This window comes from Oncorhynchus gorbuscha, linkage group LG16, assembly GCF_021184085.1.
Source record: "Oncorhynchus gorbuscha isolate QuinsamMale2020 ecotype Even-year linkage group LG16, OgorEven_v1.0, whole genome shotgun sequence".
Classification (NCBI taxonomy): Eukaryota; Metazoa; Chordata; class Actinopteri; order Salmoniformes; family Salmonidae; genus Oncorhynchus; species Oncorhynchus gorbuscha.
In genome coordinates this window covers 49,678,236-49,750,324 of record NC_060188.1, presented here as the reverse complement: position 1 = coordinate 49,750,324, position 72,089 = coordinate 49,678,236, and the positions used below count along the sequence as shown (strand labels likewise).

The 72,089-nt window shown below is 43.0% G+C and overlaps 1 protein-coding gene across 4 annotated transcripts; it reads left to right on the top strand.

Moving 5' to 3' along the window:
* Positions 1 to 19,888: 19,888 nt before the first annotated feature.
* On the top strand, positions 19,889 to 66,624 carry LOC123998626 (galactosylgalactosylxylosylprotein 3-beta-glucuronosyltransferase 1-like). Of its 4 annotated transcripts, XM_046303670.1 has the most exons (8): positions 19,889 to 20,280; positions 33,875 to 34,063; positions 34,152 to 34,262; positions 61,467 to 61,651; positions 62,183 to 62,703; positions 63,073 to 63,369; positions 63,843 to 63,948; positions 64,377 to 66,624. In XM_046303670.1, exons 4-7 carry the CDS (start codon positions 61,498 to 61,500, stop codon positions 63,927 to 63,929), a joined length of 1,059 nt encoding a protein of 352 aa, XP_046159626.1. In that variant the 5' UTR covers positions 19,889 to 20,280; positions 33,875 to 34,063; positions 34,152 to 34,262; positions 61,467 to 61,497; the 3' UTR covers positions 63,930 to 63,948; positions 64,377 to 66,624. The 4 variants fall into 4 exon arrangements, with proteins under 4 accessions (XP_046159626.1, XP_046159625.1, XP_046159628.1 ...); XM_046303669.1 differs by having other exon boundaries at positions 33,875 to 34,262; XM_046303672.1 differs by having other exon boundaries at positions 19,890 to 20,280; positions 33,875 to 34,262; positions 61,467 to 61,609.
* Positions 66,625 to 72,089: the final 5,465 nt, after the last annotated feature.

Genomic DNA, 72,089 nt, shown 5'->3' with positions numbered 1-72,089 from the left:
CTTGTTACATCCCAGTCCTATACAAGGATGGCATTTCAGACTAAAAGAGTCACAAATGCAGAGTGATTTGTTTTGTAGTGACCCCAAGTGAATGAATACAGAGGGAATGTCATAGCCTACGAATGCTTTCCTTTTAAATGAAATGTGATTGCTCATCTGAGTGCTGTTTTTTAAACATTATTAATTTGGAAATGTAAAATGTTCAAATGTCATCCAAATGAAAGTCATCTATGCTTGTAAAAACTGCATGTGTCTTGTTTTTTATTAATACACCTTACATTGGAATCACATTGATAATACTGTTGCAAACCTCGTATGAGCCACAATTCCTACCAAGTGGTTTAATTGGTGCAATATGTAGGGTGTTTGCCTTGCGATGGTGATGATGGAGAGGATGGAACGATGGGAGAGGAGTGGTCTACCGACGTCTATCTCAGCTCTCCCACTGCCGACACCACCTTCAACATCTACTCCACCTACGTCGTCCTCTGGGTCCAGCGTACTGCGTCTCTCCCCCCCGAGGGAGTACGATGGAGCAGCGGCTGGGTGCCAGGGATTTTTGCTCCAGCTAGAGCTCTACCTGGCTACCATGCGTCCGGCTCCCTCGGGTGAGGAATGTGTGGGCCTCCTCGTCTCCTGTTTAACGGGCAAGGCCCTGGACTGGGCTAACGCGGTCTGGAACAGTCCAGACTCGGCTCGGGACAACTACCTGGAGTTCACCCGCCGTTTCCGAGCTGTGTTCGATCATCCACCAGAGGGTAAAGCGGCGGGTGAGCGACTGTTCCACCTCAGACAGGAGATGAGGAGCGCGCAGGACTTCGCGTTGGAGTTTAGGACCCTAGCTGCTGGTGCTGGGTGGAATGACAGGGCCCTGATGGACCATTACCGGTCTAGTCTCCGGGAGGATGTCCGCAGGGAGCTAGCTTGCAGAGACACAACTCTCTCCCTGGATGAACTTATAGACATGTCTATTCGATTGGACAACCTGCTAGCTGCCCGCGGGCGTTCAGAAGCGGTCCTGTTAATTCCACCTTCCAGCTCTCCCACTCCCACTCAGATGGAGTTGGGAGGAGCTGCATCTAGGGGGACCAGAGGGGCCTCCTCCTGCTCCTATTGTGGACGGAGAGGACACACTTCAGACCGGTGTTGGAGGAGTCCCTCTGGGAGTCGAGATGGTCGGTGGAACACTCCTCGGCCACCCCAGGTGAGTAAGCACCAAACTCACTCAGAGCTCCCTGTTGGTCACATGTTTTTGTTAATTTTTTTCCCTGTGTTTTTCCCTCTCTTCAGCATAAGGCGCTAGTCGATTCAGGCGCAGTTGGGAGTTTTATGGATTGTGGTCTTGCCCGTAAATTGGGTATTCCGTTAGTGCAGATAGACCCACCTATCCCCGTGCACTCCTTAGATAGTCGACCATTAGGGACAGGGCTGGTCAGGGAGGCCACGATTCCGCTGGACATGGTAACGCAGGGGAATCATAGGGAGAGGATCAGTTTCTACCTTATTGATTCACCTGGGTTCCCGGTGGTGTTGGGAGTTCCCTGGCTGGCTATTCACAATCCCGTTATTTCCTGGAAACAAGGGGTGGTCAGACGAGTGTTCAGAGAGGTGTATAGGTGTTTCCATCGGTGCCATGACGGTGCAGAGTCCAGACCAGGTTTCCACCGTGCGCATTCCCCCAGAATATGCCGATTTGGCTATCGCTTTTAGTAAGAAGAAAGCGACCAAATTACCACCTCATCGACGGTGGGATTGCGTGATAAACCTCCAAGAGAATGCTGCACTTCCCCGGAGTCATGTGTACCCACTGTCACAGGAGGAGACGTTGGCTATGGAGACATATGTCACGGAAGCTCTGAGACAGGGGTACATTCGGCCCTCCATGTCACCCGTCTCCTCGAGTTTCTTTTTTGTGAGGAAAAAGGAGGGAGGTCTGCGTCCGTGCATTGATTATCGAGGTCTCAATTCGATCACCGTGGGTTTTAGTCATCCGCTACCTAACATCGCTACGGCGGTGGAATCATTCCACGGAGCACGTTTCTTCACAAAACTGGACCTCAGGAGCGCGTATAATCTGGTGCGTATTCGGGAAGGAGACGAGTGGAAAACAGCGTTTAGTACCACATCAGGCCACTATGAGTACCTCGTCATGCCGTATGGGTTGAAGAATGCTCCAGCCATCTTCCAATCCTTTGTAGATGAGATTCTTAGGGACTTGCACGGGCAGGGAGTGGTAGTCTATATTGATGACATCTTGATTTATTCTACTACACGCGCCGCGCATGTTTCCGTGGTGCGCAGGGTTCTTGGGCGACTGCTGGAGCATGACCTATACGTCAAGGCTGAGAAATGTGTGTTCTCCAAACCAGCCGTTTCCTTCCTGGGTTATCGCATTTCCAGCTCGGGAATGATGATGAAGTGTGACCGCGTTAACGCCGTGCGTAATTGGCCGACTCCGACCACGGTAAAGGAGGTGCAGCGGTTTTTAGGGTTTGCCAATTACTACCGGAGGTTTATCCTGGGTTTTGGTCAAATAGCGGCGCCCATTACCTCACTGCTGAAGGGGGGGACCGGTGCGTCTGCGGTGGTCAGCAGAGGCTGATGGAGCCTTCAACCAGTTGAAGGTACTGTTCACCGGAGCTCCCGTGTTGGCGCATCCGGACCCTTCGTTAGCATTCATAGTGGAGGTGGATGCGTCCGAGGCTGGAGTTGGAGCCGTGCTGTCTCAGCGCTCGGGCACGCCACCGAAGCTCCGTCCCTGCGCTTTCTTTTCTAAGAAGCTGGGTCCGACGGAGCGGAACTATGATGTGGGGGATCGGGAGTTACTAACTATGGTAAAGACCCTGAAGGTGTGGAGACACTGGCTTGAGGGGGCTAAACATCATTTTCTCATCTGGACTGACCACCGTAATCTGGAGTATATTCGGGAAGCGAGGAGACTGAATCCACGTCAGGCTAGGTGGGCCATGTTCTTTACACGTTTTAGATTTACGATCTCTTACAGACCAGGTTCCCTCAACACTAAGGCCGACGCGCTGTCCCATCTTTATGACACCGAGGACCGGTCCATCGAACCCACTCCCAATCTTCCAGCCTCTCGGCTGGTGGCCCCAGTGGTATGGGAGGTGGACACGGACATCGAGCGGGTATTGAGGGTTGAACCTGCGCCTATACAGTGTCCAACTGGTCGAAGTTACGTACCGCTTGGTGTCCGTGATAAATTGATTCGGTGGGCTCACACACTACCGTCTGCTGGTCACCCGGGGATTGATAGGACAGTGCGGGGTCTTAGGGGGAAATACTGGTGGCCCACTTTAGCTAGGGATGTAAGGCTCTATGTCTCCTCCTGTTCGGTATGCGCCCAGAGTAAGGCTCCTAGGCACCTTCCTAGAGGGAAGTTACAGCCCCTCCCGGTTCCACAACGGCCATGGTCCCATCTCTCGGTAGATTTCCTTACTGATCTTCCCCCATCTCAGGGGAACACTACCGTTCTGGTCGTTGTGGATCGGTTCTCTAAGTCCTGCCGTCTCCTCCCATTGCCTGGTCTTCCTACGGCCCTACAGACTGCAGAGGCTTTATTTACCCACGTCTTCCGGCACTATGGGGATCCAGAGGACATAGTCTCCGATCGGGGTCCCCAGTTCATGTCCCGGGTTTGGAAGGCGTTTATGGAGCGTCTGGGGATCTCGGTCAGCCTTACCTCTGGTTATCACCCCGAAAGTAATGGGCAGGTGGAGAGAGTAACCAGGAAGTGGGTAGGTTTCTGAGGTCGTATTGCCAGGACCGGCCAGGAGAATGGGCGAGGTACGTTCCGTGGGCAGAATTGGCCCAGAACTCTCTTCGGCATTCGTCTACGAATATGTCGCCATTCGAATGCGTACTGGGCTACCAGCCGGTCCTGGCTCCATGGCATCAGAGTCAGACCGAGGCTCCTGCGGTGGAGGAGTGGGTACAGCGCTCTAGAGAGACCTGGCGGGCAGTCCAGGATTCGCTCAGGCAGGCCAGTGAACGGCAGAAGAGAGACGCTGACCGCCACCGCAGTGAGGCCCCGGTGTTCGCACCAGGGGACAGGGTCTGGCTCTCGACCCGAAACCTGCCCCTCTGCCTGCCCTGCCGGAAGCTGGGGCCGCAGTGTGTGGGGCCATTTAAAGTCATGAGGAGGATAAACGAGGTTTGTTATAGATTGCAACTTCCCTCTTATTATCGCATTAACCCCTCTTTTCATGTGTCTCTCCTCAGGCCGGTGGTAGCTGGTCCCCTACAAGACAATGAGGTACCGGAGGTCCCTCCACCCCCTCTGGACATCGAGGGGTCCCCGGCGTACACAGTATGAGCTATTTTGGACTCGAGATGCCGGGTGAGGGGTCTGCAGTACCTCATGGACTGGGAGGGGTACGGTCCGGAGGAGAGGTGCTGGGTACCGGGGAGGGACATTTTAGATCCTTCCCTCTTGAGGGATTTCCACCGCCTCCACCCGGATCGCCCCGCGCCTCGTCCTCCGGGTTGTCCTCGAGGCCGGGGTCGGCGCGCTGCGGGAGCCGCGCGTCAGGCGGGGGGTACTTTCACGAACCTCGCTGAAGAGGGTGCCTCTTCCTGTTCGGGCGGGGCTCTGCGGTCGTCGTAACCGGCCAATTAGCTGCCATCGATTCCTTTTCCGTTTGTGTTGGTTAGTGGTTAATTGGGTACACCTGTTTTGTATTAGGGTTTGTTTGTAGGGTAGTTAAGGGCACTAGGCCCGCTGGGTATTTTGTGCGGGCTTGTTTTTTGTTACTCTGTGTTGGATGGTGTGATTTGTTTTCTTATCTTTATTCTCTGGTCTATTTTGTCCTGTTGTTTTGGACTGGCAACCTATATACGCCCTGTGTGTTGGCGTGATCATTTTTTGGTTGCACCGGTGTAATAAATTTGATAAATGACAGAACTCTGCTCTCTGCGCCTGATTCCATTCACCACTCTTAGTTTTTTGTAACAGTCCCCTCCTGTACTCCCTGTTCACTCATGACTGCACGGCCAGGCACGACTCCAATACCATCATTAAGTTTGGCAATGACACAACAGTGGTAGGCCTGATCACCGACAACGATAAGACTATAGGCCTATAGGGAGGAGGTCAGAGACCTGACCGTGTGGTGCAAGGACAACAACCTCTCCCTCAATGTGATCAAGACAAAGGAGATGACTGTGAACTACAGGAAAAGGAGGACCAGGCCCGCCCCCATTCTCATCGACGGGGCTGTAGTGGAGCAGGTTGAGAGCTTCAATTTCCTTGGTGTCCACATTACCAACAAACTAACATGGTCCAAGCACACCAAGACAGTCGTGAAGACAGCACCTATTCCCCCTCAGGAGACTGAAAATATTTGGCATGGGTCCTCAGATCCTAAAAAGGTTTTACAACTGCACCATCGAGAGCATCCTGACGGGTTGCATCACTGACTGGTATGGCAACTGTTCGGCCTCCGACAGTAAGGCACTACAGAGGGTAGTGCGCATGGCCCAGTACATCACCGGGGCCAAGCTTCCTGACATCCAGGACCTCTATACCAGGCGGTGTCAGAGGAGTGCCAAGTCTAGGTCCAAGAGGCTTCTAAACAGCTTCTACCCCAAGCCATAAGCCTCCTGAACATCTAATCAAATGGCTACACAGACTATTTGCATTGCCCTCCCCCCCTCTACGCTGCTGCTACTCTGTTATTATCTCTGCATAGTCACTTTAATAACTCTACCTACATGTACATATTACCTCAATTACCTTGACACCGGTGCCCCCGCACATTGACTCTGTACCGGTACCCCCTGTATATAGCCCCGCTATTGTTATTTACTGCTGCTCTTTAATTATTTGTTATTCTTATCTCACACCTTTTTGGGGGGTATTTCTTAAAATGGGCTTGTAAGTAACCATTTCAGTGTAAGGTCTACACCTGTTGAATTCGTACCATTTGACAAATACAATACAATTTGATTTGATTTGATTTGAAAAGCTCCCTGGTCTTTGTAGTTGAATCTGTGCTTGAAATTCAATACTTGACTGAGGGACCTTATAGATGTTGTATGTATGGTGGACAGAGGAAGGGGTAGTCATTCAAAAATCATGTCAACACCAATATTTTTCACAAATGAGTCCATATAACTTATGTGATTTGGATATCCATATTTGTTTCTGAACTAATTTAGGCGTGCCTAAACAAATGGCATGAATACTTATGCAACAGCTATATTTTAGTTATTTACATTTTAATAATTTGTAAACATTTGTAGACTGTTTTCACTTTGACATTATGTATTTTGTGTAGATCAAATACAACTGTAGATCAACAAAATGTGAAAAAAGTCCAAGGTGTAAAATTTCTATAGGCACGGTATACATTTTGTAACGGCGTTCGTCTGTTGAAGGAAGAGAGTCGGACCGAAATGCAGCGTGTTTGTTACTCATGACTTTAATGAAGGAAAACGGAACGATACATGAAATAACTCATAAATACAAAAACAACAAACGGAACGTGAAACCTATTACAGCCTATCTGGTGAACACTACACAGAGACAGGAACAATCACCCACGAAATACAAAGCGAAACTCAGGCTACCTAAATACGGTTCCCAATCAGAGACAACGAGAATCACCTGACTCTGATTGAGAAGCGCCTCAGGTAGCCAAGCCCATACAACACCCCTAATCAGCCGCAATCCCAATAATACAAAAACCCCAATACGAAATATAACAACAAAACCCCATGTCACACCCTGGCCTGACCAAATATATAACGAAAACACAAAATACAATGACCAAGGCGTGACAGAACCCCCCCCTAAGGTGCGGACTCCCGGACGCACCTCAAAACCATAGGGAGGCTCCGGGTGGGCGTCTGTCCATGGTGGCGGCTCCGGCTCGGGACGTGGACCCCACTTCATTAATGTCTTAGTTCCTCCCCTTCGCGTCCTGGGATAATCCACCCTCTCCGCCGATTGAGCTAACGTAGGCTAATGTGATTAGCATGAGGCTGTAAGTAACAAAATAAATTCCCAGGACATAGACATATAGATACATAGACATGGGCAGAAAGCTTAAATTCTTGTTAATCTAACTGCACTGTCCAAAGTTTGGGGTCACTTAGAAATGTCCTTGTTTTTTAAAGAAAAGCACATTTTTGGTCCATTAATATTACATCAAATTGATCAGAAATACCGTGTAGACATAGTTAATGTTGTAAATGACTATTGTAGCTGGAAACGGCAGATTTTTTTATGGAATATCTACATAGGCATACAGAGGCCCATTGTCAAGCAACCATCACTCCTGTGTTCCAATGGCACGTTGTGTTAGCTAATCCAAGTTTATCATTTTAAAAGACACATTTATGTTATATTTATGTTATGCAATTATGTTAGCACAGCTGAAAACTCTTGTCCTGATTAAAGAAGCAATAAAACTGGCCTTTAGACTAGTTGAGTATCTGGAGCATCAGCATTTGTGGGTTTGAATACAGGCTCAAAATGGCCAGAAACAAAGGACTTCCTTCTGAGAAATGAGGCCTCCCACGGGGCCTCCCACTCCTCTTTCTATTCTGTTTAGAGCAAGAGTATCTATAGCCACAGTAAAACAAGTTCTATATAGACATAACCAGAAAGGCCACTAGTAAGGAAGAAGCCACTGCTCCAAACCCGCCATAAAAAAGCCAGACTACGGTTTGCAACTGCACATGGCGACAAAGATTGTACTTTTTGGAGAAATGTCCTCTGGTCTGATGAAACAAAATAGAACTGTTTGGCCATAATGACCATTGTTATGTTTGGAGGAAAAAGGGGGATGCTTGCAAGCCGAAGAACACCATCCTAACCGTGAAGCATGGGGTGGCAGCATCATGTTGTTGCAGCTTTGCTGCAGGAGGGACTGGTGCACTTCACAAAAAAAGATGGCATCATGAGGAGGAAAATTTGGTGGATATATTGAAGCAACATCTCAAGACAGCGGTCCGGAAGTTAAAGCTTGGTCGCAAATGGGTCTTCCAAATGGACAATGACCCCAAGCACACTTCCAAAGTTGTGGCAAAATGGCAACAAAGTCAAGGTATTGGAGTGGCCATCAGAAAGCCCTGACCCCAATCCTACAGAAAATTTGTGGGCAGAACAAACCTGACTCAGTTAAAAACCGAGTTCAAATGTATTCGGCAAAGGTGTATGTAAACGTCTGACTTCAACTGTATATATATTTATATATGTGTGTGTGTGTGTGTGTGTGTGTGTGTGTGTGTGTGTGTGTGTGTGTGTGTGTGTGTGTGTGTGTGTGTGTGTGTGTGTGTGTGTGTGTGTGTGTGTGTGTGTGTGTGTGTGTGTGTGTGTGTGTGTGTGTGTGTGTGTGTGTGTGTGTGTGTACTGTAGCATTAACGTTCTACTTATGTTCGCTGAAACTGTCGCGGCATAATACTACTACAGTATATGTAATGTTAGGTGTACGCGCAGTGCCTTCAGGGGGTATGTGTCATGTATTGTCATATTATGTCTTGTTCCTGTTCTTTCTCTTCACTCCGTCTCCCTCTGCTGGTCGTATTAGGTTACCTTCTCTTCCTCTCCTTCCCCCAGCTGTTCCTCATATTCTCTAACTACCTCGTTCACCCTTTTCCCACCTGTTCCCTTTTTCCCTCTGATTAGGTCTCTATTTCTCTCTCTGTTCCTGCTTCTGTCTTCGTCAGATTCTTGTTTGAGTTTCTCATGCCAGAACCAAACTATCGTCTCGTTTGCTTCACCCTTGTCCCGTCCTGTCGGAATCTGCCTGTTCATCTGATGCTACGTGTGATCAGGTACCTCTGTCCTCTACGACCCGCGCCTACCCAGAGAGACCAGCAGTCTGTCGCCGCTAACCCAGCTATTCTCCTCTGCTGCTAAGAAGGGGACTCTTCTGTAAATATCAGAAGGACTTTATGATTCATTTGTCGCCCTCTCTGCGGGTTGTCTATTTTGCCATTATATACATCTGAAGAGGATCTATGTCTTCCCTGTGTTTTGACATTAAAGGACTCTGTATTTTTAAACCGCTTTTGGGTCCTCACTCACGTGCATAACAGAAGAATCTGACCAAGAATGGACCCAGCGACTTCGGATCCTCTCCACTCAGCCGTCGAGATCCAGGGAGCGATGCTAGGCAGACACGAGCAGGAATTGTCTGCTGCTCGACATGCCGTTGAGACCCTGGCCGCCCAAGTCTCCAACCTCACAAAACAGATTCCCATCTCCGTCGATCCACCGGCCACTTCCAGGGCTTCCGAATCTCCTGAGCCCTAACGGTGCTATACGTTTGAGTGAGTTTTTTTTCTCGCCATGAGTTGCCTCGTTTCACTACCAAAAATAAAATTCAACCATCTAGTGTTCAGCAAAATAACATCACAACGTCAAATACAGGTAGCCTAGTCAAATAATTAACATCCAGTCACATTAACCGTTACTCTCTCGCAGGAAACCTTCACTCTTGCGCAGACATTTAGAAACGAAACATGACCATTTGAAATTTAAGCGATATGAGTTTTTTGAGTGAGAATAAAGACGTCTTTTGAGTAGTAAGACATGTATAAAAGCAACAGATACGATTAATAAGAAGGGTCCTAGAAGCGTATTATATGGTGAGCTACCGAGTGGCTCGGACAGGCAAGCCCCATACTATTGTGGAAGATTTAATTTTTCCTGCTGCCACGGATATGGCTGGGACAATGCTGGGGGAAAAGGCCAAAAAAACTATACAGATAATGCCTTCATCAAACAGCACTGTTTCATGACGCATCAATTACTGATTCGCATACAAGCCAGTGAATTATATGCTTTACAGCTGGATGAGTCAACAGACATGGTGGGCCTAGCACAGCTCCTGGTATATGTCTGTTACGTTTATGGGGGTCAATTAAGGAAGACATCTTCTTCTGCAAATCACTGGAAACCAGGACAATATGAGGGGATATTTGTAAAGTACTGGACAGCTTTGTGACATCAAATGGACTTTGGTGGTCAAGATGTGTTGCTATCTGTACTGATGGTGCAAAAGCCATGACATGGAGAGTTTTTTTTAGAGGGTCTTGCTTTCGAAACAGTTCTCAACTGGCAGCTTCATTAAATAGTGCCCGCAAAACACCAAGCTCAACGTCAACAGTGGGAGGCTGGCCTTCAAGGCAGAGTTCCTCTGTCCAGTGTCTGTGTTCTTTTGCCCATCTTCATCTTTTCTTTTTTATTGGCCAGTCTGAGATATGGCTTTTTCTTTGTAACTCTGCCTGGAAGGCGAGCATCCCGGAGTTGCCTCTTCACTGTTGAAGTTGAGACTGTTGTCTATTGAAATTATGCATTTGTTTATGCGGATACATAAATGATCAGGTAATGACTACATGAGGTTAGTGGCACATTAATTGGGGAGGATGGGCTCGTGGTAATGGCTGGAGCAGAATAAGTGGAATGGTATTAAATAAACCAAATACATGGTTTCCATGTGTTTGATGACATTCCATTTGCTACTTTCCAGCCATTATTATAAGCCGTCCTCCCTTCAGCAGCCTCCACTTCTACAGATATAATATATTTCTGAAAATATGTGGATTTGTTCATGCCTAAGTATAAAAGATTAGATATGTCAGCATCTTAACACATACACTTTCTGGAGTTAGAATATTCTACAAATATGTAAGTGGGCGCAGCTGCATTAGGTGAGTGTCTTGAACATACACTATAATAAAGTATGTGAACACACCTTCAAATTAGTTGATTTGGCTATTTCAACCACACCTGTTGCTGGCAGTTGTATAAAATCAAGCACACAGCCATGCAATCTCCATAGACAAACTTTGGAAGTAGAATGGCCTTACAGAATTTTCAACGTGGCACCGTCATAGGATTCCATACTTCCAACAGGGCAGTTCGTCAAATTTCTACCCTAATAGAGCTGCCACGGTCAACTGTAAATGCTGTTATTGTGAAGTGGAAACGTCTAGGAGCAATAACGGCTCAGCCATTTAGTGATAAGCTCACAGAACAGGACAACTGAATGCTGAAGCGCGAAGCGCATAAGAATCATCTGTCCTCAGTTACAACACTCACTACCGAGTTCCAAACTCCCTCCTGGAAGCAACGTCAGCACAAATACTGTTTGTCGGGAGCTTCATGAAATGGGTTTCCATGGCCGGTTTGTCAAGATCGGTGTGGAAGAACTTGACTGGCCTGCACAGAGCCCTGACCTCAAATACATTGAACACCTTTGGGATGAACTGGAACACCGACTGCAAGCCAGACCCGACCTCACTAATGCTCTTGTGGCAGAATGGAATGAAGTTCCTGAGCAATGTTCCAATATCTAGTGGAAATCCTTCCCAGAAGAGTGGAGGCTGTTATAGCAGCAAAGCAGGGACCAACTGCATATTAATACCCATGATTTTTTAAATGAGATATACGACGATCAAGTGTCCACATACTTTTGGTCATGTAGTGTATCTCACCCCAGATATCTCTCTGGACTCATACAGTAGCAGGTAGATTTCATAAGTTCAGATTGCATGCATGTAGAACCTGTCCCATTACTGAGAATATCCTAGCTCCATATATTCAATTAAGGACATGCATATTTGGAGCATGTCTACTCATAAAAAATAAAGTGTCAGCTATCCAGAAATACAGTACCAGTCAAAAGTATGGACACACCTATTCATTCACCTACTCATTGTTCTTGACTGGCCTAACTGGTTAAATAAAGGTGAAATTGTAAAAAATATATAAAATTCTACCATTTTTACGTTGTAGAATAATAGTGGAGACATCAAAACTATGAAATAACACTTATGGAATCATGTAGCAACCAAAAAAAACTGTTAAACAAATCAAAATAGATTTCAGATTCTTCAAAGTAGCCACCCTTTGCCTTGATGTCAGGTTTGCATACTTTTGGCATTCTCTCAACCAGCTTCACCTGGAATGATTTTCCAACAGTCTTGAAGGAGTTCCCAAATTTGGGTTTCTAGCCGATGCTTGGCATTGCGCATGGTGATCTAGGCTTGTGTTCGGCTGCTCGGCCATGGAAACCCTAACTTGTTTGAAAGGTACACATTTTTGCAAATGTATTAAAGATAAGAAACTTAAATATAACATTTACATAAGTATTCAGACCCTTTACTTAGTACTTTGTTGAAGCACCTTTGGCAGCGAGTATAGCCTCAAGTCTCAAGTCTTCTTGGGTATGACGCTTCAAGCTTGGCACACCTGTATTTGGGGAGTTTCTCCCATTCTTCTCTGCAGATCCTCTCAAGCTCTGTCATGTTGGATGGGGAGTGTTGTTGAACAGCTATTTTCAGGTCTCTCCAGAGATGTTCGATCGGGTTCAAGTCCGGGCTCTGGCTGGGCCACTCAAAGACATTAATAGACTTGTCACGATGCCACTCCTGCGTTGTGTTGGCTGAGTGGTCTGGAGCAGGTTTTCATCAAGTATCTCTCTGTACTCTGTACTTTGCTCTGTTCATTTTTCCCTCGATCCTGACTAGTCTCCCAGTCCCTGCCGCTGAAAAACATCCCCACATCATGATGCTGCCACCACCATGCTTCACCGTAGGGATGGCCAAAGAGTTCAATCTTGGTTTCATCAGACCAAAAAATGTTATTTCTCATGGTCTGAGTGTCACACCCTGACCATAGAGAGCCATTGTTTCTCTATGGTGTAGTAGGTCAGGGCGTGACTAGGGGGTGATCTAGTATTTCTATGTCTATGTTGAGTTCTAGTTTATTTTCTATGTTGGTGTTTTGTATGATTCCCAATTAGAGGCAGCTGGTAATCTTTGTCTCTAATTGGGGATCATATTTAAGTAGTTATTTTTCCCACCTGTGTTTGTGAGATCTTGTTTGTGTAGTTGCCTGTGAGCACTACATTGTCTTCACGTTTCGTTCATTTTTGTTTTGTTTTTGGTGTGTTTCAGTTAATAAACAGTTAATAAACAAGTGGAAACCATATCACGCTGCACCTTGATCCGATAATTCTTACGATGAACGTGACAGAAGATCCCACCATAACAGGACCGAGCAGCGTGTCAAGGAGGAGAAGGGATCCTGGACTTGGGAGGAGGTCTTGGATGGGAAGGTATCCTGGACTTGGGAGGAGATCTTGGATGGGAAAGGATCCTGGACTTGGGAGGAAATCATGGCAGGACAGGATAGCCTTCCTTGGCGGCAGATGCAAGGAGAGAAGGAAGGACAGCAACGACGCCGGGGTTCGCGGCCACAAAGAAAGCTCAAAAAAACAGCCCAAAAATATTTTGGAGGGGGGCACAAGGGGTGGTCGGCGGAGCCGAGGAGTGAACCAGAGCCAGTCTGGGAGAACAGGGAGAAACTGGAGGGGAGTGAACAGAGAAAGTCAGAGACCGTCAGTGAGTGGATGGAGAGAAGAGGGAGAAACTGGAGGAGAGAGAATGGAGAGAGTTGTTGAGTTGGTTGAAGATGCACAAAATTTGCCCTAAGGAGCGTGTTAACAGTTTAATGCCACCTGAGTCAGCTCTCCGTACTCTACCTGAGGAGTGTGCTATCAGTCTGGTAAAACCTGTGCCGGTTCCACGCACCAGGTATCCAGTACGCCTTCCCAGCCCTGTACGTCATGTGCCAGCTCTCCAACCTCGCCTCGAGGAGCGTGTCATTTGTCCGGTACCATTTGTACGTCCTGTGCCAGTGCCACGCACTAGGCCTCAAGTGCGCCTTCCCAGTCTGGTATGTCCTGTGCCTGCTCCCCGCACTCGCCCTGAAGTGCGTGTCCCCAGTCCGGCACCACCTGTGCCGGCTCCATGCATCAGGCCTCCAGTGCGTATTCACAGTCCAGAGCTCCCGGCGACGGTTCCCAGTCCAGAGCTCCCGGCGACGGTTCCCAGTCCAGAGCTTCCGGTGACGGTTTCCAGTCCAGAGCTTCCGGTGACAGTTCCCAGTCCAGAGCTTCCGGTGACTGTTTCCAGTCCAGAGCTTCCGGCAAAGGTCCACAGTTCGGAACCTTCTACGACGGTCCACAGTCCGGAACCTCCTACGACGGTCAAGGGTTCGGAGCTTCTAGACATGTCGTCCAGTCCCGCTCCATGGCAGGAGCCTTCCTCTGCGCCGATGCCCAATTCAAGTACGGTGTTCAGTCCTTTTCCATGTTCAGAGCCTTATTCTGTGCCGGTGCCCAGTCCAGGTACGGTGTCCAGTCCCGCTCCATGGCAGGAGCCTTCCTCTGCACCGATGTCCAGGTCAGGGTTGGTATCCAGTCCCTCTCCATAGCAGGAGCCTTCCTTGACACTGAGGTCCAGTCCAGGCACAGTGTTCAGCCCGGGTCCATGGCTGGATCCGCGGGATGAGCGGGTTATTCGGCCCGCACCAGAGCCGCCACCAAAGCTGGTGGATCCGCGAGCTGAGTGGGTACTCCGCACTGGAACTGCTACCGACACTAATCATCCCCCCCTACCCTCCCCATTTGGTTTCAGGTTTTGCAGCCGGATTCCGCACCTCTGGGGTGGTGGGGGGGGGGGGGGTACTGTCACGCCCTGGCCATAGAGAGCCATTGTTTCTATATGGTGTAGTAGGTCAGGGCGGTGTAAACACTCCATTGTCTTCACGTTTCGTTCATATAAATAAATAAAACAATTGTTTTTTTTGTGCGTTTCGGTTAATAAACATGAGGAAACCATATCACGCTGCACCTTGGTCCGATAATTCTTACGACGAACGTGACACAGAGTCTTTAGGTGCCTTTTGGCAAACTCTAGGCGGGCTGTCATGTGCCTTTTACTGAGGTGTTGCTTCCGTCTTGGCCACGCTACCATAAAGGCTTATTGGTGGAGTGCTGCAGAGATGGTTATCCTTCTGGAAGGTTCTCCCATCTCCAGAGAGGAACTCTGGAGTGCTGTCAGAGTGACCATTGGGTTCTTGGTCACCTCTCTGACCAAGGCCCTTCTTCGATTGCTCAGTTTAGCCGGACGGCCAGCTCTTGGAAGAGTCTTCATTGTTCAAATCTGCTTTTGTTTAAGAATGATGGAGGCCACTGTGTTTTTGGGGACCTTCAATGCTGCAGACATTTTTTTAGTACACTTCCCCAGATCTTTGCCTCGACACAATCCTGTCTCGGAGCTCTACGGACAATTCCTTTGACCTCATGGCTATGTTTTTGCTCTGACATGCACTGTCAACTGTCAACCTTATATAGACAGGTGTGTGCCTTTCCAAATCCTATCCAATCAATTGAATTAACCACAAGAGGACTCTAATCAAGTTGTAGAAACATCTCAAGGATTATCAATGGAAACAGGATGCACCTGAGCTCCATTTCATGTCTCATAGCGAAGGGTCTGAATACTTCTGTAAATAAGGTACAGTATTTCTGTTTTTTTAATTGAATACATTTGCAAAACATTCTAAAAACCTGTTTTCGCTTAGTCATTATGGGGTATTGTGCGAAAGATTCATGAGGAAATGTTTTTATTCAATCAATTTTAGAATAAAGGCTGTAACATAACAGAATGTGGAAAAGGTCAATGGGTCCGAATACTTCCTGAATGCACTGTAACTTATAGATGCCCCATGAGCTTAGTTCAAACTTCATACCCCACCAGAACCTACATTTTGTTTTACACATTTGTTTGTAAACAATGTAATTGTAAACAAACACTCTATAGCCTCAAAACATGGTTAAGACTATAATTTGTATATTATGGATGGTCAATCCTTGTATCCGTAGCTCTCTCTATTCATTTTTGGAAACATTTACCCAGCACCATCCTTCAGCTGTTTGCCAAAACATTAGCAGGGTAACCGCTTTGTTATTTTTTGAACTCCAGATTGCCCCTTTAGCATTTTGGTATTTTTTCCTTCATCATTTTAGTATTTGTAGATGTGCAACAATATTTGACATCATCCACCAGAATTATATTAATTTCACCTATTGGTAAAGTTTTGCATGGGTATGCTGACTTCACTGCGTTCAAATGCTTGTTAACCGTCCAAGGAGCATAAACTTTTAACAACATTGAGGTAAAGAAATCAGTCATTCACACAGTATAGACTGTGGTCTTTTCTGCAATAGGAAACTGCATTGTGATTCAGATTTTGTTCTTCTTCTTATCAGTGTAAACGTGCTAGCACGTATCATTGATGCTGAAACATTTGAAAGAAAACCCACAGAAGAGCAATGTTGAAAAATGTTAGCAATACTTACACAATTATTTGAATTAGACACAAAGCCTTAACGTTGACCTGGAATGCCTTAATACTGGAGCCTATAACATGAATCCTTCCCATTTTAAAGCATTAGTAAGCCTTCTGTGGGGGTGTGTAATTTAAAGTTTTAGTGTCAGAAGGTGAACACAACACAAGGTCACCTAAGTGTGAGCGGGTGGGGAAATGATTTACGGTAAAAGCCATAAGGTCTCTGAATCATAAAGAGGATTATGCTTGTTTGTCGTGAGAGAAGAACAATGCTGGTGTCTTGTCTTCAGATCCTCACTCAGTATGCTATAGCAATTCATTAGTGTATGAGGAATTACTGTAATGCACCCTGAAAAACAACATCCTCTTGGCTCTTTAAAACATACATTTAATTACATTGGAGTAGCACAGCACTCCTCTGCATTTTCTGTCCCCATTGTCCTCTCTCAAGTACAAATATTGTCCTTTCACTCCACAGCAGAAAGTGCATTACCAGGGAGAATAAACGTCAGCAGATTCCTTACATCGTTACTACACGGCCGTCTTTTCCACCATGCTCCCTCTAGCATTGCGGCATCGGGAACGTAGCCATGTCCATTTAATTAGAGGTCTTTACCTTTCGGACACCACAGACTTGCATAGCTTAGTCTCTCAAAACATACTGTTAACGTAGTCAGCCAGCTATGTGTAGTTGCAGTATGTGTAGTTGTATAGTATGTTATGAATCCTTTATGGCCTCCATACTTCCATACTTTGTTGAAACTAATGTTGTTATTTAGGAGTCACATCGAGCCCTGCTGACAAGCAAACATCGACCATGCTGTTTCCCCCTGCTATTCATAGTCATTAAATAATGAAGGAAGGCCATTTGGTTTGTCAATAATTCATAACACGATTACAAGTCATCTGTGGGCCAGAACCTTGAAGGTAGAGATGACTAAGAGCTGAATGTCAGGTCTATCCTGGACCCACAAAAGATGGTGTGAAGACAATTACAAACTGCTGGAGTGTAAATACCCCAATCTCAAAATGAGTTTGGAAAGGGACAAAACAATAATAAGCTGTTTCATCTAATTCTCTCTCAGGTCAGTTCACCCACATCCTCCTCAAATGTTAAGGGCAGAATTGCTGATCCAACAAACAGCTACATTTGATAACAGCTCAAATGGGATATGCAGACTCACAAGAGTCTTTGTATTGTCTTGCCACTGCAGTATCTTATCATACCAAAAGTGCCGCAATGCTGGCAGAGTAGATGATGCACCACTTTCCTGCCTTTACATGACATAAATCAGTGTGTGTGTGTGTGTGTGTGTGTGTGTGTGTGTGTGTGTGTGTGTGTGTGTGTGTGTGTGTGTGTGTGTGTGTGTGTGTGTGTGTGTGTGTGTGTGTGTGTGTGTGTGTGTGTGTGTGTGTGTGTGTGTGTGTGTGTGTGTGTGTGTGTGTGTGTGTGTGTGTGTGTGTGTGTGTGTGCGTAGGTGCGTAGGTGCGTAGGTGCGTGCGTGACTGACTGAGTGAGTGAGTGAGTGAATGAATGAGGCCATCCCCTGAGACACCCAAAGACAAAATATCAAAGCTTCCAGGTCGGCTGAGCTTCTTATCCCTCTCATTACAATGCACCCTGCCTTGATCTCTGTCTTCTATTCCTTTTCCCTACCACTGTTTTCACCGCTCCCTTGGTAACTGGGGAATGACAGGGTGCATGATGGGTATCCCAAAAGTGACACCGTTGTACTAAGGAAAGTAAATATAAAGATTCCTTGCCTTGAACATGCTTTCACATTACAAATACACAATGGATACACAACTGAAACGGATACACAATCATTTCCACCATAACTTCTGCTTCTTAGCCATTAGCTGATCATAATCAAAGCTATGGCATTAAAAAGCCATTCTTCCCTCACAATCTTTAGCTACTGTATGAGAATAACTCAGTACTGATATGGGTAAAAAAATATATATTTCACCATCCTTAAATGAATCAAGGGATTGGCTGCTGCCAAATGCTTAACATGTGTCTCTTATCTTTCCTTTGGTTCCATGGTTTCTATTGAAAGGAGTGAGATCACTGTGTATTTGTATGGCCTTGGCCTAAATATTCCCATCACCTCTCTAGAGAGCCACATCTAGGAGATGTGTTGGTCTGTTTGCCCCCAAAAACACTTACAAGATCCCTGGGAGCTTTGACCTACTTGTCATGCTCCTGGTAAGGCAAGCTGTTCAACCTTAGCCAATCCACATATAGAGGGATTCTCTAACACTGAAGCTCTCCGTCAAAAGAAACATGCAATATTCAAGTCATAGAGCATGCCACCTTCGTGGAACTGTCATTTGCTAAATTTCAATAGCCTGCACATTGCTTTCAGATACTATCCCCAGTGTATTGTGATATCCCCAAAAGCTATTTAGATAAGCCAATGTTTTGTGATGTTGTCTACAGCTACACCGATTGTGTAAATTACGATACCCAAATTAGTCTGATGCGGTATCTTTCCTCTCATTTACTGACCCTTAGTACGACCATGTTTTCGCACACATCATTGTGATTTGTGTCAAAAATTGGTCCCTGGCAACACAGAGAACACAGCATTGCCTTCTGTTAATTTACAATGCAGAAACTACCATACGACCTCACATCACTCCTGATATACAGTAGTACGAAATACCTCACTCGCTCCCAGGAATGGCTAATTCTTGAAATCCCCTTTGTCACTACTGACCTAGTTCAAATAGTTTTTAGATTGTTTACGTGCCACATACCTGGAATGAATTTGAATATACTCTAAAATTAGACTCCTTAGTGCCGTTCGATCACTTCAAGACATTAGTAGACACCTGTTCAAAGAGGAATGTATGTGTTCTTATAATTGACTTCTGATGACACATATGGCTGTCATCAGAAGTCAATTATAGTGTTTTATTTGGACTGTTGTATGTTCTTGTACGTGTTTTCTTTATCTATATGCATTTTGTTTGTTGTTTACCAGGTTCACTTGAAAAAAGAGACCTGGGTTTTATTGTTCGCTTCCTGTATAAATCAAGGTTAAATAAATGAAAAATACCAAAAATGTAGGGCATGTTCAGAGAACTTCAGACTGGCTTCAACAGGAAAGCTGACAGACAGCCTGTCATCATTTGTAAAGATCAATTTGCGACACATTGCTGGTGGTCCTCTAAGGTCCCACCCAAGGAAGATATTGCAAAATATTTGAATACCTTGAGACCTTTCCCAATTCATGTGAGTCTCTTGATGCATGGCCACTGTACAGGATTACTCAATGTTATACATGAAATGCATGTGTCACTTTCTTTGTTGCTGTATGATATATTGTAAGTATTATCATTATATATTATGTATCTGTTTTAACACATGTTATAAAGGCAAGTGGTTCTGAAATTATTTATGGAACAAAAACCCTCTTAAATCTCTCTCTTTTTCTCTCTCTCTCGCCAGGCTACCCACCCTGCTCCGTGAGCAAGTGGTACATGCCAACAGCTAACCCATTCTACAAGGGGTGGTGGTTGGTTATTGCTTCGAAGGAGAGACTCCCATATAAACACAATCACAGATGTGTTCATCCAAGCTGTCTGCCTCTCTCTCTCCCTCTGCCGGATTCTAATCACTAGCACCAGCACTGAAAGAGATGGAGAGAGAGCAGAGAGAAAGAGGGGAGGAAGAGAGAGAAAGAGAGGGGAGTGAGAGCAAGCAAGAAAGCTGAGAGAGAGCTGAGAAAGGGGGGAGAGAGAGCAAGCAAGAGAGGGAGAGAGCTAAGAGAGAGGGAGAGAGAGCGATAGCTGTGAAGAGAGAACAAGCAAGAAAGAGTATGTATACTACAGAATCCACTGCCTTCTCTACTATTCCCACATCTCTGTGATTATGAACTGGAGCAAGGAGTGAATCTCAGGAGCATGTTTTGCGGGTGTATTTTGGGACTGTCAGCTACAATGTTGGCATGAAATTAAATGAAAAAAGGCTTTGAATCTGTCTGTCTTGGAGGTGGAAAAGAGCGTGGAAACATAGGAAATGCAAACGATTTCATAGACTGAATTGGATTTAACGCAACAAGGGAAATGCTGTCAAACTGGAGTTACAATTAAACCTTAAGGTAAGTTCTAATCTCAACTTCAACAGTCGCAGTGAAGAGGGATACAGCCATGTACAGTTGTTGAACTCCTCTGTGTGTTCTGTGTTATTTTGGTGCTGTCACAAAGGGACATGTTGCAGACCAAAGTATTATGTGGCAATGGTCCAATGGGTCTGCAGGGTCAGCCTGGCCTCAAAGACAAGACGTAACAGTAATTGTAAATCTGTGACACTCAAATTCGTATGATATGTTACATTTAGTATGGTAGAAGGGTAGAATTTACAGAAACTTGTTACAAATTATGGAGTGAGCCATGATTCACCAAATAATATTTTGAAATAGGAGGCAAAGTACTTTAAACACATATTTTCATTCCAGTCTCTTCCATCTTCACTACCTGAAGTTAATTGTAAGGATTTTTTTCTAATAATAGTGTAAAATTAACAGCTATACAGAAACACTAATGTCAAGGCCTAATTACAGAGGAGGAGCTTTTAGATGCAATTAAAGCTTTCAAATCTAGGAAAACTCCAGGGCTGGAAGGCATACCAGTTCAGGTATATCAAATATTTCCTTATGTTCTCAGAACCGTTATTAACATGTTTTAACCACTCCTATAAAAATGGTAGACTATCAGATACTCAGCAAGAAGGTCTGATTTCACTGTTACTGGAACAGCACCCAGGTGGTAAATATAAAGATCCAAAAGCTGGAGACCCTTTACACTGCAGTGTTGTGATGCCAAAATCCTAGCAAAATGAACAGCGCATAGAATTAACAAGGTATTGTCGGATATTATTCATTTTTTACATGGATGATACATTGGGGATAATATAAGACAGGTGTCACGTTCGTCATAAGGGGTAGACCAAGATGCAGCTGGTATGTCTCCATCCTTTATTTTGGAAATGAAAACTTCAAAGAACAAAAGAACAAAACGAACAAACGAAACGTGCAGCTAATAATAATGCTCACAGGCAACTCTATCTACAAGATCCCACAAAGCACAATGGGAAAATGGCTACCTAAATATGATCCCCAATCAGAGACAACGATAAAAAGCTGCCTCTGATTGATAACTAGATAACTAGATAACCCACCCACTAGATAACCCACCCTGGGGCGGCAGCGTAGCCTAGTGGTTAGAGCGTTGGACTAGTAACCGGAAGGTTGCGAGTTCAAACCCCCGAGCTGACAAGGTACAAATCTGTCGTTCTGCCCCTGAACAGGCAGTTAACCCACTGTTCCCAGGCCATCATTGAAAATAAGAATGTGTTCTTAACTGACTTGCCTGGTTAAATAAAGGTAAAATAAATTAAAAATTAAAAAATCACACCCTGACCCAACCAACATAGAGAATAAACAGCTCTCTATGGTCAGGGCGTGACAACAGGCACTGAAAACAATAGAACACTATGAAAAATCTGGAAAACCAGGCCTGGTATTAAAGCTGATCTACCCCCTAGGATTTAAAAAAAAAACAATTAAAAAGACATAATATATCTATTGCAAATTCGTAGTATATTGTCCACAAATTCATACATACCATACAAAACGTAACATATCATACTAAATGGAGGGACATAGGGATAGACGTAACATGGTAAACATAAATCTGAGTCCAGGTTGGTGAAGCATCCATTTCAATCAGAATGTATATTAAAAAAATGTGTTGTCTAGATTTTGTGTTGCATTATCATTTAAACATTGTGCACCAGCAAACACATTTAGAGCATTTAGAGCATGTTAGAATTAATGTTGTGCGAAAGTCTTTTTGTACACAAGTGGGCCTCCATTTTGAAACCATACCAGTCTTCATTTAACCTGATTTAATTTTGCTTTGATCAATATATTTACTTATTGATCAGAGGTATGCGGAAACAGAGATCTTGGATTAATCTGTTGAAGTTAGTTGTCAACAGAATGTATCTGCTTTGCTTTGGGGTTATTAATCATGTTGTTCTTGGTTATCTTGACATTCTAACCTGTAAATTAGAGCTTAGATTCTCCCCCAGGGAATGACTCTGAAGTTATTACCATTTGAAAGGTGAAATGTCTATTTTATTTCTAACTAAACCATGACACCCATCCTGTATTCAAGAGCATGTTGTGTTTCATTGTTCAACCGATGGCGGGCACAACACAAAACCATAGATGATGTAAAACAGAATCTAAGCTACAACATATGTGAATATGGAAAAACAATCTGAGTTCACGCATGAAGATAAAAGAAAATAGATACTCTTTATTAAAACATTTATATTTTCAGAAATTATAAAATGGTTAGACAACCCTGTTTGTAAGCTTTTAAATTATATCAAACTCAACAGTTTCTATTTTTCTGCAATGAAAACATGGATGTCTCATGGTATGCAAAATGGGTTAACTTTGAGCTCTTTTATCTCTTGATTGTTTTGGCATTCAAGTACAAAAAGTCACTTTCTGAGCACTTCTACAATGGGTAATGTGTATGGAAGGTTTTGTTCAAATGGACTTAGCTAGCAGGCTAAAAGTGTAACCCAACACTTACACTGGGCAAAAGGGTCCATATCAGGGGACATCTTTACATGTTTTTGATATTCTAAAGATATTCTAAACAATTTCTAATACATGTTTAGAGTTTTCTGGATATGCACCAAATCCTGACAAATTCTTAATCCAGCTGTGTCTTTTAGATATAGCATACAGTGCCTTCAGAATGTATTCACACCCCTTGACTTTTTCCACATTTTGTTATGTTACAAAGTTGGATTAAAATTGATTTAATTATCATATTTGGTCAACAATCTACACAAAATACTCTGTAATGTCAAAGTGGGAGAAAAATTCTAACATATTAATGAAAATAAAACACTAATATATCTTGATTAAACACATTTGGCAGCAGAGTCTTTTTGTGTACATTTCTAAGAGATTTTCACACAATTGTACAATAATTTGCCCATTATTCCATTTATAATTCTTCAGGATCTGTCATGTTGGTTGTTGATCGGTGCTAGAAAGCCATTTTCAAGTTTTGCCATATATTTTCAAGCCAATGTAAGTCAAAACTGTAACTAGTCCACTCAGGGACATTCAATGTCGTCTTGGCAAGCAACTCCAATGTAGATTTGGCCATGTGTTTTAGGTTATTATCCTGCTAAAAGGTTAATTCGTCTCCCAGTGTCTGTTAAAAAGAAGACTGAAGCAGGTTTTTCTCTAGCATTTTACCTGTGCTTAGCTCTATTCTGTTTCATTTTATCATCAAAAAAACTCCCTTGTCCTTGCTGATGACAAGCATAACCATAACATGATGCAGCCACCGCCATGCTTGAAAATATGACGAGAGGTACTCCGTGATGTGTTGTTGGATTTGTCGCCAAAATAATGCTTTGTATTCAGGACCAAAATTGTATTTCTTTGCCAAAATTTTGACAGTATTTCTTACATGCCTTGTTGCAAACAGGATGCATGTTTTAGAATATTTGTATTCTGTACAGGCTTCTTACTTTTCATTTTGTCATTTAGGTTAGTATTGTGAGTAACTACAATGTTGTTGATCCATCCTCAGTTTTCTCATATCACAACCATTAAACTGCAATGGTTTTAAAAGTGAATTCCCTGAGCAGTTTCCTTCCTCTCCAGCAACTGAGTTAGGAAGGGCACCTGTATCTTTGTATTGACTGGGTGTATTGATACACCATCCAAAGCCAAATTAATAACTTCAGCATGCTCAAGGGATATTCAGTGTCTGCTTTTTTATTTATTTTTACACCTACCAATCGGTGCCCATCTTTGCGATGCATTGTAAAACCTTCCTGGTCTTTGTGGTTGAATCTTTGCTTGAAATGCGCTACTCAATTGAGAGACCTTACAGATAACTGTATATGTGGGGTACAGAGACAGGGTAGTCATTCAAGAATTATGCTTAACACTATTAATGCACACAGACTGAGTCCATGCAACTTATTATGTGATTTGTGAAATATTTTTACTCCTGAACTTATTTAGGCTTGCCATAACAGGGTGGTTGAATACTTTTCAGCTTTTTAACTAAATTACACTTTGACATCACATGTGTGTAGATCAGTAACACAAAATCTCAATGTAATCCATTTTAAATTCTGGCTGTAACACAACACAATGTGGAAAAAGTAAAAGGGTGTGAATACTTTCTGAAGGCACTGTAGATGATATTGGGATTACTAATATCACACGAGCATTTTCTACGGCCGGAAATGGACTCATTCAATATCCTGAGACATGTGACATCCTATTTTCTCTCTTCATGTTGACAAATACTGACTGTATATGTAGCATATCTGTGTTTTCTCAGCACCTTCAAGATAGGAAGCTATATTGAGTCCAGATATGCATCTCTTGGCTCAGGTCCATATCCAAATCTTGATATGTTTTTTTGATATGCTGAAAATAAGGACAATTTCTGCTGCATTTCTGAGTTTTCAGTACATGCTCAATAATTTGACAAATATGAAATCCATATTTTTCTTTCATGCACATATCATTTTTGGATTCCCTCCAGATAACAGACATGGTATGACCAGATATGGACTAATTGGCTATTATGAAATAAGACTATATGGACATCCCATTTTCTCTATATTACATTTACATTTAAGTCATTTAGCAGACGCTCTTATCCAGAGCGACTTACAAATTGGTGCATTCACCTTATGACATCCAGTGGAACAGTCACTTTACAATAGTGCATCTAAATCTTAAAGGGGGGGGGTGAGAAGGATTACTTATCCTATCCTAGGTATTCCTTAAAGAGGTGGGGTTTCAGGTGTCTCCGGAAGGTGGTGATTGACTCCGCTGTCCTGGCGTCGTGAGGGAGTTTGTTCCACCATTGGGGGGCCAGAGCAGCGAACAGTTTTGACTGGGCTGAGCGGGAACTGTACTTCCTCAGTGGTAGGGAGGCGAGCAGGCCAGAGGTGGATGAACACAGTGCCCTTGTTTGGGTGTAGGGCCTGATCAGAGCCTGGAGGTACTGAGGTGCCGTTCCCCTCACAGCTCCGTAGGCAAGCACCATGGTCTTGTAGCGGATGCGAGCTTCAACTGGAAGCCAGTGGAGAGAGCGGAGGAGCGGGGTGACGTGAGAGAACTTGGGAAGGTTGAACACCAGACTGGCTGCGGCGTTCTGGATGAGTTGTAGGGGTTTAATGGCACAGGCAGGGAGCCCAGCCAACAGCGAGTTGCAGTAATCCAGACGGGAGATGACAAGTGCCTGGATTAGGACCTGCGCCGCTTCCTGTGTGAGGCAGGGTCGTACTCTGCGGATGTTGTAGAGCATGAACCTACAGGAACGGGCCACCGCCTTGATGTTAGTTGAGAACGACAGGGTGTTGTCCAGGATCACGCCTATATGTTGACAAATACTGCCAGTATTCGGAAAGTATTCGTTACATTACAGCCTTTTCCCCCTCATCAATCTACACACAGTACCCCATAATGACAAAGGGAAAATAGGTTTTTAGAAATCTGGGCAAATATATTAGAGATAAAAAACATAAATACCTTATCTACATAAGTATTCAGACCTTTTGCTATGAGACTCAAAATTGAGTTCAGGTGCATCCTGTTTCCATTGATCGTCCTTGAGATGTTTCTACAACTAGATTGGAGTCCACCTGTAGAAATTCAATTGATTGGACATGATTTGGAAAGGCACACAGCTGTCTATATAAGGTCCCACAGTTCTCAATGAATGTCAGAGCAAAAACCAACCCATGAGGTTGAAGGAATTGTCCGTAGAGCGTCGAGACATGATTGTGTCGAGACACAGGTCTTGGGAAGGGTACCAAAGAATGCCTGCAGCATTGAAGGTCTCCAACTCTTCCTAGCGCTGGCTGCCCGGCAAAACGAAGCTATCGGGGAGAAGGGCCTTGGTCAGGAGGTGACCAAGAATCTGATGGTCACTCTGAGAAAGCTCCAGAGTTCCTCTGTAGAGATGTGAGTACCTTCCAGAAGGACAACCATCTCTGCAGCACTTTATGGTAGAGTGGGCAGAAGGAATTCACTCCTCAGTAAAAGGCACTTGACAGCCTGCTTGGAGTTTGCCAAAAGGCACCTAAATGACGCTGACCATGAGAAACAAGATTCTCTGTTCTGATAAAACCAAGATTGAACGCTTTGGCCTGAATGCCAAGCATAACGTCTGGAGGAAACCTGGCACCATCCCTACAGTGAAGCATGGGGGTGACAGCCTCATGCTGTGGGTATGTTTTTCAGTGGCAGGAACTGGTAAACTAGTCAGGATCGAAGGAAAGATGAATGGAGCAAAGTACAGAGAGATCCTTGATGAAACCTGCTCCAGAGCGCCCAGGACCTCTGACTGGGATGAAGGTTCACCTTCCAGGAATTGTGTACAGATGTGCGACATGTAGCCGCACGTTATCATGTTGAAACATGAGGTGATGGCGACGGATGAATGGCACAACAATGGGCCTCAGGATTTTGTCACAGTTTCTCTGTGCATTCAAATGTCCATCGATAAAATGAAATTGTGTTCGTTGTCCGTAGCTTATGCCTGCCCATACCGTAAGCATAATCCAGGCTGTATCACATCCGGCCATGATTGGGAGTCCCATAGGGTGGCGCACAATTGGCCCAGCGTTGTCTGGGTTTGGCCGGAGTAGGCCATCAGTTGTAAATAATAATTTGTTCAAAACTGACTTGCCTAGTTAAATAAAGGTTCTATTTTATTTTTTTTAAACACCACCACCATGAGGCACTCTATTCACAACGTCACTATCAGCAAACCGCTCACCCACACAACGCTATACACACTGTCTGCCATTTGCCAGGTATAGTTGAAACCGGGATTCATCCGTGAAGAGCACACTTCTCCAGTATGCCAGTGGCCATCGAAGGTGAGCATTTGCACACTGAAGTTGGTTACAACTCCGAACTTCAGTCAGGTCAAGACCCTGCACTCTTAGAAAAAAAGGTTCCAAAAGGGTTCTTTGACTGTCCCCATAGGAGAACCCTTTTTGGGTCCAGGTAGAACCTTCTGTGAAAAGGGTTCTACGTGGAACCCAAAAGGGTTCTACCTGGAGTGTGGTGTCAGGAAAATAACCTCACACTCAACGTCAACAAAAAAAAGGAGATGATCGTGCACTTCAGGAAACAGCAGAGGGAGCACCGCCCTATCCACATCAATGGGACAGTAGTGGAGAACATGGAATTTTTTAAGTTCCTCAGTGTACATATCAAGGAAAAATTAAAATGGTCCACCCACCCAGACAGAGTGGTGTAGAAGGCACAACCACGCCTCTTCAACCTCTAACCATGACTACACAATCGTATGGCTCTCCAGAGGGTAGTGCGGTCTGCACAACGCTTCACCTGGGGGCAAGCTACCTGCCCTCCAGGACACATACATCACCCAATGTCACTGCCTGTTCACCCACTATCATCGAGAAGGTTATGTCAGTACAGGTGCATCAAAGCTGCGACCGAGAGACTGAAAAACAGCTTCTATCTCAAGGCCATCAGACTGTTAAACAGCCATCACAAACAGAGTGGCTGCTGCCAACATACTGACTCAAATCTCTAGTTAATTTATTAATTGGATGTAATACTTGAATCACAAGTCACTTTAAACAATGCCACTTTATATAATGATTACATACCCTACATTACTCATCTCCTATGTACTGTACTCTATACCATCTACTGCATCTTGTCTACAAAGCCTACCATCAGCAAGGGCATTGAAGAATAAACGTGGCTGGGTCTTTCAGCATGACAATGATCCCAAAAACACCGCACGGGCAACGAAGGAGTGGCTTCATAAGAAGCATTTCAAGGTCCTGGAGTGGCCTAGCCAGTCTCCAGATCTCAACCTCATAGAAAATCTTTGGAGGGAGTTGAAAGTCCGTGTTGCCCAGCAACAGCCCCAAAACATCACTGCTCTAGAGGAGATCTGCATGGAGGAATGGGTAACCATGTGTATGTGACCAATAAAAATTGATTTGAACTGCCCTTGGACTTTTCACACTTTCTGCAGCCCCCCAGCCCATTCACATTGACTTATCTTTCCTCTCAAAAGCAGTTCCCAATATTGTCTCTAAACAATACAAAGGTATGCTGCCCTACGTCCCTTCCACAAAAGTGTCAAATGGTAGCACTGTAAACATGTCATTCCAGGAGACGGCAATACCAGCCAAGGTACTGCAAGAGGTCCAAACAGTTGGTAGTTAAGAGGGTAAGGTCAACGAGCCCTACATCACTTCCGGCAGAGTCTTATCCAGCTGTGCGTACACCGCAGACAGGACAAGACCATGCCACTACAAGCACAAAGAGTCTGAACTTCCACAGCCCATCATGCCAAACACCATTGCCAGTGTGCCAAAGCCAGATAAAGAACAGTGTGTCTCAGTGTGTGGATATTTTCTATATATAAGCTGTTCTGATGCTTGGATTTCAGGCAAACAAGTTCAATCTTGGTTTCATTCGACCAGAGAATCTTGTTTCTCATGGTCTGACTGTCCTTTAGGTGCCTTTTGGCAAACTCCAAGCAGGCTGTCATGTGCCTTTTACTGAGGAGTGGCTTCTATCTGGCCACTCTACCATAAAGGCCTGATTCACCTCCCTGAAGAAGGCCCTTCTACCCCGATTGCTCAGTTTGGCTGGGCAGACAGCTGTAGGAAGAGTCTTGGTGTTTCCAAACTTATTTCATTTAAGAATGATGGGGGCACTGTGTTCTTGGGGACCTTTTTGACACAATCCTGTCTCTGAAGATCTATGGACAATTCCTTTGACCTCATGGCTTGGTTTTTGCTCTGACATGCATTGTCAACTGTGGGACCTTATGTAGACAGGTGTGTGCCTTTCCAAATCATGTCCAATCAATTTAATTTTCTAAGGATGATCAATGGAAACAGGATGCACCTGAGCTCAATTTCAGGTCTCATAGTAAAGGGTCTGAAAATGTATGTAAATAATGACAAAGCAAACCTGTTTTTGCTTTGTTATTATGGGGTATTGTGTGTAGATTGATGATTTTTATTTAATACATTTATAATAAGGCTGTAATATAACAAAATGTGGAAAAGGGGAAGGGGTCTGAATGCTTTCCGAATGTGTGTGTGTGTGTGTGTGTGTGTGTGTGTGTGTGTGTGTGTGTGTGTGTGTGTGTGTGTGTGTGTGTGTGTGTGTGTGTGTGTGTGTGTGTGTGTGTGTGTGTGTGTGTGTGTGTGTGTGTGTGTGTGTGTGTGTGTGTGTGTGTGTGTGTGTGTGTGTGTGTGTGTTAAATATACAGTTGAGGTCGGAAGTTTACAAACACTTAGGTTGGAGTCATTAAAACTTGTTTTTCAACCACTCCACAAATTTATTGATAACAAACTATACTTTTGGCAAGTCAGTTAGGATCTACATTGTGCATGACACAAGTAATTTTTCCAACAATTGTTTACAGACAGAATATTTAACTTAGATTTCACTGTATCACAATTCCAGCAGGTCAGAAGTTTACATACACTAAATTGACTGTGCCTAAAACCAGCTTGGAAAATTCCTGAAAATTATGTAATGGCTTTAGAAGCTTCTGATGTATTTCAAGGCCTTACCTTCAAACTCAGTGCCTCTTTGCTTGACATCATGGGAAAATCATAAGAAATCAACCAAGACCTCAGAAAAAATTTTTTTGTAGACTTCCACAAGTCTGGTTCATGCTTGGGAGCAATTTCCAAATGCCTGAAGGTACCACGTTCATCTGTACAAACAATAGTACGCAAGTATAAACACCATGGGACCACACAGCCGTCATACCTCTCAGGAAGGAGACGTGTTCTGTCTCCTAGAGAGGAACGTACTTTGGTGTAAGCGGTGCAAATCAATCCTAGAACAACAGCAAAGGACCTTGTGAAGATGCTAGAGGAAACAGGTACAAAAGTATCTATAGCCACAGTAAAACAAGTCCTATATCGACATCGAGTCCTTCCCTGCACAGCAAGGAAGAAGGTACTGCTCCAAAACTGCCATAAAACAGCCAGACTACGGTTTGCAACTGCACATGAGGACAAAAATCATACTTTTTGGAGAAATTTCCTCTGGTCTGATGAAACAAAAATAGAACTGTTTGGCCATAATGACAATCGTTATGTTTGGAGGAAAAGGGGGAGGCTTGCAAGCCGAAGAACACCATCCCAATTGTGAAGCATGGGGGAGGCAGCATCACATTATGGGGGTACTTTGCTGCAGGAGGGACTGGTGCACTTTACAAAATAGATGGCATCATGGGGTGGGGGAAATTATTTGGATATATTGAAGCAACATCTCAAGTCATCAGTCAGGAAGTTAAAGCTTGGTCGCAAATGGGTCTTCCAAATGGACAATGACCCCCAAACATGCTTCCAAAGTTGTGGCAAAAGGGCTTAAGGACAACAAAGTCAAGGTATTGGAGTGGCCATCACAAAACACTGACCTCAATCCTATAGAAAATTTGTGGGCAGAACTGAAAAAGTGTGTGTGAGCAAGGAGGCCTTCAAACCTGACTCAGATACACCAGCTCTATCAGGAGGAATGGGCCAAAATTCACCCAACTTATTGTGGGAAGCTTGTGGAAGGCTCCCCAAAAAGTTTGACCCAAGTTAAACAATTAAATGGCAATGCTACCAAATACTAATTGAGTGTATGTAAACTTCCCACTGGGAATGTGATGAAAGCAATGAAAGCTGAAATAAATCACTCTCTACTATTATACTGACATTTCACATTCTTAAAATAAAGTGGTGATCCTAACTGACCATAGACAGGGAATTTGTACAAGGATTAAATGTCAGGAATTCTGAAAAACTGAGTTTAAATGTATTTGGCTAAGGTGTATGTAAACTTCCGAAACATGACTCTCTCAGGATATGCTGTCGGAGTCAATAAAGCCTACAGAATTCTTTGTGAGTCGCGTTGACAGAAATAAACAACTCTCCGGGAAAAAGAAGGGCGGGGTTTGTATGTTTCATGATTAACGACTCATGGTGTAATTGAAACAACATACAGGAATTCAAGTCCTTTTGTTCACCTGACCTAGAATTCCTCATAATCAAATGCCGAGAATTCTCGTCGGTTATTGTTACAGCCGTGTATATCCCCCCTCAAGCTGATACCATGACGGCACTCAAAGAACTTCACTGGACTATGCAAACTGGAAACCCAATATCCTGAGGATACATTTATTGTAGCTGTGGATTTTAACAAAGCAAATTTGATTTTAGCAACTTTGCAGCTACTTTTAGGTACTTAGCATTTTAACAAACCCTTCCCCTAAACCTTTAACTCTAACCCTAACCTTTACCATTTAACCTAACTCATAACTCTAACCCTAGCTAATGTTAGCCACCTAGCTATTTGCCATTTGCTTACCTTTAATTAACTAGTCAAGTCAGTTAAAACCAAACTCCTATTTACGATGATAGCCTACCCCAGCCAAACCCAGACAACGCTGGGACAAGTGCGCACCGTTCTATGGGACTCCTAATACAGTCTGGAGTCAAACCAGGGTGTCTGTAGTGATGCCTCTAGCACTGCTAGGCAATGCCTTAGAACGCTGCGCCACCCGGGAGCCCAATATACTGTACATTTTCAAAATCCGTAACATATTGCACAAATTGCAATTCGTAACATATTGTATGAATTGCAATATGTAACTGTCACGACTTTCCGCTGAAGTCGGCTCCTCTCGTTGTTCGGGCGACGTTCCATCCCCGCTCCATTTTTCTTGTTTCCAGTTGTTTTGTCTTTTTCCATACACACCTGGTTTTCATTCCCTAATCACACCGCATGTATTTAGTCCTCTGTTCCCCATCATGTCTTTGTGTGAAATTGTTTTATGTTATGTGAGTATTGTCACGCGCCAGAATTTTGTTTGTGTTCCGTGTTTTGGGAACGTTTATGTACTTATGTGATTTCGTTTGGACCAGAAAAAAAGTGCGCCTGTTAACTACACTCTGCTCTCCTGCACCTGACTTCGCCTCCAGTACACACCTGTAACAGAATTTCACAACTACCATGGATTCAGCAGGAGCCGGTACTCCAGTTAGAGGAGTAGTAACATGTTATATGAATTGTAATTCATAACATATCATATGGATGATGGACATCCACAAATTAATAAATATCATACAAAGGTAACATACCATACTTGGCGCATAAACCGCTAGCTGGACACCTACGACAACATCCGGTGAAATTACAGAGCCCGAAATTCAAAATACAAATATCGTGAAAATACAAGTGTCATACATAATTTAAAAGCACAACTTCTTGTTAATCCCACTGTGAATTTAGTTAAACTACCATACTGCAAAATGTAGTTCAATTACTAGTGGAATTACATGTAGTGAAACTACAACCCAAAACTGGTTGGAATATAAAGCTTTAATCAAGCAAAGCTGTTCTCGCACACTGATGTTTACAAAGCCTTTTTTAATGAAATGAAATGACAACATTTGTTGAAGATTGTATTATCTTTTGGAATGAGGAAATAAGACACACTTGTCATTCAAAAGGAACCAACAGGCAGAATCAGATTTAGGAGTTTTTCAAGGACACCCACCTCTCTGTCATCAAGTGAATGTACTCTTATTTTTTAGCTACTTTCCACCATATCCCATCATGACCCTTAAAGTTAAATGCTCTTAAAGTTCAATTTTCTTCCAATATCTTCCTTGAAAAAGGAGGAGGGGATGCATGCCTTTTCAAGAAATTGATGCTGTCTCTCTCACCTTGTCAGATAAAAGTAATTTCTCTCTCAACTGTCAGAAACAAAGGAATAATAAAAAAATATCACCTGTTGTTTTTTGAGACAAATTCTGAAGAATTTGAACAAATGCTTTATTTTCTGAAGAGGCCATTGAGTCCAGTGTATACACCATTTAATACAATATTCTGGGTGCTCTTTAATTTCACATTGCCATTTTCAGACGCTGTCTATAGACTGATTCAGCCTTTGATTCACTCTGTAATACAGTAGCTTTGATCTCGACTGGTCTTTCACAGGGCAGGGAGCTTGCAGACACTTCCTCCTTTTCCAAAACACCTGCTGCATGCACTCCTCAGAGAAACAACTGCATTCTAATCCCCCTGCCAAAAGTATTTAGCTAATTTCCTGTTTGACTACCACACTCAACATGTTCCTCAATCCAATATAGAAATGTCTCACTGTACTGCCTCTCATATAGCCTTTTTTTAAACAATCTGGGCAACTTCTTATATTAGAGGTTTATGTTTACCATGTCAAATAGGTGGCAATTCAGGGGCTTAAGGATGTCCACTCAGAATGTGGCCCTTTCATAAGGTCAAGTCTCGTCAGGAAATGAAAGTGAATGAAAAGAAATGACTGTCTGTCTGACTGCCCATGTGACTGTTGATTGTAAGGCAGATAAATTACCTGAATGTTATGTATCACTTATGCATCATAGTTATATAATACCTCATCCCTAAGCAAAAATCCCATTCGGAGGGCTGTTACATTTTTATAGGATTTATCCCATTGTCCCACCATGTGCCCCCCCCCCAGCCCCACCCTTTCTGTCAGCTTTCAACAATCCCAGCCTTTGTTTTTGGAATGAGAAGCAGCATTCTTCCAGAAGGATGACCTCTTCTGTCTCCACAGGGACTGGCACTGAGGACACGACCCTGCTGCCCGTGGATTGGATACATAGCGCTACCCAGATCAGCCTGTTCAGACTCATAGCTCCTCAGTGGGGCAAATCACTTTGTGTAGTTCACTGGGGAAAGAGGAGGAAGCTGACTTTATGGGTCCCTTTCAACAAGTTGGAAATCGCAAATTCAACAATGAGAGGTTTGGAAGGAATCAGTGGCTAACAGCAAGCATTTCAAAGCAACCACTAGCCTGCTTTCAGTGGAGTGGTTGTGTGTTTTTTTTTCAGAGATTCCACCCTAAATACAGAGAATGCCAGACTGATGACAAAGTTTGATGACAAAATTTGCCCACAAAGGACCACCGTGCCACCTTCCTGTTTAAGTGAGCACAGCACAAGGTGAGTCCAAAAATGTCTTGTAACTTTATGCTGCTGCATAAATGATGTAATATGCAAGGGATACATGTATACTGTAGCTAAGAAAGTAATACTAAGTGTATGTTGTGTAGTAAGCTGTTAGTAGCCCATGTGCCTCACCCTAATAATTTGGTCTATTTTCACTAACACTGTATTGTAAACACATTGTTCGTGGCCGGTGTGTGTGCTTGTCTGCAGACTTTTTTTTGTACAGCTTTGACAGTGCTGCTGTAGTAGTGGTGACGCTTGGCTTGCACGTGCAAATTGAGCACACACAACATTCTATAATAGTATTGTGTTATTTGAAGTGTCAAATTAAAAGCTGATTTAACATGTCAAATAGTGTTATTTGGCATGTATCTTTTTGGACACGCGAAAACCCAAATGGTGTTCAATGTGCCTCACCCTAATAATTTGGTCTATTTTCACTTCTTAATTTCACCTACTGTTCTAACTTGGTGGTGCACATGTAGCCTATAACCTGTTTTAGAGAAATGTAATCATCAAATGTAAGAGCTTCCATTGTCTGCTTAAATGTCCCTTTTATTTATACTACGGTTGTGGCTTGGTGTACGCAAAGGACTGTAAGAACGACCCATGTTCTGAATTCTGTCGCTGTACATTTCAAAAGTGCTGTACAAATAGTTATATTGACTACGTCCGTGGTCTCTCGCTCATTAATGTCTTAATCGAAATTATGGATTGCCTCTTATCCCCTTGTCGTCCTCTTATGCCATAGTTTGTGCATCTCAATTGTCAGTAGAAACCACATTTGTGTAAGAAAGTCAGCCATATCAGCTAAGTTTTTTAAATGGCAGTAAAAGAGGCTGAATTAACTGTTTCACTGCCAGACTAGGCTCCGCTGATAACCAGGTGTAGCAGTGGTAAGGTGTTGGGATTGCTGTTGGGACTCTGCTGCTGGGACAGCTTTATATAGGCTCTAACAGTTTCTGGGCACTGTTTGTCACCATTATAGTGCAATTAATGTATTGTTTAGTGTTGTGTTGTATATGGCTTTGCTGGCATGCATCCCACTTTTTCTTTTTTTGCCCCACCAAGATTTACATGCTAAAATCGCCACACTGACCATTGGTGATAACAATGAGATAAGACTCAAGAACTGTCAGAAAAGTTAAGAAACCTTTTTGCCAGTCAAGACCTGAACCCAGACAGCTGTCAGTACAGGGTCTGCTACGATTATTTCATTACTGGTAAGTCAAATCTGATCAATTTCGAGTTTAGTTTAGCTGTTATGTTAATCAGATGTTAACACTGTATACAGTACATTTGCCAAAATTAGCTAGCTAGATAGCCTGTAGTCTAGATATTAGTATGTGTCGCGTGATTTTCAAGTTTTGGGGAAGGTATTTTTTCACCATAAAAATACACCTTTATAACAATGGATTGCATGCATCTATCATCACATTGTAAAGACTGATGCCGGGGAAGAGAAGCAGGTACAGGGAGTCAAACATTTAATAGGAACAGACAGGTAACAGGACAGAAACAGCGTCAGCACACGGGTATACAAGGACATATGAACATTCATGCAGAAGCAGGGAACAGAGCGGGGAACCAGACAGATATAGGGGAGGTAATATAGAGGTGATTGAGTCCAGGTGAGTCCAATAATTGCTGATGCGCGTGACTGGGGAAGGCAGGGGTGTGTAATGATGATGGCAGGAATGCGCAATGCTGGGGAGCCTGGCCTCCTCGAGGGCCAGGGGGAATGGCGGGAGCATGCATGACACACATTTGCAGATGAATGTAAGCGTACTATTCCTAATGTGATGAGTAGACTGGATAGTAATAATTTAGTGCATAGTGGCATAGGCTTATGGGCTACATCAGCGATGTTTCTTTCATTTGCACAGGTGAAATGTAGCCTTTAATAAACATTTCATGCAATTCTACCTCACTTTATATGGACTGGAGACATTAGCAGAATATTTTTTAGTACGATAGTAGCCTAGGCCTACTCTACTGACACTGACAACAGATCAATAAAAATGACCTTGTTTTGAATGCAACCATGTAATCTTGGCCGAAAAGGGGTCCTGGCTAAAAGGGAACCAGCTTTTGTCAAATTAAGGTCAAAAGTTTTTTTTTAAATACATTTTAGTAAACCCTAACCCTTTTCCTAACATGCTGCATAAATTCTCCTAATCTGCTACGGAATGTAAAATATTACATGAATTTGACAAAAGCTGTATCCATTCTGGCCATGACCATGAAAAGGGGAGATGCAAATTGAATTTTTAAAAATTAAAAATATCATATAACAAACACATTTTAAAAAATGTATTAAACTGGACATAGGACAACCTGCCTTGTTGACTATTGGTTGCTCCAGCCCAACAATTGATGTAATCTTTATATGAAACTAAAACACCTGAATGAATTAAACACAACCATACACTTAAGTCCCCTGATGGTATAGCTGACCTGAAGAAGTGATATGCTAACATCAGGAGTGCTTCTCATTTGTTTATGTACTGTAGGTTCACCAGCTGACCCCTATCAAGACACCCATGTCGACTGGATTCCCACTGTAAAGATGAGCAATGCTGCAGCAGCAACAGTTTCTGCTTCTACTTCGTCCTTTCCCAGCTATGAAAGGAGACATCCCTCAGTTATACGAGATGGTTGTCTTATGTTGTACTTTGGACTAGCTGAATTATTCTGTTGTGCCATTTGAGTAGAGAGCACCTTCACCTTGTCGCCAAGACAGAAGTGCCCCCTTAAATCATATGAATGTATAACATTTATTTTGAAAAGTGTTAAAGACTATTGTTCATGACATTGTAAACATTCTGTACCTTAATAAAACACTACATTTTTGTATGGGTGAAATTAAAGTATTGTTCTCTCTGCTTTACCTAGCCCCATTGAATAGAAAGTGTTTATTATAGCCCAACTATTTGATTTATTTTACAATTTATACACATTTAGCATAGACAATGTAATTGTTGTGGTAGTCTTCATTAACACTGTAGCACCTCTCAGTGCCACTCAGACCTTCTACGAGAAAAGTATCTGGCATTGAAATTGATAGTAGTAGTTGTATGTTTTAAGCTAAGGATCCCATCATCTCCTTCCAGACATTTCACCACCTAGATTACAACGGTTGGATTTTAACTAAATAATTTAATGTCAGCACAAGGCATGTACAAAATCCAGTGTAATGATTAGCCTCATATACATTGTCAACTGGTATCATTTTTAAATTGAGAACATATAGCTGAACAATATGTAAACCATGTGTGAGTTAAGCTTCTCTGCTTCAGATGCACAATGGCAAGGGCTGCATTGCAAATGCCCATAAGGCTAATGCCATCATACTGTAGGCCAATGGTTCCCAACACCAGTCCTCGAGTACCTCCAACAGTACATTTTATTCTAGTCCTGGACAAACACACCTGATTCAACTTATCAACTAATCATCAGGCCCTCTGAGTTGAATTAGCTACAATGCATTCGGGAAGTATTCAGAACCCTTGACTTTTTAACATTTTGTTATGTTACAGCCTTATTCTAAAATGTATGAAATATTTTTTCAATCTACAAATATTTTTTCAATCTCATCAATCTACACACAATACCTCATAATGACGAAACAGGTTTTTAGACATTTTGGCAAATGTATTAAAACATTTATATAATAAATACCTTATTAATGTAAGTACCCTTTGCTATGTGAATGAAAATTGAGCTCAGGTGCATCCTGTTTCCATTGATCATCCTTGAGTTGTTTCTACAACTTGATTGGAGTCCACCTGTGGTAAATTCAATTGATTGGACATGATTTGGAAAGGCACGCACCTGTCTATATAAGGTTGACAGAGTATGTCAGATCAAAGCCATGAGGTCGAAGGAATTGTCTGGAGAGTGCTGAGACAGGATTGTGTCGAAGCACTAACTCGTAGGCTCGTAACATGTAGGCTGTTTTTTAGGTGAACAAAAAAAAGTCAATACCATACCTTGAAAACAGACTTCTGTTCCAGCCCAGAAATAGTACACTTGATTATTAACTAATAAGGTTTGATACATTGAATCAGGTGTGTTCATGCTGGGCTGGAACAGAAGCATGCACACCCAGCAGGGTTGGCCTGCTCCAGTTTTAATAGGTTTATACATTTTTGTGTGACTTTTAAACTGTATTTTTGTTCACCAAATGTGCTAACATATAATTATACTCAAATAAGACAGTACTGAATGTTATGTTGCTAGTTATATAGCTCTGTCTTCAGTTTCTCACTAGGGAATGGAACTGGAGAATATCTTCATAATGTCTACCCATAGTTACCTGCACTATACAGAGTAGCCTTGTCTCCCTTCTCTGACAGCTGGAACTGCTAGCTAATCCTTTCACCCTCTTCCGTGACTGTTAGCTACCTAGCTACAAATGCATTTAGAGTAAATAAATACATCAAGAACGATAAATACATCAAGAAGCTAACCAGCTAATATGACGTTAGCAGGCTGGTGATATTTAATTCACTTAGCTAACTATACATTATAAAAAGTTATCTAACTAGTGAACATTACATAGCAGCTCATGAGTTAGCCTGCACACTACGTTTCTGTAGAAAGCTAGCTAGCTAATAATAATTTTTGATCATTTTCAAAACATGTACTTTCTTGAATAGGTTCTCCCAATTCCTCATGTTTTCGGTGTCCTTAAAATAACTAAATAATGGGCAATCTTCCGAAGTTTCCAGTGGTAGCAAAAGGCAGCCAGCCATGTGGACGATTGGATAACTTCCAACAGGCTGACTTTGGTCTTCCAACATGGCGCCTGGTGCATTTTGCAGCTGATGCAACCACAAGCTCTCTACAGAAAATGACTATCAAACAACAATGGAACATTCTATTGGGTATTTGGTTACTCTTTGCCATTAGATCAAATGATTTACCTAGACTGATTAAATCATTTACCTAGAATGGCTCATTTAAAAAAACAATGTTGCAAAGTGCAGAACTATTTGTTTTAGGGAAATTGGTCATACTGGGAAAAAATACAATTCCAAGAGATCCAAAATCTGATAGTGTATTGGTTATTTAATTGCCACCAGTAATAGTGTGTTGTATAGCAATACTCAGCATGCTAATATGAAAGGTGTGCTCTGCCCTGTGTTGAGTGGCCACAGCATTTTAGCAAAGGATGTAGGTAAATATCTATAAAAAAACATGGGTGATTATAAGCTCTTCTGTCCCTTGCTGTGGAGACTTGCTTCCATTCAGCCGCAAGAGCATTAGTAAGATCCAGCACTGATGTTGGGCGATTAGGCCTGGCACGCAGTCGGCGTTCCAATTCATCCCAAAGGTGAATTGGGTTGAGGTCAGAGCTCTGTGCAAACTGACTTGTTAGAAAGGTGCCACGTTGAAAGTTAGAGGTCTTCAGTAAAGCCATTCTACTGCCAATGTTTGTCTTTGAAGATTTCATGGCTGTGTGTTCAATTTTATATACCTGTCAGCAGCGGGTGTGGCTGAAATAGCCAAATTCACTCATTTGAAGGTGTGTCCACATACTTTTGTATATATAGTGTACATGTCCGTACATACACACAACAAGTAGGTCACATGGGGGAGAAGCATTGTTCCATGAGGTGTTGCTTTATTTGTTTTTTATAAACCAGGTTAGCTGTTCACTTGCGCTATATAAGATGGAAGGCAGTTCCATGCATTCGTGGCTCTGTATTCCTTGAATTTGTTCTGGACCTGGGGGCTGTGAAAAGACCTCGAGTGGCATTTCTGGTGGGGTTAGTGTGTGTCAGTGCTGTGTGTAAATTGTCTACTCAAACAAATAGTCTAGACTAGAGATTGCTCAGTGTGATGACATTAAGCTGTAAAACATGAATGCATTCATGATTAGGATACATGTATAAGCAATATGACATTTTGTGGTTCCTCTGTCTCCATTCCACCCATATTGTATAATAAGCATGAACTCAAGATTGTAGTGAATGCCTCCAGTGATGATATGTTAATGAGTTTAGTAATGTTTAATGTATTTTTCTGCCATGTGTCCTACTGTATACTCCAACCAGTCATCAAATTGACTATATAGTACATGCATAGTATTACCACCGTTCACAGCAGAGGCAATATGGCCGCCTTGATAAGTGTCCGCATTCATTTGATGGATCCAAAGAAATAGATTCATTCATGACCTTAGTATTTATGAGAGACACATGAGGAGATGTGCTAATCCATTTCGCCATCTTGAAAATCCCATCTTATTTGATGTATCTAGGCATCATTCCATTTGGAGAGGTGGTGGGGATATGTCTCTGAAAGTAAATAATCAATCTGTGTGATTTAATTGGATTTCAGGAGTTCAGTTGCTGGTAAAGCAAAGCTCAAATCTTTCTTGCATAGTCAGGTTTTCATAGATAAGTTATTTAATCAGGAAGTTTAGTGATGAGGATGGACACATGCTAATGGTTCTATCAAGATAAACCTGTTCAGTTTTATATCATATGTATAGCATGGTTGGTGTGAATAACATACAGAACAGAAACCTTCTCAGGTCTCACAAGAGAAAAGCAGTCCTCTATCAACTACCCAGTCAAGGTGTTCACCGTATAGAACATTCACCATGTTGATATCTTGACTTTGGCCTTGACCAGTTATAAAGACTAATCAAGTACATTCTCACGGATCAATAGTTATATGTGAGTGAATCATATTGATTACATGGAGATAAAGCAGCACCACAGAGGAATACTCTTTTGTGTTGCTTTTCTAGGTCTCGATAAATTAATGGCACATTGTGTCTGATTTATGAGTCTCCGGTCTGTATTTGTGCATTCTCAGCATTTGATTAAAAGACATGCAAACGTTTCGCCGACTGAACCACTCTATCCAACCAGAGTTTATGGCTGGCCTGGTTACAGTAATTGGGGACATTTCCACATGTAACAAGGCCAACCCCAGTGGGGCCCATTAGTTAGGATCCCTGCTTCCTCCAGTGTGGTTAATGGTTTGGTCCCTGTCCAGCTCCTTCATAGTGTATGAGCGCGTGCGTGTGAGGCTCTTTGTGATGTCTCTGTCACCATGGAGCTCGCAGTGAGACTCGCCGCCAGTCCCTCAAATCAATGGCAGTCAGAGGACAAACTCCAGAGTTGCCAAGTCCTGGAGCTGCCAAGCATTTGGAAAAGTTTTAATGGAGTAGCATGAAGATCATTGACTGGACTGATTGCAATATCTGCAGTACATATCAACCAGATTCAGTCTGCACATTTACTATATCTAGGTGCCACAGAGCTGAAAAGAGTGTAACGATACATTGAAATCACTAGTGAGTGCACAGAAGGTGCAGTGAGCATTTATAAATATCAATACAGTAAGGGTAACAACGGAGTAATAGCAACAATAAATTGAAATACCTCCAATATTGTCTGGGTTAAGTTGTCTTATTGTCAGATAAATCAAATATGTTTTTTTCTTAGAGGGGGGGGGGGTTCTCATTCATCACAATCTCCCCAGAGAGATGATTTGTATTGTGTGATGTGCTTTGGTATTCTTCTGCTCCTCAGAAAAGCTTTGCATGTAAAACAAGCTGAGCTCACATCATGAATATAAACATTTAATGTATCTACACAGGGGATGGCTCTCTGCTTGTCTGGCATTTTAAGCTCAAGACTTTCAATAAGAGTTTCTTTACAGATCCTTATTTTTAATAATACCCTTATTATGACCAGTGGCTAGCTTTGGAAATGTGTCTGAATGATAAAATCAGGGGCATGTGTTTGAGTGCGTGCATGTATGCATATGCATATGCGTGTACCATACACTGGGTGTACAAAACATTAGGAACTATTTCCATGACATAGACTGACCAGGTGAATCCAGGTGAAAGCTATGATCCCTTGATGATGTCACCTGTTAAATCCACTTCAATCAGTGTAGATGAAGGGGAGGAGACCGGTTAAAGAATATTTTTTTTAGCCTTGAGACAATTGAGACATGGATTGTGTAAATGTGGCATTCAGAGGGTGAATGGCCAAGACAAAAAAATTGAAGTGCCTTTGAACAGGGTATGGTACTGTAGTAGGTGCCAGGGCCAGGTGCACCGGTTTGTGTCAAGAACTGCAATGCTGCTGGGTTTTTCACACTTTTCCATGTGTTTTCCATGTGTATCAAGAATGGTCCACCACCCAAAGGATATGCAGACAAATTGATACAACTGTGGGAAGCATTGGAGTCAACATGGGCCAGCATCACTGTGGAATGCTTTCGACACCTTGTAGAGTCCATGCCCCGACGAATTGAGGATGTTCTGAGAGGTGGGGTGCAACTCAATATTGGGAAGGAGTTCCGCATGTTTGGTATAACATGTGAATGCAGCATGTGAAGTGTTGGTCCCATCCTTCATGACCTTAAATGCACAAAAGCATATCTCTCAAAAAAATTTGTACAAATGTGTGTACATCCCTGTTAGTGAGCATTTCTCCTTTTCCAAGATAATCCATCCACCTGACAACAAGCAAGGGGGAGATATCAGAATAGGGGCATTGGGGAATGATAACATATTGTACGGAATACATTTGTACTGTAGTGAAGCCGTCTCTAGAGTAATGCAAGGTGACTTTCATGATCATGTGAAACGTCAATTCCCATGGAAATGCTGGGATGTGTTTTTCAATGATGTTAAAGGTAATTATGATGCAACTATGACGGTGATACGATATGGATTACAATTATCATCATGAATATTAAGGCTATACGCACTACATGTTACACACATAGATTCTCAACCATGCAAATTGGAGGAGTTATTATTTATTTGGACATCACATATCATAGTCTTACTCTTATACAGACATCATATACACTCTCACTAAATCACATCCAATATCATACACGTCAACCTACTCAGATTTACTACACACATAATAATAATGTAATAATTTTCTAACATATGTGGCATTGGCTCACAGGCAAACAGGCAAGGGAATAAAACAAATATTGCTAGAACCTATTTCTTGAATTCTAAATATCAGACATTTGAAAGCTCTAATTTTGACCACCATAATACCTCTGATGGCAGTAACTTTACAAGCACTAGTCATGGTCAATTTAGACTGAGAATAGCATCTAGTTATGGTAAGGGGTGAAATAAGTGTAGCCTGTTTTAATTGTAACGGTTTAGCAGATTATTAAAAAAAGATTAGTCTTTACATGGCTAAAAGAAAAGGAATATAACACTGTTTACAGGAAACTCACTCTACATCCTTATATGAAGTTGTGTAGAAAAAGGAATGGGGGTGGTGAAATAATTTTCTGTCATGGACAAAGGAACTCAAAAGGTGTGATGATAATAAATATAAAAAATGTTGATCTGAATATGTAAATAGTCAGGATTGATTCACAAGGAATGTGGATCTTTTTGAATATGAAAGTGGACAATAAAGAGATTTGGCTCATTAATCTATATGGTCCAAATCAGGATGATCTATAATTCTTTGAAAACGTTTATACCATTTTATTGAATTTACAGGCAACAAATGATCAAATCATTATGGTGGGAGACTATAACACAGTGTTAAGTACCTCAATGGACAGTAAAGGAAATCTGTCATGTTTTGTCATTTATTATCTTGTCTTGTCCCTGTGCTTCCCATTCTATTCGTTTCCCTCTGCTGGTCTTATTAGGTTCTTTCCCTCTTTCTATCCCTCTCTCTCCCCCTCCCTCTCTCACTCTCTCGCTCTCTCTTCTCTCTATCGTTCCGTTCCTGCTCCCAGCTGTTCCTATTCCCCTAATCATCATTTAGTCTTCCCACACCTGTTCCCGATCCTTTTCCCTGATTAGAGTCCCTATTTCTCTCCTTGTTATTCGTTTCTGCCCTGTCGGTTCCTTGTCTAGAATTCACCGTGCTGTGTTTGTGTATCGCCCTGTCGTGTCGTGTTTTCCTCAGATGCTGCGTGGTGAGCAGGTGTCTGAGTCTGTCTGGTTCAAGTGCCTTCCCGAGGCAACCTGCTGTTCACTTGCTGTTCAAGATCGAGTCTCCAGTTTGTCCTCGTCATTTCGAGTGAAAGTTGTGTTTTTTGATTGTATTTACTTTACTGGATTAAAGACTCTGTTTTCGCCAAGTCGCTTTTGGGTCCTCTTTCACCTGCATGACAGAAGGAACCGACCAAGGAATGGACCCAGCGACTTCAGACGCTCGTTACACTGCCGTCGAGATCCAAGGAGCCATGCTCGGCAGACACGAGCAGGAAATGTCTGCTGCTCGCCATGCCGTGGAGAACCTGGCCGCTCAGGTTTCCGACCTCTCTGGACAGTTCCAGAGTCTACGTCTCGTGCCACCTGTTACTTCCTGGCCTGCCGAGCCTCCAGAACCTAGGGTTAATAACCCACCTTGCTACTCCGGGCAGCCCACTGAGTGCCGCTCCTTTCTCACGCAGTGTGAGATTGTGTTCTCTCTCCAACCCAACACATACTCTAGAGAGAGAGCTCGGGTTGCTTACGTCATTTCACTCCTTACTGGCCGGGCTCGAGAATGGGGCACAGAAAATCTGGGAGGCAAGGGCTGATTGCTCTAACAAGTTCCAGAACTTTAAAGAGGAGATGATTCGGGTTTTTGACCATTCAGTTTTTGGTAGGGAGGCTTCTAGGGCCCTGGCTTCCTTATGCCAAGGTGAACGGTCCATAACGGATTATTCTATTGAGTTTCGCACTCTTGCTGCCTCTAGTGAGTGGAACGAGCCGGCGCTGCTCGCTCGTTTTCTGGAGGGACTCCACGCAGTGGTTAAGGATGAGATTCTCTCCCGGGAGGTTCCTTCAGATGTGGACTCTTTGATTGCTCTCGCCATCCGCATAGAACGACGGGTAGATCTTCGTCACCGGGCTCGTGGAAGAGAGCTCGCATCAACGGTGTTTCCCTGCTCCGCATCGCAACCATCTCCCTCCTCTGGCTCAGAGTCTGAGCCCATGCAGCTGGGAGGGATTCGCATCTCGACTAAGGAGAGGGAACGGAGGATCACCAACCGCCTGTGCCTCTATTGCGGAGTTGCTGGACATTTTGTTAATTCATGTCCAGTAAAAGCCAGAGCTCATCTGTAAGCGGAGGGCTACAGGTGAGCGCAACTACTCAAGTCTCTCCATCAAAATCCTGTACTACTTTGTCGGTCCATCTACGCTGGACCGGTTCGGGTGCTACATGTAGTGCCTTGATAGACTCTGGGGCTGAGGGTTGTTTCATGGACGAAGCATGGGTTCGGAAACATGACATTCCTTTCAGAGAGTTAGAGAAGCCTACGCCCATGTTCGCCTTAGATGGTAGTCATCTTCCCAGTATCAGATTTGAGACACTACCTTTAACCCTCACAGTATCTGGTAACCACAGTGAGACTATTTCTTTTTGATTTTTCGTTCACCGTTTACACCTGTTGTTTTGGGTCATCCCTGGCTAGTATGTCATAATCCTTCTATTAATTGGTCTAGTAATTCTATCCTATCCTGGAACGTTTCTTGTCATGTGAAGTGTTTAATGTCTGCCATCCCTCCCGTTTCTTCTGTCCCTACTTCTCAGGAGGAACCTGGCGATTTGACAGGAGTGCCGGAGGAATATCATGATCTGCGCACGGTCTTCAGTCGGTCCCGAGCCAACTCCCTTCCTCCTCACCGGTCGTATGATTGTAGTATTGATCTCCTTCCGGGGACCACTCCTCCTCGGGGTAGACTATACTCTCTGTCGGCTCCCGAACGTAAGGCTCTCGAGGATTATTTGTCTGTGTCTCTTGACGCCGGTACCATAGTGCCTTCTTCCTCTCCGGCCGGGGCGGGGTTCTTTTTGTTAAGAAGAAGGACGGTACTCTGCGCCCCTGCGTGGATTATCGAGGGCTGAATGACATAACGGTTAAGAATCGTTATCCGCTTCCCCTTATGTCATCAGCCTTCGAGATTCTGCAGGGAGCCAGGTGCTTTACTAAGTTGGACCTTCGTAACGCTTACCATCTCGTGCGCATCAGAGAGGGGGCGAGTGGAAAACGGCGTTTAACACTCCGTTAGGGCATTTTGAGTACCGGGTTCTGCCGTTTGGTCTCGCCAATGCGCCAGCTGTTTTTCAGGCATTAGTTAATGATGTTCTGAGAGACATGCTGAACATCTTTGTTTTTGTCTATCTTGACGATATCCTGATTTTTTCTCCGTCACTCGAGATTCATGTTCAGCACGTTCGACGTGTTCTACAGCGCCTTTTAGAGAATTGTCTCTACGTAAAGGCTGAGAAGTGCTCTTTTCATGTCTCCTCCGTTACTTTTCTCGGTTCCGTTATTTCCGCTGAAGGCATTCAGATGGATTCCGCTAAGGTCCAAGCTGTCAGTGATTGGCCCGTTCCAAGGTCACGTGTCGAGTTGCAGCGCTTTTTAGGTTTCGCTAATTTCTATCGGCGTTTCATTCGTAATTTCGGTCAAGTTGCTGCCCCTCTCACAGCTCTTACTTCTGTCAAGACGTGTTTTAAGTGGTCCGGTTCCGCCCAGGGAGCTTTTGATCTTCTAAAAGAACGTTTTACGTCCGCTCCTATCCTCGTTACTCCTGACGTCACTAGACAATTCATTGTCGAGGTTGACGCTTCAGAGGTAGGCGTGGGAGCCATTCTATCCCAGCGCTTCCAGTCTGACGATAAGGTTCATCCTTGCGCTTATTTTTCTCATCGCCTGTCGCCATCTGAGCGCAACTATGATGTGGGTACCCGTGAACTGCTCGCCATCCGCTTAGCCCTAGGCGAATGGCGACAGTGGTTGGAGGGGGCGACCGTTCCTTTTGTCGTTTGGACAGACCATAAGAACCTTGAGTACATCCGTTCTGCCAAACGACTTAATGCCCGTCAAGCTCGTTGGGCGTTGTTTTTCGCTCGTTTCGAGTTTGTGATTTCTTACCGTCCGGGTAGCAAGAACACCAAGCCTGATGCCTTATCCCGTCTGTTTAGTTCTTCTGTGGCTTCTACTGATCCCGAGGGGATTCTTCCTTATGGGCGTGTTGTCGGGTTAACAGTCTGGGGAATTGAAAGACAGGTTAAGCAAGCACTCACGCACACTGCGTCGCCGCGCGCTTGTCCTAGTAACCTCCTTTTCGTTCCTGTTTCCACTCGTCTGGCTGTTCTTCAGTGGGCTCACTCTGCCAAGTTAGCTGGTCATCCCGGTGTTCGAGGCACTCTTGCGTCTATTCGCCAGCGCTTTTGGTGGCCGACTCAGGAGCGTGACACGCGCCGTTTCGTGGCTGCTTGTTCGGACTGCGCGCAGACTAAGTCGGGTAACTCTCCTCCTGCCGGTCGTCTCAGACCGCTCCCCATTCCTTCTCGACCATGGTCTCACATTGCCCTAGACTTCATTACCGGTCTGCCTTTGTCTGCGGGGAAGACTGTGATTCTTACGGTTGTCGATAGGTTCTCTAAGGCGGCACATTTCATTCCCCTCGCTAAACTTCCTTCCGCTAAGGAGACGGCACAAATCATTATCGAGAATGTATTCAGAATTCATGGCCTCCCGTTAGACGCCGTTTCAGACAGAGGCCCGCAATTCACGTCACAGTTTTGGAGGGAGTTCTGTCGTTTGATTGGTGCGTCCGTCAGTCTCTCTTCCGGGTTTCATCCCCAGTCTAACGGTCAAGCAGAGAGGGCCAATCAGACGATTGGTCGCATACTACGCAGCCTTTCTTTCAGAAACCCTGCGTCTTGGGCAGAACAGCTCCCCTGGGCAGAATACGCTCACAATTCGCTTCCTTCGTCTGCTACCGGGTTATCTCCGTTTCAGAGTAGTCTGGGTTACCAGCCTCCTCTGTTCTCATCCCAGCTTGCCGAGTCCAGCGTTCCCTCCGCTCAAGCGTTTGTCCAACGTTGTGAGCGCACCTGGAGGAGGGTGAGGTCTGCACTTTGCCGTTACAGGGCACAGACTGTGAGAGCCGCCAATAAACGCAGGATTAAGAGTCCAAGGTATTGTTGCGGCCAGAGAGTGTGGCTTTCCACTCGCAACCTTCCTCTTACGACAGCTTCTCGTAAGTTGACTCCGCGGTTCATTGGTCCGTTCCGTGTCTCCCAGGTCGTCAATCCTGTCGCTGTGCGACTGCTTCTTCCGCGACATCTTCGTCGCGTCCATCCTGTCTTCCATGTCTCCTGTGTCAAGCCCTTTCTTCGCACCCCCGTTCGTCTTCCCTCCCCCTCCCGTCCTTGTCGAGAGCGCACCTATTTACAAGGTACATAAGATCATGGACATGCGTTCTCGGGGACGGGGTCACCAATACTTAGTGGATTGGGAGGGTTACGGTCCTGAGGAGAGGAGTTGGGTTCCGTCTCGGGACGTGCTGGACCGTTCACTCATTGATGATTTCCTCCGTTGCCGCCAGGATTCCTCCTCGAGTGCGCCAGGAGGCGCTCGGTGAGTGGGGGGTACTGTCATGTTTTGTCATTTATTATCTTGTCTTGTCCCTGTGCTTCCCATTCTATTCGTTTCCCTCTGCTGGTCTTATTAGGTTCTTTCCCTCTTTCTATCCCTCTCTCTCCCCTCCCTCTCTCACTCTCTCGCTCTCTCTTCTCTCTATCGTTCCGTTCCTGCTCCCAGCTGTTCCTATTCCCCTAATCATCATTTAGTCTTCCCACACCTGTTCCCGATCCTTTTCCCTGATTAGAGTCCCTATTTCTCTCCTTGTTATTCGTTTCTGCCCTGTCGGTTCCTTGTCTAGAATTCACCGTGCTGTGTTTGTGTATCGCCCTGTCGTGTCGTGTTTTCCTCAGATGCTGCGTGGTGAGCAGGTGTCTGAGTCTGTCTGGTTCAAGTGCCTTCCCGAGGCAACCTGCTGTTCACCTGCTGTTCAAGATCGAGTCTCCAGTTTGTCCTCGTCATTTCGAGTGAAAGTTGTGTTTTTTGATTGTATTTACTTTACTGGATTAAAGACTCTGTTTTCGCCAAGTCGCTTTTGGGTCCTCTTTCACCTGCATGACAAAATCACTCTACAAACTACCATCACCATGCCCTTAAGGAAATCACAAATATTATGGACACGTTATAAATAGTGGATATTCGGAGACTAGAAAACCCCGACCTAGTGAGATATACATGGAGGAGACTTAATCAAGCTAGTCGTCTTGACTACTTTCTCGTCTCTTTCTCTCTTCCATCAGAGGTTAAATACGTTCTAATAGGAGACGGAATGCGATCGGATCATCATCTTATTGGAATTCATATAACTCTTATAGATTTTCCACATGGACGAGGATGTCATGTTTTGTCTTATATTGTCTTGTCATTTTGCTTTCCCTTCTGTTTGTTTTCCCCCTGCTGATCTTTTTAGGTTCGTTCCCTTTTTTCTCTCTCCCTCCCTCTCTCTCTTCTCTCTATCGTTCCGTTCCTGCTCCCAGCTGTTCCTATTCCCCTAATCAATCATCTAATCTTTTCACACCTGTTCCGTATCTTGCCCTCTGATTAGAGTCCCTATTTCTCCCCTTGTCTTCCGTTTCTGTCCTGTCGGATCCTTGTATATTGTTCACCGTGCTGTGTCTTTGTCTCGCCCTGTCGTGTCGTGTTTCCCTCAGATGCTGCGTGTGAGCAGGTGTCTGAGTCTGCTACGGTCGGTGCCTTCCCGAGGCAACCTACAGTTTATGGTCGAGTCTCCAGTCTGTCCTCGTCACTACGAGTGGAATTAGTTTTTTATGCTTTGTTTACCGCTCCGATTTGTCTAGGAGTATTGCATATTTCCTTTACTGGAATAAAGACTCTGTTTTCGCCAAGTCGCTTTTGGGTCCTCATTCACCTGCATAACAGAGGATATTGGAAATTTAATCAAAGTTTACTGGAGGACAACTTATTTTAGACAAAATAATTTATAACGAATATAATGCTTACGGTAGAGAATATAGTGAATTTTTCCAGTATAATATAGGTTCAGCAAATCCCATTATTGTTTGGGATACCTTTTAAATGTACCTTCAGAGGCCATTCAATTCAATATTCCTCAATAATAAAAAAGCAGTTTCTGCCTAAAGAGACAAGACTAACTAGGGAAATGTGTGAACTAATAGTACAGGTAGATAGCAATAAAAACGATACTACAGAGATACAAAATATGTTAGAGGAAAAACAAAAAGAACTTGACGAACTTATTCAAGAACAATCTAATGTAATCTATTACAAAAATAAAGCCAACTGGGTGGAATATGGAGAAAAATGCTCAAAATTCTTCCTCAATCACCAATACAGGAACGCTAACAAAAATAATTTGCAGAAACTCGTTACTGAAGACGGAGTCATCTATGATTCTCCAAATTATATTTTAAAAGAGGAAGCTAATTATTTTCGGCAGATGTTCTCTTTTCCATCTCATCCTCCCCCACTGAATGAAGATTACGGTAAGGAATTATTTCCAAATAATATAAACAAAATAGAAAATTAACAAATGTACAGGGAGATCAGTGCAAAGGTCAAATTACAGAGGAAGAACTTTGAGGCAATTAAATCCTTTCAGTCTGGAAAATCCTCAGGGCTTGATGGCACATCGGTAGAGGTATATCAAGCCTTTACTAAAAGCTCCATTGTTAGATTGTTTTGACTACTCCTATAGAAATGGTAGTCTGTCAGGTACTCAGGAGGAAGGTCTGATTTCTCTATTATTAAAACAAGACCCAGATAGCAAATATGAAGACCCAGTCTATTTATAAAAAAACTGGAGGCCCCTTACACTTCAGTGTTGTGATGCAAAAAATAGCAGTGAAATGCATAGCACTCAGAATTAAAAAGGTTTTACCAGGTATTGTTAATCCTGATCAACTACTAGAAACTACTAGAAATAATAGAAGATCATGAAACAACTAAGAAGCCATGCCTGGTATTTATAGCGGATTTTGAAAAGACATTTGATAAAGTAAGAATACCTTTTATTTATAAATGCCTGGACTTTTTTAGATTTCGGTAATTCTTTTATAAAATGGGTAAAAATAATGTATAGCAACCCCAGGTGTAAAATAGCAAATAACGGCTACTTCTCAGAGTTTTGAATTGTCAAAAGGAGTTAAACAAGGGTGTCCACTGTCACCATGTCTATTCATTATGGCGATCGAAATGCTAGCTATTAAAATCAGATTAAACAACAACATTAGAGGATTAGAAATCCAAGGCTTAAAAACAAAGGTGTCCATGTATGCCGACGACTCAAGTTTTATTTTAAATCCGCAAGCTAGATCCCTGCAATGTCTTATTGAACATCTAGGTAACTTTTCTGTACTTTCTGGACTAAAACCTAATTATGATTAGTGTACAATATTACATATTGGATCTTTAAAAAATACAACTTTTAGATTACCCTGCAGTTTACCTATAAAATGTGCTGATGGTGAAGTATACATGGTTGGTATTCATATGACTAAATATATAAATAAGCTCTCCACAATGAATTTCAATAGAAAACTTGTAAAAATAGACATGATCCTGTAACCATTGAGAGATAAATACCTTTTCTATTCATGGAAAAATTGCTCTGATAAATTCCTTAGTCTTATCTCAGTTTACTTACTTACTTATGGCGCTGCCTTCTCCTGAGGATACATTTTTCAAATCATATGAGCAAATATATTTTGCTTTATCTGGGACGCTAAATCAGACAAAATAAAGCATGCTTATCTATATAATGAATATGAATTGGGTGGGTTGAGATTATTAAATATAAAAGCACTGAACATCTCTCTAAAAGCTTCACTTATTTAAAAGGTTTACTTGAACCCTAAACGGTTCTCAAGTAGATTACAAAAAAAGCTCATCCATTGTTTAAAAATTGTATTTTTGCCTTTGTGCAGTTTGCCATGTCTCATTTTCAATCATCTCTCTTTTTCAAACAAGCATTGCAGAGCTGGCTACAATTTCAATTTCACCCCCCTGAAAAGATAGAACAAATATTATGGCTGAACTCTAATGTGCTGGTTGATAAAATACCTTTATTTATGGGAAAGATGTTTGAAAATGATATTGGAATGGTAGTTATGTCCTTCATGGAGTTATCAGAATTGTACAGGAAGGTCTGCTCAATCCAAGAGTACAACCAATTGATTACAGCATCACCCCAAAAATGTAGGAGGCAGGTGGCAGAGGGAGGAGGTAGGGAATTGGTCTGTCTGCCCAATATAAAGGATCAAAACTGGCAGAGGAATAAATAGCATGAATAGAAAAGTATACCAGTTTCATTTGAGGACCAGGATGTTGACAACTGTGCCATACAGATTGCAAAATAGTTGGGAAGAGATTTTTGATGTACTGATTCCATGGTATGAGTTGATATATAAAACAACGCAAGATTCAAGACTTCATGCTTTTCAGCTAAAATTATTGTATAGAATTCTTGCCACCAACAAAACGTTGAGTATTTGGGGCATAAAATCATTGAAAATCTGCAGATTTTGGTATTGCCCTCAGGTAGCCTGTTTCTGGTCTCGGGTTTAGGAATGGTTGAAAATGTTGTTTTGTGTCTTTCTTTTTTCTCTTTAGTACATCATCTTGGTTGTTGGTGCATTGAGGGGGTTCTTGGGCATGGGGAATGGAATTAATTGTATTTGTTATTTTTAATCTGGGGGGCTGTGGGAGGTGTCTCGAATGGTTGAGGGACAGCTATTGGGGGGGTCTTGGAGGGTTAGGGTTCACATTTTTTGGCCTGGTGGGAGATCAGTCAACGTGCCCTTGAGCAGGGCATTGACCCTGGATGCTTCTGTGTGTCGCTCTGAATGGGAGTCTGTTGGATGACTGGTATTATGTATTAGGTAGTTGTTGAGCGGCTTCACTGCAAGTATATTGTATGTTCTATTCTATGTTAGACATAGAAGGATGGACAGACCCTCATAGACCTGGGAAGCTAGAGACTATAAGTGACCGGGTAGATGCGACTCAGGATCTTGAATGGTCCTATGGAGCATGGAGCAAACTTCAGCGAGTCCACCTTTTAAGGGAAGATCACGGGTGGACAGCCATACTCGTTGACCCGGTCAAAGGAGCCGAAGAAGCCTTTGGTGATGGGTTTTTCTGGTGTTGGTGTCTGGCAGATGAGCGGAGCGAGGAGGATTGTGCTCGGATCCAAGTGCGGCGACTTCGATGAATGAACGCCTCGGGTGATGGCGCCCATGCTTCGGCCTCAGTTTGGTGTTGGACAAGTTGGATCAGGATGAACGAGGATGGGTCCATAGGTGAAACGTCCCTTGAGCTCCATGAATGCCCTGTCAGCCTTGTGGATCCAGCCAAAATGGGTCTGGGGCTTGTGGTTTAGGGCCGTGAGAGGCGCTGCCACCACACCAAAGTTGCGTATAAAGGCCTATAAAAATGGGCAAACCCAAGGAACCGCTGGACTTATTTGAGTGAGACAGGATGAGGCCAGTCAGTGACCACCCTAACCTTAACAGTGTCCATTTTTAATGCCGGCGGTAGAGACAATGTGGCCCAGGAAAGACACTTGGGATACATGGAACTCACACTTCTCAATATTGACGTATAGTTGACTGTGCAGGAGGCGTCTCCGGACTTGGCGGACATGCAGGATGTGTTCTGGAAGGGTCTTTGAGAAGATCAGAATGTCCTCAAGGTAAACAAAGTCAAACCGATTCAATATAAAGTGGGGAGAACAAGTATTTGATACACTGCCGATTTTGCAGGTTTTCCCACTTATAAAGCATGTAGAGGTCTGTAATTTTTTATCATAGGTACACTTCAACTGTGAAAGACGGAATCTAAAACAAAAATCCAGAAAATCACATTGTATGATTTTTAAGTAATTAATTTGCATTTTATTGCATGCAATAAGTCTTTCACAGTTGAAGTGTACCTATGATAAAAATTACACTGCCAATTTTTCAGGTTATCAAATACTTGTTCTCCCAACTGTATAAGCACAGCACATATAAGCCTGGGATATCAACCATTCAAAGTTGGCCTTAGTGTGTGAGTGACCATAGAATAGTCTTAGTGAGTGACCATAGAATTCTATAAGAGTGACCTTACTGATTAAAGTATGTCATTGTCACGACTTAACACAGTCAAAAAGTCACAATTATTTCCAAACCCTGCCCATTTCCACAATTTATCTTTTTAAAATGTGATATTAAATCTAACCCTAACTATTGAATGGCAAGTTTGATGCGTTGGTCCGACAGACCTTCCGTGTATTTGGGCGGAAATGTCTGGGAATGAAATTAGGTGTAATGTGACTAACATGACATCACTTTAGAGCGTTTGCCATCCTTCAGCACGTCACCCCGACTAGCATCACCACCCTGGATGGTTCCGACCTAGAATATGTGGACATCTATAAGTACCTAGGTGTCTGGCTAGACTGTAAACTCTCCTTCCAGACTCATATCAAACATCTCCAATCTAAAATCAAATCTAGAGTCGGCTTTCTATTCCGCAACAAAGCCTCCTTCACTCACGCCGCCAAACTTACCCTAGTAAAACTGACTATCCTACCGATCCTCGACTTTGGCGATGTCATCTACAAAATAGCTTCCAATACTCTACTCAGCAAACTGGATGCAGTTTATCACAGTGCCATCCGCTTTGTTACTAAAGCACCTTATACCACCCACCACTGCGACCTGTATGCTCTAGTCCGCTGGTCCTCGCTACATATTCGTCGCCAGACCCACTGGCTCCAGGTCATCTACAAGTCCATGCTAGGTAAAGCTCCACCTTATCTCAGTTCACTGGTCACGATGACAACACCCACATAGCACGCGCTCCAGCAGGTGTATCTCACTGATCATCCCTAAAGCCAACACCTCATTTGGCCAACTTTCCTTCCAGTTCTCTGCTGCCTGTAACTGGAACGAATTGCAAATATCGCTGAAATTGGAGACTTTTATCTCCCTCACCAACTTTAAACATCTGCTATCTGAGCAGCTAACCGATCGCTGCAGCTGTACATAGTCCATCGGTAAATAGCCCACCCAATTTACCTACCTCATCCCCATACTGTTTTTATTTATTTACTTTTCTGCTCTTTTGCACACCAGTATCTCTGCCTGCAATCTGATCATTTATCACTCCAGTGTTAATCTGCAAAATTGTAATTATTCGCCTACCTCCTCATGCTTTTTGCACACAATGTATATAGACTCTTTTTTAATTTTTTCTACTGTGTTATTGACTTGTATATTGTTTACTCCATGTGTAACTCTGTGTTGTTGTCTGTTCACACTGCTTTATCTTGGCCAGGTCGCAGTTGTAAATGAGAACTTGTTCTCAACTAGCCTACCTGGTTAAATAAATATTAAATAAAAAATGTAACTGTTCCACGAAAATGCGCATATAAAAATAATACTAACTGGCATGCAGATCGGTAGAAATGGTTGGCTAAATTGTAAGCTTCCCCAAACTTCAAACTCATGAGCTGCCTATAGTCTTTACTATAAGACCCATTAAAAAAAGGTGAACACGCAATCAACGGTCCGTACAACTGATTCATTCTGGCGCCGGGCCCTGCAGAACAGTCCATTGGGTGGTGGGCCATTCTTGGTACACACAGGAAACTGTTGAGTGTGAAAAACTTAGCACCGTTGCAGTTCTTGAAACAAACTGGTGTGCCTGGAATCTACTACCATACCCCATTCAAAGACACTTACATCTTTTGTTTTGTCAGCGGGGGTGTAGGGTTTGAGCATAGCCTGAAGGTCGGGAGGGGCAGTTACTCTTGCTGCTCCGTAGGCAAGTACCATGGTCTTGTAGTGAAAAAGAGCAGGTGTTAATGTTTTGTATACTCAGTGTATAATGCACATTTTTATTTATTTACTTATTTAACCAGGTAGGCAAGTTGAGAACAAGTTCTCATTTACAATTGCCACCTGGCCAAGATAAAGCAAAGCTGTTCGACACATACAACAACACAGAGTTACACATGGAGTAAAACAAACATACAGTCAATAATACAGTAGAAAAATAAGTCTATATACTATGTGAGCTAATGAGATGAGATAAGGGAGGTAAAGGCAAAAAAGGCCATGGTGGCAAAGTAGATACAATATAACAAGTAAAACACTCGAATGGTAGATTTGCAGTGGAAGAATGTGCAAAGTAGAAATAAATAGAATGGGGTGCAAAGAAGCAAAATAAATAAAAAAAATACAGTAGGGAAAGGGGTAGTTGTTTGGGCTAAATTATAGGTGGGCTATGTACAGGTGCAGTAATCTGTGAGCAGGTCTGACAGTTGGTGCTTAACGCTAGTGAGGGAGATAAGTGTGTCCAGTTTCAGAGATTTTTGTAGTTCGTTCCAGTCATTGGCAGCAAAGAACTGGAAGGAGAGGCGACCAAAGAAATAATTGGTTTTGGGGGTGACCAGAGAGATATACCTGCTGGAGCTCGTGCTACAGGTGGGTGATGCTATGGTGACCAGCGAGATGAGATAAGGGGGGACTTTACCTAGCAGGGTCTTGTAGATGACATGGAGCCAGTGGGTTTGGCGACGAGTATGAAGCGAGGGCCAGCCAACGAGAGCGTACAGGTCGCAATGGTGGGTAGTATATGGGGCTTTGGTGACAAAACAAATTGCACTGTGATAGACTGCATCCAATTTGTTGAGTAGGGTATTGGAGGCTATTTTGTAAATGACATCGCCGAAGTCGAGGATTGGTAGGATGGTCAGTTTTACAAGGGTATGTTTGGCAGCATGAGTGAAGGATGCTTTGTTGCGAAATAGGAAGCCAATTCTAGATTTAACTTTGGATTGGAGATGTTTGATGTGGGTTTGGAAGGAGAGTTTACAGTCTAATCAGACACCTAGGTATTTGTAGTTGTCCACGTATTCTAAGTCAGAGCCATCCAGAGTAGTGATGTTGGACAGGCGGGCAGGTGCAGGCAGCGATCGGTTGAAGAGCATGCATTTAGTTTTACTTGTATTTAAGAGCAATTGGAGGACATGGAAGGAGAGTTGTGTGGCATTGTATGACATTGTCTCAGGAATGTCTGGGTGGGCAATATCCAGTATAGAAAAGGTGAAATTGTTTGCACACAAAAAAAGGAGGAATTCAGGAGACCAGGGGAGTCTCTCAAATTTAATTTAATTTAATTTACCTTGAATATTGCAGCCCATTTTTTGTAGGCTATTAGCCAGACAAAACCCGCTGAGTTCAATAATAAATAGTGACTGGATTTATCCTCAAGTTGACTATTTCTTTCCTCATTGTTAGATTATTTGATGTGTAATTTTTATAAAACATGTTATAAATAGCAACTAAATAGCAGCTAAATACAGTATACAGTATACTGTACATTATGCATACACTGCATGATGAAACAATCCCTAGTAAGCTAGTGTTTTGAGGGTGGACTGACTATGATTAATTTAGGCATTAATAGACTGGTTCTACACACAACTTTCTATCCAAGCTGGGAGAAAGCGTGAGGATGGGTCATGCAGGACAGTTGTATATTCCAAAATAATCTATTGGTAGCTGATTTTATTTTATATCTGAAATGTTTGAATTTCCAACTTTAATTACTAAACAAGTAATTACATTGTTGCCAGCAGTATGAAATGGCAGCATTGCGACACCATGTATAACTTTGTGAAATGTTATGCTTAACACATTTATCCATTAGCTAAAGCAAAGCTTTACATGCCGTAGCACAACTGAAAGCCTATCAACAACTGAAAGCCAATAGGCATGCAGCCGCATAGACATGTCTCAATTTCAGCACCATGGACAGCGATTGCTAGTCTATATTTTGTGTGGCTGTCTAGCTGACACATTTTATTTTAGGGAGGGGGAAGGGGGCCAAACACCAACCTTGCGGGAGTCCAGATAAACTGCATTATGCCAGTGCTCTGACACCACCTGGTATAGAGGTCCTTGATGGCAGGGAGTGATGTGGACACCGAAGAACTTAAAGCTCTCAACCCTCTCCACTACAGGCCTGTCAATGTGGCCCTGAGGGGCTCACATGTTAAGGATCAGTATGGCGGATGTTTGGTTGCCTACCCGCACCACCTGGGAAGGACCGTCAGGACGTCCAGGATCCAGTTGCAGAGGGAGGTGTTCAGTCCCAGGGTCATGAGCTTAGTGATGAGCTTGGAGGGCACTATGGTGTTGAAGGCTGAACAGCATTCTCACATAGGTGTTCCTTTTATCCAAGTCGGAAAGGGAAGTGTGGAGTGCAATAGAGATTGCATCATGTGGATCTGTTGGGGCGGTGTGCAAATTGGAGTGGGTACAGGGTGTCTGGGATGATAGAGTTAATGTGAGCCATGACCAGCCTTTCAAAGCATTTCATGCTTACAGATGTGCTACGGGGCGATAGTCACTTAGACAGGTTACCATGTCATTCTTGAGCACAGGGACTATGGTGGTCTGCTTGAAACATGTAGGTATTACAGACTGGGCCAGGGATAGGTTGAAAATATACTTGAACACACTTGCCAGCTAGTGCATGCTCTGAGTTCTCATCCTGGTAATATTTCTGGCCCCATGGCCTTGTAAATGTTAACCTGTTTAAAGGTGCTACTCACATTGGCTACGGAGAGCGAGAACACACAGTCATCTGCAGTGGTGGAAAAAGTCCTCAATTGTCATACTTGAGTAAAAGATACCTTAATAGAAAATGACTAGTCGTAAAAGTGAAAGTCACCCAGTGAAATACTACTTGAATAAAAAAAAAATTAAAAGGTGTTTGGTTTTAAATATACTTAAGTATCAAAAGGACATGTAATTGCTCAAAAATAAAAAGTACATTATTTTCTTTAGGAATATAAAAGTTGTCAAAAATATAAATAGCACAGTAAAGTACAGATACTCCACAAAAATACTTAAGTAAAAATACTTTAAAGTACAACTTAAGAACTTTACACAATCCAGAACTGCTGGTGATCTCATGCATGGTTGAGTGTTGTTTGTCTAGAAGTGAGCATAGAAGGCATTTAGCTGGTTTGGAAGGCTTGCATCACTGGGCAGCTTGCAACTGGGATTCCCTTTGAAATCTGTGATAGTTTGCAAGCCCTGCCACATCCTACAAGCATCAGAGCCGGCGTAGTAGGATTCAATCTTAGTTCTGTATTGCCTCTTTGCCTGTTTGATGTCTTTTCGGAGGTCGTAGCAGGATTTCTTATAAGCGTCTGGATTAGTGTCCTGCTCCTTGAAAGCAGAAGCTCTAGCCTTTAGCTCAGTGCGGATGTTGCCTATAATCCATGGCTTTTGGATGGGATATGTATGCAAGGTCACAAAAAATGTAAATAGTATGATCTGCAGCTTATTATGAGGTATTCTAACTCAATGCAGCAAAAACTCAAGACTTGCTTAACATTAGAGATCGCACACCAGCTGTTGTTAACAAAGATAAAAAACTCTCAGCTTACCCGAGACTGGTGTCCGATTTTGACGATGCATGGAAAAGCCAGTGATGTGTATATATCATGCATGTCATTGTTCAGCCACGAAATCCGAAACATAGGCTATTACAGTTTTTAAAAAATATATATATTTTTTGCAGATCATTAGCAATGTGAGGTATTCTTTATGTAGTGTTCAAGCATGCTTTTCTATAAGGTAGAATTAAGAAAAAAGCTTGCAGCTGTCTCTGACCTATTTTCTGGTGTGCAATGGCTTTGATGGGAAAGCAGGTTCCTTAGCAAACGCTTTATCTTTGCAGAACCAGTCTCGGAGCGACAGCTCCTTAATGGAGGGTTAAGCATGTGGCTAATTCACACGTGATCATCCATTAGATGGCAGCTACTGTAGCTCCACCACGGGTCAACCCCTCCATTCTTTGACCATGAGCTGGCTAAATATACAGTGCATTTGGAAAGTATTCAGACCCCTTGACTTTTTACACATTTTGTTATGTAACAGCCTTATTCAAAAATGGATTACATTTTTTTTAAATCCTCAGCAATCTACACACAATACCCCATAAGGAAAAAAAGAGAAAACAGTTGAGTTTTTTTGCAAATGTATTCAAATAAAAAATGGAGATTACACACAGACCCTTTGCTATGAGACAGATGCATCCTGTTTCCATTGATCATCATTGAGATGATTCTACAACTTGATTGGATTTACCTGTGGTAAATTCAATTGATTGGACATGATTTGAAAAGGCACACACCTGTCAATATAACGTTGCACAGTTGACAGTGCATGTCAGAGCAAAAACCAAGCCATGAGGTCAAAGGAATTGTCTGTAGAGCTCCACGACAGGATTGTGTCGAGGAACAGATCTGGGGAAGGGTCCCAAAAAATGTCAGCAGCATTGAACACAGTGGCCTCCATCATTTTTAAATGGAAGAAGTTTGGAACCACCAAGACTTCCTAGAGCTGGCCACCCGGCCAAACTGAGCAATCGGGGGAGAAGGGCCTTGGTCAGGGGGATGTTTTTCAGTGGAAAGGACTGGGAGACAGGATCGAGGGAAAGATGAACGGAGCAAAGTACAGAGATTGTTGATGAATACCTGCTCCAGAGCGCTCAGGACCTCAGACTGGGTTGAAGGTTCACCTTCCAACAGGACAATGACCCTAAGCACACAGCCAAGACAACGAAGGAGTGGCCTCGGGACAAGTCTCTAAATGTCCTTGAGTGGCCCAGACAGAGTCCGGACTTGAACCTGATCGAACATCTCTGGAGAGACTTGAAAATAGCTGTACAGCATCCAATCTGACAGAGCTTGAGAAGATCTGCAGAGAAGAATGAGAGAAACTCTCCAAATACAGGTGTGCCAAGCTTGTAGCGTCATACCCCAGACTTGATGCTGTAATCGCTGCCAAAGGTGCTGCCCAAAGTACTGAGTAAAGGGTCTTGAGTACTTATGTACTTATTAGCAAAAATGAATAAAAACCTGTTTTTGCTTTGTCATTATGAGGTATTGTGTGTAGATTGATTTTTTTTTAAACTCTCATCAATTATAGAATAAGGCTGTAATGTAACAAAATGTGGAAAAAGTCAAGGGCTCTGAATAGTTTCCGAAGGCACTGTAGTCTGTTTGAAAAGTGGAGGATCGCTTTCCCCCATTCTTTAAGTTCAACGCTTTATACTGAAGCCATTGTTCAGAAATCCATCCAGAAATAACACCTGGTATTTACCTTAAAGGAACAATGTCTAAAATATTCTGCTGTTAAGTTTCTCAATTAATGATAAAATGGTCACCCATTGATTCTTGAAGAATATAACTAATAAATGCTACATGAGCTTAGTATAATTGTGTTACCCTTTCTTAACCAAAAATGTGTGTTGCAGGTAATGACGTGGCTCAGGTTTGACCCCGGAGATGCCGAAGAGACGAGACATTCTGGCCATCGTGTTGATCGTGTTGCCTTGGACGCTACTTATCACTGTTTGGCATCAGAGTGCCATCACCCCTCTGCTAGCTGCTCGAAAGTGTAAAGGTCATTCCTCAAATTCCCCATGTAGGGGGTTTTATGGTTAGTCTCTTGAGCAGAGGAGCACGTTTGGTTTACTTATATCTGTGTTTATTCTGGGATGCTCCATTTAATATAGTACACTTAAAAAGAACATCTACACATGATTTCCAAGCTTAATTTTTTACATTTTCCCACCACTTAACTTTTTATCAGAATATGCTGCATTGTCTATTACAAGACTTTTAACACAATGGCAAAAGGTTTTTGTTCATAATGAGCTAAACACTTCATCAGTGTATGAAAGAAAATATTGTCATTTTGTGAGACTTCATTGCTTTTTAAGTTAGTGATGAGTATATTATGTTTATCACAAGGAGATTACATGTCTAACAAAAGAGTATGGAGTTAGATTTCAGAACGACACGTTCATTAAAACCTTTGACTAAAATCTAACTCTACAACAGACTAAGAAGACTATTTGCACGATTAGATGCCTCCTCCCTCTCTACGAAGGCCATCTCTATGGAAACATACAGTTCCTATACAGTCTATAAGCATTTATTATACCAAAAACTTCTTTCCCCTTCTCAGATGACAGACATGAGAGTCGGCGAGACTCCCGGGACACCTTCACCCTCAAGGAGCCCTGCACCTCAGAGAACAACAAGGACATTGTGGAGGTTGTGCGCACCGAGTACGTCTACAGCCGCCAGCCACCCTGGTCTGATGTCCTCCCCACCCTCCACGTCATCACCCCAACCTACAGCCGGCCGGTCCAGAAGGCAGAGCTGACCCGTCTGGCCAACACCTTCCTCCACGTGCCCAACCTGCACTGGATCCTGGTTGAGGACTCTCAGCGACAAACCCTGCTAGTCACCAGGCTCCTTCAGGAAACAGGCCTGAACTACACCCACCTTAATGTGGAGACACCCAGGAACTATAAGCTGCGTGGGGACATGAGGGACCCCAGGATACCCCGGGGAACCATGCAGAGGAACTTGGCTCTGCGCTGGCTTAGAGAGACCTTCAGCCCCAACAACAGCAACAGCCAGCCTGGTATCGTCTACTTTGCAGACGATGATAACACCTATAGTCTGGATCTGTTTGAGGAGGTGAGTGGAACAAGGAGAGAATTTGTGCAGTACAGAATTGTTTCCTCTTTAGCTACCAAAACAGGCTAAATGTTTGGTTTCAGTGCGCAGTAGTATAATTAAATAAAGAGCATGGCTCCTTACAATATGCCACTAGATAAATGCACAGCCTCAACACATAGGCATCACTTGACACCTGCCATAAACAAAGTTTATAAACATGAATTCTGATATTTGCATATGATACAAATTAAAATAACTATTTCCTCACATAAAATCATATATCGGAAAATGAATACTTATTGATCCTTCTCCACCCATAGAATTACATAGAGCACTAATATCATAGGATCTCCATGGGCTCTACCCTCTCTCTCCTTCCTCGTCTAGATGCGTTCAACAAGGAAGGTGTCTGTGTGGCCTGTAGCCTTTGTGGGCGGCCTGCGGTACGAGTCCCCTAAAGTCAATACCCTGGGCAAGGTTTACGGCTGGAAGACTGTGTTTGACCCCAACCGACCCTTTGCCATAGACATGGCTGGGTTTGCGGTGAACCTCCACCTCATTCTCTTTAAGCCTCAGGCCTACTTCAAGCTGCGGGGAGTCAAGGGAGGGTACCAGGAGAGCAGCTTACTGCGGGAGCTGGTCACCCTCAGCGACTTGGAGCCCAAGGCTGCTAATTGCACTAAGGTAAGGAACTAACAGTTGCCCTGTGTGGCTCAACTAATAGAGTATGTTGCTTGCAATGCTAGGGTTGTGGGTTTGATTCCCACTGGGTCAGACTGGTCTCATAGATGTAACATAGGAAATGAAAATCCAGGACAGTCAAATTATTATGATTAGTTTAATATGGTTACATAAGACAGAATGTTACTTCAGGCAAAAATTAAAGAAAGGTGGTTGGTCGCTGTGGATAATAGCCGTATAATGCAAATGTCTGGCAACCCAAAGGTTGAGTGTTCGAAACTCCTCACGGGCAACTACTTACATGTTTTGTTTCTTTGCAACTACTTAGCATGTTAGCTAACCCCAACCTTAACTCATAGCCTTAACCCCTAAGCCTAACCCCTAGCCTAGCTAACATTAAAGCGGTATAAAAATACTTTCAACTACTTTCAAATAACTTGTCCACCATTTTTACTTGAACCCCCCGCCCCATACAGGTACTTGTATGGCACACTAGGACAGAGAAGCCTGTCCTGGTGAACGAGGGAAAGAAAGGATTTACGGACTCCAACGTGGAGATATGAAACTTATTTTGGATCACAGGTAATTTGAAAGTTATTGGGTCTGGGATTAATTAAGTTTGCAAAATTCCGGTACCTTTCCCAAAGTTCCCAGGTTTTGCAGATGTTACCAGAATTTTGCAACCCTATGTCTGAGTGCCAACCTGGCTATCTGAACCCCTGTGAGCTTATTATTTCCACCAAAGGTTTTAATATTGTATTATTATTCATAGTATAAAGCTTTGCCGAATCTGTCTGAATTTGTATAACAGGGATGTTATGATTTCATCTCATAACTTGACAGAAGATCCCTACAAAAGATAGATAGTTTTATTAATGCGGGTTTGTCTTTAGTTTCTTCTCATTTGCCTAAACTATTCTCTCCGTGGTTGGTAGTAATGATGGAATAATTGTTGATTACATATTTTCTTTACACATCTCCTAAGCCCATATATCATTGTATCATTGCAGGTTATATATGGCTGGGATTCCAAACGGACTGACAAAAGACAAGCTCCGGGCAAACAGGATCAGGGTGAAATATATATTTACTGTAATACGACTGTAAAGGGAGTAAGACAGCCTTATTGTCTACTACAAGCAGTACACAGCTACGTATCAATACAGGAAATATATATTTACTGTAATACGACTGTAAAGGGAGTAAGACAGCCTTATTGTCTACTACAAGCAGTACACAGCTACGTATCAATACAGGCATAGAATATCAAAGCACAGATTCATGGAGAATGGTGATACTGTATCTAGCTAAGCGCTTTACTGATGCATCAATGGAAGACGCCCACAAGGAGCTTGCCAGTCGTCAGAGTGCAACTGAAGCAAAAGACTGTCGGCGGTTCAAACAACAGGATGGCTTCATACAGTGGTCAACAGGAAGCGGCCTTAACCCAGCTGACACAAACCAACATGATCGTAACCAGGCACTGGACCAAACTGAATCAATCAGGGGCCCCGAATGGCTTTTGTCTGTTGGTGATTAGTCTCCTTTTGTTGTGGAGCGGACTGTACTTGGGGTGCAGAACAGAGCTGGATAAAGTCGTTTTTGTCTGACTGGAGTCAGGATTGACTGACAGACTGATCTGGAAAGGACATGAACCCTTCCCATGTCCCATTGTAAAACACTGAGCTATTCAGACAGCTCTGCTCCCTCAAACCTATCACTAATTAGAACACGTCTCACACACATACACGTCTGTACACAAACATCCACACGCATACACGCACAGAGTAATCAGTGTAGGAACAATGATTTAGCATAACCCCCGTACTGTAATGCCAGCTTTTATTTGCTGTTGCATCTTTTACTGATCATATAACACTACATCAGCACTTTCAGATCAGGGTCTGTTGTCTGTTACAGTTTCTCAATCACGTACAAGCATTTTTTTTAACAATCGATTTTCAAAACAGAGTTCACAAGACAGAACTCTGTGGCTTTTCGCAAAACAGTAAATGGTTGCCTTACCAAAATGTATTTGCCTTCTCAAATTATAAATACATTAAATCAAAACTAAAATTGTACATTCAAAATTGCTAATAAATTGCTAATAAATTCATCAAAACAACACGACTGTACCTGCTTCTATAAACCAATGAGGAGATGGGAGAGGCAGGACTTACAGCGTGCGATCTGCGTCAGAAATAGAACTGATTTCTATTTTAGCCCTTGGCAACAAATACGCTCATAGGCGCATGCGAGCAGTTTTTATTTTGCAACGCTCTCTCACGTGACGCGAGCGGTGTGGTCAGCCTGTAAGATATGCAAGTCAGGTACACCAGCAAAGAAATTATCAGAAGTTCTGTAAATGTATTTGAGCATTTGATCATTGCTTTTCTGCTATAGTGTGTTTCAACACCGATTTAAAAATTCCTTGTATGCGATTGAGAAAAACACATTTTGGAGTGAAATACGCATCACATTTTTTCACCTCTCCAACAGACAATTAGGTAAGGACATTTGCCAATGAAACTAGAGCTAGTCAATAAAATATGATTATTTCACAACACATACTACATCAGTCACAGGATAAATGCCTTCCCTTGATATGCCATTTTCTAACCAGTCGGGACCCCAAATGGCACATAATGATATTTGATCTGATATTCAAAAGTAAACAGAGGGAATGTCTGCTTTGTAGACAACCACTGAAATTACACAAATTTACCCCACATGTCAATGTCTCTTTTTTTCCCCTTGTTTGACATGGTTTATTGCGACTTATGGCTGATATTTACATTTTTTTTTCAAACATAGCATTGGTTTCCCTTTTTATAAAGTAAATCCTATACAGTCCTGGTCTCAGGGAAGACCAAATATTGAAGTGCAAACATACAGCACAGTAACTCATATTTGCCAATATGTTACATGATAAATATCACAACTAAAACTGACTAAGCCTGTCAATCAGTGGTCAGATGATACAGGTGTAATGTTTCATTTGGAAGTTTATTTTTTTAAATGTATTTAACTAGGCAAGTCCTCTTTAGGATCCACCCTTTAAAAAAAAATGTTTAGCCTAAAATGACATACCCAAATCTAACTGCCTGTAGCTCAGGACCTGAAGCAAGGATATGCATATTCTTTATACCATTTTAAAGGAAACATTTGGACGTTTGTGGAAATGTGAAATGAATGTAGGAGAATATAACATATTAGATTTGGTAAAAGATACATACAATACAAATGTTTAAAAACGTGTTCTTTTGTACTATCATCTAAGAAAGGCCATAATGTATTATTCCAGCTCAGGCGCAGTTTAGATTTTGGGCAGTAGATGGCAGCAGTATTTGTGCAAAGTTTTATACTCATCCAATTAACCATTGCATTTCTGTTCAAATGTGCCTAATTGGTTTATTAATCACTTTTCAAGTTCATAACTGTGCACTCTCCTCAAATAATAGCATGGTATTCTTTCACTAATAACTACTGTAAATTGGACAGTGCAGTTAGATTAACAAGAATTTAAGCTTTCTGCCAATATCAGATATGTCTATGTCCTGAGAAATGTTCTTGTTACTTACCTCATGCTAATCACATTAGCCTACGTTAGCTCATCCGTCCCGTGGGGGACCCAACGATCCTGTAGAGGTTTAAGAACAAACTCTTATTTACAATGGCGCCTACACCGGCCAAAGCCGGACAGCACTGAGGCTCCTGAGTGGCGCAGCGGTCTAATGCACTGCATCTCAGGACTCGAGGTGTCACCACAGACACCCTGGTTTGATTCCAGGCTGTTTCCCAACCGTCTGTGATTGATAGTCCCATAAGGCAGCACCCAATTGGCCTAGTGTTGTCCGGATTTGGCAGGTGTAGACAGTCATTGTAAATAAGAAATTGTTCTTAACTGACTTGCCTAGTTAAATAAAGGTTAACCAAAAAATAGTGTGTTGCCCTATGGGACTCCCAATCACGGCCGGTTGTGAAACAGCCTGGAATTGAACCAGGGTGTTTGTAGTGACGCCTCTAGCACTGCGAAGCAATGTGCTGGACCACTCCAGAATGCTTTCATTTACATCATGACACACACAGAAAGTGATGATTTGTTAGTCTACACAATGATTCCAGTTGAAAATATGTTTTGTTAGGCTGGGATATATAGTTCTAGTTCTTTGTTTCAATAAATAAACCCGTTTGCATGACATTTCATGTCAATAAAATGGAAATAAATACTCTACTCAAGATGGATGAGGTGAGTTATCCCCATAAAATGTTCAGCACTTTGGGGCTCAGAGAAAAACCAATGTGAAAACGTGATCCACTCATTATTACTGTCTATCAAAAGTACAGTAGCTTTGGAATGCAGTCACTGATTGTCCACAGCCATGCCCAGATCAGGAGTCTCTTTAAACATCTTACAGTCAGCTTTCTGCTCCTCAAACACAATGAGCTGCATGATGATGATGAAGAAACAAATAAAGGTAACTAAAAGATAGAGACTAAGTAAACAACTTTGTGAAACAAAGACTTGTCGTTAGCATGTATTAATGTAAAAAAAAAAATCTAGACCCCTTTTACTCCACACACACAGAGACATGTACAAAGCTCTCCCTCGCCCTGCATTTGGCATATCTGACCATAATTCTATCCTCCTGATTCCTGCTTCAAGCAAAAACTAAAGCAGGAAGCACCAGTGACTCGCACCATAAAGAAGTGGTCAGATGAAGCAGATGCTAAGCTACAGGACTGGTTTGCAAGGACATACTGGAATATGTTCCAGGATTCTTCTGATGGCATTGAGGAGTACACAACATCAGACACTGGCTTCATCAATAAGTTCATCGATGACGTCGTTTCCACAGTGACCGTACGTACATACCGCAACCAGAAGCCATGGATTACAGACAACATCCGCTTTCAAGGAGCGGGACTCTAACCCGGACGCTTATAAGAAAACATGCTATGCTATGCCCTCCTGCTATGCCCTCCGACGAACCATCAAACAGGCAAAGCGTCAATACAGGACTAATATTGAATCGTACTACACCGGCTCCGACGCTCGTCAGATATGGCAGGGCTTGCAAACTATTACAGACTACAAAAGGGAAGCACAGCCGCAAGTTTTCCAGTGAAAAGTATAACAGACAAATTAAATAACTTCTATGCTCATTTCGAGGCAAGTAACACTGAAGCATGCATGAGAGCATCAGCTGTTCCGGACGACTGTGATCACGCTTTCCATAGCCGATGTGAGTAAGACCTTTAAACAGGTCAGCATTCACAAGGCCGCTGGGCCAGACGGATTACCAGGATGTGTACTGCGAGCAAGAGCTGACCAGTTTGCAAGTGCATTCCCTGACATTTGCAACCTATCCCTGACTGAGTCTGTAATACCAACATGTTTGAAGCAGACCACCATAGTCCCTGTGCCAAAGAACACTAAGGTAACCTGCCTTAATAACTACCAACCAGTAGCTCTCACGTTTGTAGCCATGAAGTGCTTTGAAAGGCTGGTCATGGCTCATATCAAAACCATCATCCCAGAAACCCTAGACCCACTCCAATTTGCATACCACCCCAACAGATCCACAGATGATGTAATCTCTATTCCACGCCCCACTGCCCTTTCCCAAATGGACAAAAGGAACACCTTTGTGAGAATGCTATTCATTGGCTACAGCTCAGCGTTCAACACCATAGTGCCCTCGAAGCTTATCACTAAGCTAAGGACCCTGGGACTAAACACCTCCCTCTGCAAATAGATCCTGGACTTCCTGACGGGCCGCCCCCCAGGCGGTAAGGGTAGGTAACAACACATCTGCCATGCTGACCCTCAACATGGGGGCCCCTCAGGGGTGCGTGCTCAGTCCCCCCCTGTACTCCCTGTTCACCCATGACTTCATCACCAGGAACAACTCCAACACCATCATTAAGTTTGCCAATGACACAACAGTGGTAGACCTGATTACCGACAGGGCCGTGTGTGCCAGGACAACAACCTCTCCCTCAATGTGATCAAGACAAAGGAGATGATTGTTGACTACAGGAAATGGAGGACCGAGCACTCCCCGATTCTCATTGACAGGGCTGTAGTAGAGCAGGTTGAGAGCTTAACATTCCTTGGTGTCCACATCACCAACAAACTATCATGGTCCAAACACGCCAAGACAGTCGTGAAGAGGGCACAACAATTCCTATTCCCCCTCAGGAGACTGAAAAGATTTGGCATGGGTCTCCAGATCCTGAAAAAGTTCTACAGCTGCACCATCGAGAGCATCCTGACTGGTTGTATTACTGCCTGGTATGGCAACTGCTCGGTATCTGACCCCAAGGCACTACAGAGGGTAGTGTGTAAGGCCCAGTACATCACTGGGGTCAGGCTGTGTGCCATCCAGGATCTCTATACCTGACACTGTTAGAGGAAGGCCCTTAAAATGATCAAAGACTCCAGCCACCCTAGTCATAGACTGTTCTCTCTGCTAGCGCACAGCAAGCAGTACCGGAGTGCCAAGTCTGGGGTCAAAAGGCTTCTTAAGGTCTTGTAAGTAAGCATTTCACTGTAAGATCTACACCGGTTGTTTTCTGCCCATGTGACAAATACAATTTTATTTGATAAGTCAAAGTAGAGGGATGGAGGAATTCCAGCTAGATGGGAAGACACTCAACTGCATTGCCATGATGACCCATGACCATTACCAAGTGAAATTGGGATATCAACTCAGACCTGGGCAGAACAGTAAGTACAGTTAATTTGTTCTCACAGTCTGGTATAAAAAGTTTTAAATACTTCTTGTTCATAAACATATTTTCCTATTGATCTGATCTCTCCCCATTTTCTTCCTGCCTATTTCTCCTTCCTCTCTCTCTCTCTGCTGATTGTTCAGATGCAGGATTATGTCAGTATGTTTGTGTTTCTCCCTGATGAGGTCACTGCCATCTCCTCCACGGTGGAGGAGTTTGTTCAGCACCTCTCCTTGACACTTAAGCTTCTGAAGGTGTCCCTCAAACTGCCTTTCTAGAACTACTCCACTGACCTGCTGCCTCTGCTCACTGGCCATGTGACATGATGAGGTTGGACCAAGGTGCAGAGAAGAGACCAGATGAGGAATCAGCAGTTACAGACAAACATAATACTTTATTGAGAACGGTAGCCACAGGATCACAGCACACTTGAAAAAAACCAACAAATATTAATTCTCAACCTATCTCAGGCATCAACAACAACCACACACAGCACATAATTCAAGCTTCTGCCAAAGATAACAGAAAACACACCTCTTTTAACAGGGAAATCATAATGAGTAAATTGGACACACCTGAGTGTAGTTGAGTGTAGTTTCTAGGACGGTCTCTGCCGCCCTCTGGCAACAGGTGGAACCATGACAGACCAGGGTGAGTACTCAATCATCCCACCTCATCATGTCTTTGAATTGTTGTTTCTCTTCTCAAGCCTTGGAACCAATAAAACAAAAAGACTTTAGGAGAAAAGTGGAAGTTGTTGTGGACTATCTAGTCAATCTTCTACAGTATTTGATGGCAGGAGTGCTATCTTTATCTCTCTTTCTGTGTTTTACATTTGAGTCACTTAACAGATGCTCTTATTCAGGGTTAAGTGCTTTACTCAAGGGCACAATGTCAGATTTCTTTCACCTAGGCAGTTCTGGGGTTTGAACCAGGGACCTTTCGCTTACTTGCCCTACACTCAACCTCTATACTACCTGCCTCCCTTTATCTCTCTTGCTGTATCTCTTGTTATATTTCTCGCTGTATCTCTGTAGCTCATTCTGTAGCTCTCTCTGTGTATCTCTCAACTTTAGAGTAAAGTAATTATTATACAAAAAAAATACAAGGGAAGTCTAAATATCAGAAGTGGAGGGAGTAATCTCAGTTTCTAACAAGTACCTTCTGCCCGCTCCCTCTCTCCAGGTCTATCTTGATTGGTTACAGGACACAGACCTGATGAAGATCACCATTTAGGCAGCAAAGCTCAGCAGCCTTAATCACAAGGCACACACATACTCACAAACACATAAATAAACACACACACACACACACATTCCAACAAGCACTTAAGAGGATTCAAAAAGGAAACAGACAATAAAAATGAATTAAACATCAGTACATGCTTCATCACCACACACAAGGCAATCACTCCGTTGACACTGTCTACATTGCCATGGGAGCACCATTTACATGACCTGCATTGTGGACATGGCCTATGGACATGCTGCAACATTAACTCAGTGTTTTACCTTGGTGTTATGGATTACCATCGTCTACATCAGACATGTAATAACGCATAGGAAATAAATCAAGTAAATAGGGTTCTGGGGCGTCTCCTTCAGGGGTCAGTAATGGCATGGAATAGTCAATAGTCAATGGTTTTGCTTCACAATTTCTTAACACACTTGTGGATTATGCTGAGTGCAAAGCACAATGGAGTGCATTAAAACAAAGCCCATAACACAGGAAAGCACAAACTGGAACAAAAACAGCATGTCCGACCACCCTTCAAACTCCAATGCCATTTGTAGATCCCTGGCGAAATGTGCATATGCCACTGTAAGTATTATTGCAAAAAAGATAACTAAGATAAATCAACCAATGAAATATTATAGCTCCCATAACACCAAACAATTACTCGGCAGGGTAGCCTAGTGGTTAGATTGTTGGACTAGTAACCTGAAGGTTGCAAGTTCAAACCCCTGAGCTGACAAGGTACAAAT

Coding starts and splice junctions, on each gene's coding strand:
- LOC123998626 (XM_046303670.1), top strand. CDS start 61,498: ATGCCGAAGAGACGAGACATTCTGGCCATCGTGTTGATCGTGTTGCCT. Junction 62,704..63,072: donor GTCTGGATCTGTTTGAGGAG/GTGAGTGGAACA, acceptor TTCCTCGTCTAG/ATGCGTTCAACAAGGAAGGT. Junction 63,370..63,842: donor AGGCTGCTAATTGCACTAAG/GTAAGGAACTAA, acceptor CGCCCCATACAG/GTACTTGTATGGCACACTAG.